The 72,089-nt window shown below is 36.7% G+C and overlaps 1 protein-coding gene across 2 annotated transcripts; it reads right to left on the reverse strand.

Annotated features, from left to right (window-relative positions):
- Positions 1 to 859: 859 nt before the first annotated feature.
- On the reverse strand, positions 860 to 31,446 carry cables1 (Cdk5 and Abl enzyme substrate 1). Of its 2 annotated transcripts, XM_051866652.1 has the most exons (10): positions 30,752 to 31,446; positions 17,898 to 17,969; positions 16,480 to 16,572; positions 15,148 to 15,225; positions 11,077 to 11,182; positions 9,040 to 9,193; positions 8,571 to 8,674; positions 5,747 to 5,853; positions 3,351 to 3,558; positions 860 to 3,080 (listed from the first exon to the last, which is right to left on the reverse strand). In XM_051866652.1, the coding sequence occupies exons 1-10, from the start codon at positions 31,282 to 31,284 to the stop codon at positions 2,940 to 2,942; spliced, it is 1,596 nt and encodes a 531-aa protein (XP_051722612.1). In that variant the 5' UTR covers positions 31,285 to 31,446; the 3' UTR covers positions 860 to 2,939. The 2 variants fall into 2 exon arrangements, with proteins under 2 accessions (XP_051722612.1, XP_051722620.1); XM_051866660.1 differs by lacking the exon at positions 15,148 to 15,225.
- Between the last annotated feature and the right edge of the window lie 40,643 nt (positions 31,447 to 72,089).

Here is a 72,089-nt window from a genome sequence, read left to right on the forward strand (position 1 = left end):
TGCACGATTTATGAATCGAGGGAACGAAACAGTAAATCGTGCGCACGTTTTAGTAAATCGAGGGAACGAATTAATAAATCGTGCGCACGATTTAGCCTACTATTTTTTTCCTGCATGTCATTTACACGACAACGGGGGCCTTTTTTGGGGGCCTAAAAACGCAAACTTTTGAAAGCAATACCGTTATTGTCTCTGTGTAAACTACAAAAACATGAATTTGTGAAAACGGTGATGTCATGCGCATCCATATTATGTGTTCAGTCTATAGGTGCGTAGTGTTTCTTTACAAAGTGACATCGCCACCTACTGGCCTGGCATGAATAATACAGCGTTTTTAGTCGTTTTCACAGATCCGTGTGACCGGGGATCGTTTTGTATGTGAACGTTGTCATTTGTATGTGAAAAACGCAAAGGAAAAGCTTTTCCATTTTTAGTACATAGTTGTCGTGTAAACGTACCCTAAGGTAGCTTCTAATAATAAACAGGGTAATTTCTTTTTATTACTTTGTAATTATAACCAAGGTATTAAATTAGGCACATGGATCATATAAACATATAATAAAAAAAAAAAAAAAAAAATGCAGAAACAAACAAACAAAAAAAAAAATAAAAAATTGGGTCAAAACCTTTTTAAATTAAATGTCACAACTAAAAAAAAAAAAAAAATAAAAAAAAACTTGTAGTGACTGTTAAAGGGTTAAAGGCTAAATACATGTAATGTGACGTTTCTTTTTAAGCAGGTTTAAATATTTAAAATGACAGAATGGTCTAACTGAGCACCTAAGAAGGTTACAGCAATATATTTTCTATATTGAATCATTCTTCAGAACTCGCATAAAATATCTGAAAGCAACAAAAATTTCTCAAAATTTAGTTTTTTATTGAACAAGCAAAGCAGCATATTTACACAAATGTATCTGCATTGTACAAATGTTTCATGGGTTTTAGGCATCCATCCCAGTCACTTGCTAACAATCCTAAAGTGCATTTCACAAGGCCAAATCTTGTTCTTTCTTTTATAACTCTTCACATTCTAGGCATTATTTATTTTAGAATTAAGTGGTTAAATGCAAGTTACTGTTCTAAAAGTATTTAATTCCTGCTATTAGATACTCAACTCAAATGATTTTATTTTGCATCAATCTCGAACTGTTTATAACTGATTCATGGAATTGCGTAGTGCATAGTGAACATAATAAACATACAGGATTATGAATGTAGTAACACAAACTGTGCGCTGAGAGATAAAATTCAGCTTACACACAATTTTGTACCACCAATGGTGATAACCAATATCTGGTTCAGAGGAAACGGATTCAAAATAATCATCAAATCAATCATTTTTAAAAAGTAGCGTTTACAAGTCAAACGCAAGTTTAACACTGCTTTGGTGTACATGCATTAGTCAACACCGTAGCATATTAGTCATACAGATTTCATTCCTGCCACTGCTGAGCCTAGTTAGGCCAAATAGTTAGCATTGATTATCAGCGGTATGACCTGATGTTGCTTCATACAGTGTAGCACTACAAATGTGCTCAGAATACACTCTAACATAGAGCACGGACACAGTAACCATAAGTGCAGCAAGCCACACCACTAAACTGTCAAAGTCAATGCACAAGGGTAGAAAAATCGACAGGGGTACGTAAATGTACCCCTTAAGAACTGTAGAAAAGTCCCACTGGAGATACCACAGCAACATATTTTTGCTTGGCGGTAACACGAATCGAGGGAATGCTGGCTGAAATGAATTTAAATGAGAAATGAGATGAAGACCCCTCCACCAAGAGCTTCTGCAGATGCCAAAAAGGTCTGCCATACACAAAACCTGAAAAGTGCACTTGTAGTACATAAGGAAACGTCAGCGAAGAACAGTCACATACTTGCGTGAGTTCAGGATCATTCAACTATTTTTTTTTTTTTTTTTAAGGCTTTCAACCAAGAACGATTGAGTGCAGAGAAACTAGTCAGATTTGGCAGAGTGTCAAACTTTGGGATTAAGGAAGATGTGAAGAATGGAAAAATACAGGAATACTGTAATCTGTGGAAAGAATGCAAAAATCAAACAGTCCAAACTTGTTCCGCATTTAAAAAAAAAAAAAAAAAAAATTACAGTTCTTGTGAAAAGTTCATCCAAAAATGAAAGTTCTGTCATCATACTCAATGTCATTCCAGCCAGTATGCAGTTCTTACTCACATGAAACACAACAGAGAATTCAAAGTTTTTCAGTAGAGATTTTCAGCAAATAACAAGTAAAGGGACAGTTCACCCAAAAATGCTCACCTTCATGTCATTCCAAACCTGTATGACTTTCCTTCCTCTTTGGAACGCAAAAGTTGATAGTTTGAAAAATGTCTTCTGTCATAAGTCATACAGGTTTAGAATAGTTTTCATTTTTGGGTGAACCATCGCTTTGAAATTTCAGTATTCTCACAAAAAATTATTGTATGGCTTCAAAAGACTGTATCAATAGAGCACAAGTTGAATGGACCAATTTTATGTTTTTTTTGTTTTGTTTTTTTTTTTTTTTTTTTTTTTGGAGCTTGTCACTATGAACTCTCATTGCATGGAAAAGAACAACATGAAGCTTCTTAAAAAGTTCTCCTTTTGTGTTTCATGGAAAAAAGACAGCATACTAGTTTAGAATAACATGGGGGTGAGCAAATGACGACAATTTTCACTATGTTGGAAAATAAACACTTAAAATGTCTTAAGTGAATGGAGAAATCAACAGTCTAGGATAAGCTATTCCCTTTAGAAAGTAGCTTCTTAGAGTGAAAACAAAAGTTCGATATGGAGTTGTCACTTTGGCTGAAAAGAGAACAGTGGAATAGTGTCTTCTTTCCAACATCTGGAGATGATAGTGGACGTTGGCGATGTGCATAGGGGTGAGAAGATCAGGAGAGAAAGAGGGCTCCCCTGATGGGGGCTGTCGCTAGGAGTTTTGCAGGAGGCGTCTATAATGGGGCATGACCTCATGCTCTGGGAGATGCAGGTTGAACTCTAGGGCCACCAGAACAGGGAACTCGAAGGCGATCAGCTCTCGACGGTTCACCCTAAACCTCTCCTCCAGTTTCTAGGCGGAAAGAGATCCGGGGTTCTCATTATGTAACAGCAATTAGAGACAATTGTTACACAACACGGAAACATCCAAAAATACACAGTAACAAGATTTAAAGAATGCTCATTTTTGTCCATTTTTAATCCCAAAGGCCTGTTATTCACTAAGAGACAATCAAAGTCAAGGAAAGTTGAGTAAACAACATCTGTTGAGTAGCTATGGCTGCAAGCCCTCAATTCTTCAAGTAATGAACTAAAAGAGTCAATAGGCAAAAATAAAACTCACATCAATCAGGTGTTTGACTTCGTGTTTCTTTAGGTCTCCTCCGATCTTTGCTGCGAGCAGGACACAGGCACCGGCGCAGAGTTTGCGGTTCTGTTTGTTGAGTTTACCCTGGAGCACCAGCTTCTCAAAGTAAACGAAGGCCATGGCCACCGTGGACTCCTCATAGCCGCACTCATCCTGAGCTAGTTTACGGATCTCTCGCTTCAGGCTAAAACACGAAACAAAAGGCCACACTCTCATCAGTACTCAAGTTACTCAGATGTTATGTGATAATGCAAATACTTTTACAATACTTTAAATACTGTGATACTTTGAAAGGCTTGTCTCTAGTTCCTGTACAAAAGAACAATGAATGAATCAGAAACAATTTGCTGAAACCCTTCTCCCAATTCAAAGGTCTTCATCTCTGCTCCTGGATGGCCACAATCCTGCAGAGTTTAGCTTTAACCCTAATTAAACGCATAATCAAGTCCTTCAAGGCACATTTAAAAACTACAGATATGTGTGTTGAAGTAGGGTTGGGACTAAACTCTGCAGGGCTGTGGTTAGGAACCGAGTTTGAATTTCAACCCTAATCAAACATACCTGAAGCAGCTAATCAAGCTCTTCAAGATCACTTTAAAACACACAGGAAGGCGAGCTAAAGCAGGTTGGAAATAAACTTTGCAGGACAGTGGGTCCACAGAAGCAGGGTTGAAGACCTCTGTCCCAATTCATTCTACACTTTCTGCTTAGCAGCCCATCAGAAACAAAGAGATGTTTTATAAAACAACAATCTGCTTTGTTAAAGTTTTTTGGACTTTTTTGTGCATTCACACTTGCAGCACGTGTATAATAATTTAGCCATTTGTTTGGTTTGTTTTCAACCTTTCCTGAACTCTGAAAATAATTAAGACCTGTGTTAAGGATTAAATCTTGATTGAATAACTGAATTATTTCATTTCTTCACTGCTTTCCAAGAATTAGCAATGTGATGTCAGAAACAAGATTTGGTAAAGTTCCAGATACTGTAGAATATGTAGAAATCATGTGATGTTTAAGTGATCGGCTCCATCGTTTTGAATCATTCCGATCCAGAAATACATTAAGTGTTATGTTTTATTATACACCAAAGCACTTCTGAGATATATAAATGCTGGCTGTCATAAAAATTTGTTTTTGAGAAAATGGATTTGACATTAAATCATTATTTGGCAAGTTTATTTGAACATTAAATAATTATAAATATTGTATTGATGACTAAAAATAAAATATTATTGACTTCCCTTCCACCACATTAAAGAGCAACAAAACAACATTTATTGTTTAAATTTCTAGATGATATAATAAAATTTGAAAGCTGAGACTTGAAAAATGTTGGCTTAAAAACCATGTTTCTTCATAAATGGCTCTTTGTGACCACCAGCTCAAAATGTCAGTGCATGTTAAATTATTAACTAGATAAAAAAATGTAAATGTTATTTGCCTGTAGTGATAAGAAGTCCAATTCATTTCCGCAAACTGGTTCTTTCGGACAGTTTGTTTCAATTAACTGATTCAAAAAAACGATTTATCGGTTCCTTACGTCATAGATGAAATTATGTTACTATGCATTTCATTTGAACATCTCACTGTCATGTTATATAAATGAAAGATTCAAATAAAGTATTTATGTCAATGCAAACTGCTGATTATTGACTTTCATTCACTTAAGTTAATGGTGTTTGTGGTCACAGTTTCATTTGCTGATCCTTTATGTTATATATTACTGACCAATATTGAGTAGTAGCCTACATCTTGATACACGTTTCCTAAAAGTTTTGCACCTACAGCACATATTACAGACATTGAAACAGAAGCGCGGATGTGCTACTTCGGCTGTGCATCTTGCATCATCAACCCAGAACTAAAGTTCGTTTAGTTCGATTAGTGAACAGTGATCAGTTCGATTAGTGAACCGGCTTGACCAGTTACTTCCTGAGAACCGACTCAAAATAACGATTCGTTCAAGAACAGACATCACTGTTTGGCTGTGAAAAACTTGCTGTCAAGATGCAAGGGGTTTGTGGCTGGTTTTCAGCATGAAACAGTGTGATTGCTAGGATGTTGTGAACAGTCGCTAGGGTGGATACTACTTTCTAGGGTGTTCTTAGTGGTTACTCAGCCCAACTATGTGTTTGGTCTCTAGATATGACTTGTGTTCTTCTTTCAGTATCTACGGAATTTGTTATGTTAGTATAATTGTCCAACAGGTGAAAGTAACAGCTCAGTTCTTCTTTACAAATTCCACGTTTTGATCCATCATTGGTGCACATCATTGTAAAAGTTCGGCACGTACAGTAGGCTGCTTTACCAACAATACAAGCCTTACAAGCAATTATCAGAAGAATGATTAGACTGGATACCAACTTCCTTACCTTCTGATCTTGCTCAGTGTTAGACGAATGTGAGGGAACTTCTCCTTAAAAGTCTCATTCATGTCCTTCTTGAGGTCAGAGGGTTTGACATACTCAATGACTGTGGTCTGTAAAGAAGTGTGGATATTCATTGAGACTGGCTGTCAAGGACACATACACCGATTAGGCATAACATTATGACCACCTTCCTCATATTGAATTGGCCCCCCTTTTGCTGCCAAAACAACCCTGACCCATCGAGGCATGGACTCCACTAGACCCCTGAAGGTGTGCTGTGGTATCTGGCACCAAGCAGCAGATCCTTTAAGTCCTGTAAGTTGCGAGGTGAGGCCTCCATGGATCGGACTTGTTTGTTCAGCACATCCCACAGATGCTCGATTGGATTGAGATCTGGGGAATTTGATGGCCAAGTCAACACCTCAAACTTGTTGTTGTGTTTCTCAAACCATTTCTGAACCATTTTTGCTTTGTGACAGGGTGCATTATCCTGCTGAAAGAGGCCACAGTCACTGGGGAATACTGTTTCCATGAAAGGGTGTACATGGTCTTCAACAATGCTTAGGTAGGTGGTATGTGTCAAAGTAACATCCACATGGATGGCAGGACCCAAGGTTAATTGCCCAAAGCATCACACAGCCTCCGCCGGCTTGCCTTCTTCCCATAGTGCATCCTGGTGCCAAGTGTTCCTCAGGTAAGCGACGCACACGCACCTTTCCATCCATGTGATGTATAAGAAAACGTGATTCATCAGACCGGACCACCTTCTTCCATTGCTCCGTGGTCCAGTTCTGAGCTCACGTGCCCACTGTTGGAGCTTTCATCGGTGGACAGGGGTCAGCATGGGCACCCTGACTGGTCTGCAGCTATGCAGCCCCATACACAACAAACTGCGATGCACTGTGTATTCTGACACCTTTCAGAACCAGCATTAACTTCTTGAGCAATTTGAGCTACAGTAGCTCGTCTGTTGGATCAGACCACACGGGCCAGCCTTCGTTCCCCACGTGCATCAATGAGTCTTCGACGCCCATAACCCTGTCGCCGGTTCACCACTGTTCCTTCCTTGGACTACTTTTGATAGATACTGACCACTGCAGACCGGGAACACCCCACAAGAGCTGCAGTTTTGAAGATGCTCTGACCCAGTTGTCTAGCTGTCACAATTTGGCCCTTTTCAAACTCACTCAAATCCTTACACTTGCCCATTTTTCCTGCTTTTAACACATCAACTTTGAGGACAAAATGTTCACTTGCTGCCTAATATATCCCACCCACTAACAGGTGCCTTGATGAAGAGATAATCAGTGTTATTCACTTCACCTGTCAGTGGTCATAATGTTATGCCTGATCAGTGTATGAGTACACACATATCACATGGGTGAAAGAGCCACAGTCTCCACTGGGTTTTTTTGTTCTATAAACGGTTTGCAGATTCAAGATGAGGGATTTTCTTGCATGCCCAATCCTGCTCCCAGAGTTACAGTTTAATGCTTATAATAATCATAATATCTATACTTTAATGCATGTTTATTGTTGTATGCACTTATGAGACGATAATAATGTAAATGTTGGGGTTCTTTTATCCTTAAATAATGTGCATGGGAACTGCAAGGCAATTCCTTTATACATTCTTTCTAGAAACTTTCCTTCGTAGAACACAATAGCGATTGTTATGAGCATTAAATAACCAATAGAAGGAAGGGGAAGGCCGTCTCCTGGACTGTTTTTGAGTTCAAGTATGTGTCTACTATACAATACAAAAACACAAACAGAGCTGAATAGGAAATGAACAGAGAGCCTTCTGTTACGTAAATATGATAAAATCACTTTCAGCCGCTAGCTGCTATTTGAAAAAGTAATTACAGTTGCCAACAACATAAAAAAGAGCATACAAAAAGAAAAAAAGAAATAATGAAGACGAGCAAAGGCATAGCCTGCAGTGAGGCTGGTGTCCATATTCATATCCAGTGTTTGGAGGAAAGAACTATTTTTCTGCTGCACAAAGTTCATTACTAATTAACTGACAACTAGGGATTCAAGTTCAAACTGTAAATGTGTCTGTAATGGTACACAATAAAAGCCAAATTACTGAGTGACACGAGAAATGTGACATTATATATATATATATATATAATATATTTTTTAAAGTACTCCATAGGAAAGAAAAATAACAAATGGCATGTTTATATCTCAGTTGTTTATCCTACACAGCAGTGAGATTAACAGATTGAGATTTTTTTTTTATTATAAAATATTCTGCTTTTTTTTTTTCTCTTGAGAAAAAGACTCGTATAATCTTGAGTTTCTAGTTTCAGAAGAGATCTCAGCTGTCTCAAACTGTGCTCAGATCTGTTAAGATAAAGGCTGACTTTAAGAAATGTCAGCCATCCCAATATGAACAAATAATTCACATTAAATTCTTCCGATATTTTAATGTTAAAAAATGTTAAATGTTAAAAAATGTTAATCAACATTTGTTTCCCAATACATTATAACAAAAACATCTGAAATAAAGATGTACAGTAAAATAATGTATTTTAGGGCTGTCTAATTTAACATGTTAACTTAATATATTTATTCAATTATTTATTAAAAACATTATTAATATTAATAATATTAGAAATCTGAATTAAATTAAAATGTTTTTCTTCAGGTTTATACACATTACTCTAACAGTATGTAGGAAAGGGAATCATCAAATATAGGGGCCTGGGCATCAAACATTTTGGCTACAAAACAGCAATTTTCCACTAAACACAAACAGACTTGGAACAAATCACATATGAATCGGTCAAGTCTTGTATTGTGCGACGTGATAACTCACCATGTACGAGGGAAAGATAAGCACTCTTTTGTGCTTTCCACATGGCCATTGCGGGTCATCCAGAAGATTTGGGTCGTACTCCCTTAAATCTCCCAGTTCATTCCCTATGAGAAAAGAGAGGGCATATAAACAGACTACGCATCTCCTGAGATTTCTAAATAGTCTAAACAAGTACACTATTTAGTTATGTAGCCAATATATTTAGAACAGCAAAGTTTCTGATACACACTGAGACAAGCGTATGAACCGAGGACGACTATTTTAGGGCACTCAACAATATGGTAAGTATTTTGTTTTAATCAAGAAGTTCATGACCTTCCTCAAGCCAGCAAAATAAATAACACATTATTAAACTGAGGTTTTACCAAAATGCTCATTAAACTGAACAAGCAGCCCCTTGTCAGAACATATTGAGAGAAAGATTGAGAGAAAATGAAAGAGCCATGACAAGTTGTTGGCACACACACACCTGTATCAAGGCTACTCTGGTTACTGTTGGCACGTGCCAGGCTGAGGCTGCGGTGGCTGGCATTGCGAGACTGAGAGAAAGAGGACGTGGAGTCAATGGTGTTTCGACGACCCAGGACATTGGTTGGATACAGGAACTGTGTGTATGACACTGTCTGCAAAGAGATTTACAGAATCTTTGGTCATATACTCATTAAGATTAATAATTAATGATAAAGAATTTATACTAGCCCCTAAAATCTGCCCATAAAATGATTATACAAGGAGAAGGGAATATGAAAACATAGATTGTCTAAATTCAGAAATGTATAGTTCAAGGTACACTATGTAACATTTGGCCATCTAGCGGTTAAATAACAAAACTGCATACATTTTGTGGAAGAACATTGTTTTGGTTGTGCTTCGCCTCTGCATGACTGCGGATGAATATGGTTATCCTACTGCTCATAAAACATTCACTACTAGGCCAAGGAGATATAACCAGTTTAGATGGAAAGGATCTCAGGCTGACTAGCGGAAGACGTTACGGAATATCCATTAATAGACACGGTACTTCCTTGAAAATAAATTCCAGCACAGCGCTACAACCACCATAATGAAATGACCTTTCACAAAAGATAATGCTTTACAATGAACTCTGTTAGAGAGCTACATATGACAATTTATATGTTCAATAAAATACCTTACTCACCTGTTGAGTAATAAAAATGTCATCTCCATTTTACAACATTTCAAATTCCTCAGTTCTCGCCATCTCCGAAAAACCAAGGCAATGTTGATTCTTGTTTTATTACGAGCTCTGTCGCATTCTCTTTTTGCCAACAGACTCTCCTGTTCTGTGTTTGGTGATTTCCCGGAGGTTCGAGATTTAGCTTTCTAACATATGCCACTCCCACACCATAAATGCGTCAAAGTAGTTGGAGCAACTTCTCTCTATTTATGGATATAACGAGACACGCACAGGTGAGTGAATGTACGCAATTTCCAGTGAAAACTATCCTAAGAGGACTAAAATATAAACACCATAGTGAATCAGGGTAAGACAAGAACAAGTTTTGGAAGAAAGACTGATGATGTATGGACTCATTATTTAAATGTTGTTAATTTTTAACAAAAAATAAAAAATAATAATAATAATAATAATAATAATAACATAGTGTACCTTTAAAGGGATAGTTCACCCAAAAATGAAAATTATCCCATGGTTTACTCCTTTCAGATGAACACAATCAGAGATATATTTAAAAAATATCCTGGCTCTACCAAGCTTTATAATATTAGTGAACAGGGGGCCTGTTTTGAAGCCCAAAAAAATGCATCCATCCATCATAAATATAATCCATATGGCTCCAGGGGGTTAATAAAGGCCTTCTGAAGCGAAGCGATGGGTTTTTGTAAGAAAAATATCCATATTTAAAACTTCCGCCAGACAGCCGTACACATACCGCGCAAGTCGACTTGTGCCAAATGAGTAACCCCTGATGCGATGTAAGATGAAGGCTGTAGGAGTATCGCAAGCTTAGATGCCTCTCGTGGTTTAAACAAATAGGGCTGGGCAACAAACTCAAGCTCCTCTTCTCTTATATCAAAATCTTCTGACATTTCTCTTTAAAACTTCTCATTTTAGACTTCTAATTCATGACCGGTGTTTTGTTTTGCTCCATCCACTGCGCTTCCGCGTTCGTCATTACGTCATGTGTCGAGTCAGGGGTTATTCTTCCGCCGCAAATCGATGCGTATGGCCATCTGCCGGAAGCTAGTTGTTTTACTTTATCAAGTTTTAAATATGGATATTTTTCTTCCAAAAACCCATCGTTTCATTTCAGAAGTCCTTTATTAACCCCCTGGAGCCGTATGGATTATATTTATGATGGATGGATGCATTTTTAGATATATCTCCGATTGTGTTCTTCTGAAAGAAGATAGTCATATACACCTAGGATGGCTTGAGGGTAAATAAATTATAGGATAATTTTCATTTTTGGATGAACTAACCCTTTAATAACAACAACAACAAAATAATCATTTGTACACTCACCTTGCCATCTGCACCCAATTCAACACCCTCCAGGCCGATCACCATCTCCTTGGCACTCATGCCACCCGAGGGGTGTCGCTGGCGTCCGCTTTCTGTCTTCACATCCCTGCTGGGGCAAGAGAACAGCTCAGAGCCCCTCCACACACAGCAGTCTGTACTGGCAAACCTGCTTAACCTGCTGCTACAACATTTGCCACAATAACCAGCTGCACTCGCTGCAGGGCTGTATTACTTTTATTCAGGTTAAAAGGTATTTGAAATTACATGTAAAATGTTAAATGAAAGAAAACATTAATAAAGTATAGGTGTTGTTTTTAAATTAAATTCTGTACACTTATGCCAAACAGTGTTTATTCTATTATTGTTTTATACATTTAACAATAATTTTGATAAATGCTATTATAAAACATAATTAAATAAATGTATAAATAATGCATCAGTGGCACAACAAAAATCAAAACCAATTGCAATATTGTTGTTTCATGCCCCAAGTATAAAGGTGAATGGATAAATGGATAATATATATTTATAAATATATAAATATTTTGTTTTCAGGGTCCAGGACTAATAAAAAAAAAAATTACCAAAAAAAAGGGGAAAAATTTGTAGAATTTTCTGTTTTTTTTGCAAAACCAACAGGAGTGTAAGTGGATGTTTTTAAGATTGCATCACATCTGTGTAAAATTCAGCAGCAACTAAAACCATAAAAAATTATTACCTTAAGTAAAATAAACATTAACTGAAATAAAATATACAAACAATATATATATTTTTTCAGCTAGTTTCCAAGGCAACATTTCTCATTTTTTAAAATAATAAAAAATAACTAAAATAACTGCAGGAAGGTTAGTTAAAACGCTTTAGCGCTCAGTTACCTTTACATACCAAGTGTCTACAAAACTGTTAGTAGCACCCGGAAGCCACAGTTATGGACTAACTGTAACTTGTCATTCAACAAGTTTTTCCTGTCGATGAAGCATAATTATCCAAATAAATTCTAGTAACATAATGACTTTGTTTTCGAAACAAATGAGGATTTGAGTATTATCTGTCATGTGATGATATGAAGCAGAAACATTATATTATCTAGCGCATCTGTAAATAAAGTTGACATTTTGTCAACGCATAAAGGATTACTAGAGAGGAGAAACAAAACTCAAGAGACAGACCAACTAACCAGGTGTAATGGTCACTATAATATGGCAGACTAACAAAATTTTAAGCCCAAAACTGCAGAATAACTAATTTATTCATGTGCAGACTTAGAAGCAGAGTCTTATTAGTAGACAGAACGCAGCATTAGTACAGTATTTGTGAGATGTTTAGTGATCCCCTAAGGATACAGACAGCAGTTATAGGTAATAGGAGCCCTTCAAACAGCTCAGTCAATGGAAAAGCATTAGGCAAGAACTAATATGAACAGGTGCCCTTGAGAGTTTTTGAATAAATATTTAAAGACAAAACCAGATTTTCAGGAGGAGTCCATGGCAACCTCTAAATCCACAGTGTATAAGAAACACTCTTGGCCGTCCAATAACCAATTATCAGTTTACCTGACTCGTTCCTTCAGTTTGCTGACATTATTCTTTGTGTGTGTATTAGTTTGTTTACACTCAATTTGGAATATAGGAGGATCTAACACCCCACATCCACTGGTGTCGCTGATGCAAGCATAACATGTCCATTAACTGGCACTACATTCAGGAAAACCCCACTTAGACTGCTCTGTCAATACTGTGCACTTACTGCCAATCAGCAAAGCAAAAACATCAATGGACTAAATCATGCTGAATTCATCATACTGACAGCATAACTGGGCAGTCTCAGTTATAGAACACTATACACATGGGGGTCCAAATGTATGAGACTTTTGTGAAAACAAAGAAGCATTCTGCATTTCTAGGTCAAATACACAGCAAAATCCCTAGAGTTAAATCAACTCTGCTCAAAGGACATATGGTCCCTCTCTATATAGTGTTAAAGTAACACTGAAGCAGAGATAAAGTTAATGAGATAATTAAGTGATGATTGAGCATTAGTGATGAACACCTGCTGTTAACAAGCAGAATCACTGAAGAGAAACACAAGAACTACAACTGACTTTTCAGCCACAGCCTAAGATGAACTCAACTGAAGATAAAAGACATTAAATCTCTCAAGAGCTGATTAAACAACTCCACAAACAGCATATTATCTCATTAACTTTAACTCTGCTTCAGTGTTATTTTAACTCTATGTAGAGAGGGACCATATGTTCTCTGAGCAAATTTGATTTAACTCTGGGGATTTTGCTGTGTAATCTCAATTAATCAAATTTGCTTACATTCTAATCAAAATCTCCAAATCAATTTGTGACACTGACCATGTTATCCCTTTGTAGAAACTGTCAGATTTATTTTCTTCCATTAGAATACTGTCAAATCATGCTGGACAACACAGTTCATCGAGTGTTTGAGTTCATGTCTGCCATTAAAACAAAAGTGGTACTAACCAAATGTCATTTTGACATTCATGCTCATTTTTTTTATTCAACTTTTTAATGAAACTGTCATGCCAATAATATTTTGTAAGGGGAGAAAACACATCACAATAAATCACAATAAATTAGAATAATGCAAACTAATGCATTTTTACTAGTGGTCTGAGACTTTTTCAAAAGACTGAATTTATTTATACTATACTGCATATTATAATACACAGAGGCTTTTATCTCTACAAGGTTTTTATCAATTGTCTATTGTACCTCAATAAAAGCAAATGTAGCCATAAAAAAGAAGGTTTAAATGGATTTAACGCTGCCCTTTGTCCAGTTACTATACAGTGTTTCACAAAGTATTCATTTTTTGTCTCATTGTATCTCATAAAATCATTAATATTAACAGGTTTCTTTTGTAATGAATAGAATCACGAATAGTGCAACATCTAGCAGTTTAGAAGTTATTCTGTATTAATAAAATAAAAGTGTGTGTAAAGAGTGAATAAAATGCACATACAGCAGGACTCAAAGTCATATCTACACCATCCCCCACTCAGCCTAATCTCAGATAGTAATAAATCTAATGACTGTGATGCCCTCAAGTTACTATAAAACAAGACATGAGTCTCCACTTATGTTCAATGAATTTTTACATTTTTACTCAAAGAGAAAATTAAGTAGGGTTACACTCTATAAGGCATAAACTGTTAAATGAAATGTGTAATAATCAGCATCACCAAATGGAAGTGCAAAAATAACTGTTTTCAAACAGGTTTCCTGAACACTCCCCAACCTTCTATTGATCAGTCAAACAGAAAACCCCGCCTCAAATTTACACCATTGGCTGAGCCGTGCTCAAACAAACAGCACCACCACCACAGAACTCTTTTTAGAGAGAGAAATAAACCTAAAAATGGCTTACTTATAGTTGTCTCTGCATTTTAAACCACGACAGAAGTTAACATTACAGAAATAAATTATACACTTTAGCTTAAAACTATGGGAAAGCAGGCAATGCCAAGATGTAGGTAAGAAAAACATCCCATTAGAAGTTAAATATCAAGGCAGATGGCAAGATGTGTTAAATCTTAAATAAATAAGCTGTAAAGCAGCAGATTCTGGATTTAAAAAAAAAGCCTGTTCTTGAATAAAATTGAAAAAAAGCGGTGAAGTCAAGGGTGAGGTCTATGTAAAGCATGCCCAAGCTTGTTGGTCAATCTCTCTGAATTGAAATTACACACCTACTACCAAAAATCTGGACAGCTATGAAATACTGATACAAACGATCCATGCATAGTGTCTAAAAACTACTGAATAATGAGAACACTATATGAAAAAACAAACATGAAAAAAAAAAAAAAATATATATATATATATATAAAAAAATTTTTTTAAAAATTGACGTACAATTTCGGTGTACATACTTTATGTGAAGTATAATATTTTTAAATGATCATTTAAAAGGATACTAAATGTTTATTTTTGGACCCATTCTTAATGGCCAGGAAAAAAAAAATGAGAGGACGGGAAAAGTGAAGGGATAAAAAAAAAAGGTTGATGGTGAATAGAAGGTTTGCATGCTGAAGAATACATACCCTGTTTGGCTACAATCTCGATAGGGCAGGACAGAAAAAACACTATAGAAGGATCTTCTGCCACTGATAAGGACTATCCTATAAAGACAAAATGATACATAAACTAATTTAAGTGAACTCTGTTAATATAGAGGTCAGGACCACAGGCAAAGATGGAGAGATACACAGTAAATAAATTATATTTAATAGTAAGTCATATATTATGTAGGAATGTATATAAAAGAATACGCAAAAAAAGATAAGAAAAAGAAAACAAAAAGAAAGGCAAACACTCTTTGAAGTAAATTAAAACCTGCCTGAGACCACTGAGAAAATGAACATGTATACAAACAAACAAATTATTTAAGAATGGAATCTTCTGCCAAGGCTTTCAAGTTCTTATATTTCCTTCAGAAGTTCATGAACTGCTAATAACTGATCTAAAGCACAAAATAAACAAAATGTTGGATCAAAGCACAGCCTGGAAAAATAACTTTTTTTCTGCTCTCTGACACATCAAACACTGCAGTTAGCTTTACAAAACAAAAGTCAGTGACTTCATTGAAGACTGCAAATGTGTGTATTTTATAGATTTTCTCAAAAGCCTTAAGGAAAAACAATAGCTGGTCACAACCTCGTTTTCCAACACACCCATTCACATTCCTATTCAGATAAAAGAAAGCATCAGGCAAACACTCTATAAAATAATACAAATAAAAAACACCCACTAATAACATGCCTGAAATGTTTGGGTTTCAGTGAATGCCTGCCCTACTATCATCTTAAAAGACCAGAGGGTCGGTTAGGGATAAAAAAAAAAAATCACACATACACACACACCGACCGGCATGGTTAACGTGGTTTCACCAAGAACAACATCTTTGTTGATTCTGGAACAACATTTCAATCATCCAATCAGATCTGAGGAACAAGTTTACAGTTTATGTCAAGTTTTGGCTTACAACCAGGGTTAGGTGCTTCTACACCATTCTTTATATTAATCGTTTCCCTCTGATTTTAGGGATAAGTTATGGGTTAGGACTAAATTTTCAGACAGGAATGTTGTTCCAGGATCAACAAAATATGTTGACCCAGGAACATGTCTTACTTGGCAAAATCATGGTGACCCAAATGTCATGACCTTATTAAATTAGAAGAAATATGATGTTTGCATACTTAATGTCCATGATTATGCTGGGAAAATTCCATCAAAAAGGGAAATAATTTTGTAATAAAATCTGTAAAATCTATGAATAAATTCAGGGGGAGTCTTTCGCTCAAACACATGATGCGTGTGGGTGATGTTCTCAGGGAGATGTCTGTGTGTAGGTTGTTGGGTAAATGTAAGAATACCTTCCATTGCGCATATCATGTTGTCTTATGTTTTTGATGAAGTGGACCTTCTTAAAACTCTTTGGTCGGGGTGAACCAGATAAAGTCCGGCATCTAGATGAAAAAAAAAACAAAAAAAACAGCATCAACACTGTTCATGAAAGAAACAATTACTGATCCTATCATTCCACAAAAATGTAAACTATCTTTGCAGTGCTGCAAATATAAAGTTGGATATATATTACATCCAACTTTATCCGCATACAGCACACTCACGTAAAGCGATATGTACTATACAGCAAATCTCAACTGCCTGACTTTTTATTTTGTTTCAAAAAGTATGTATATTATTGTCCAGCTCTTATATAAAGTTGAATATATAAGTATGTCCAACTTTATTTGCTTACATACAGTATACTCACATATATACTATAGCATATTTCAACTGCTTGATTGCTTGTATTGTCGCAAAATGTAAACTATATTATCGCTCAGCTCTAATCAGCTAAATGTGACTATAAGGCATGAAGATATTAAGATATTATAAACAGTAACATCATGATTTTCTGTGAAGCTGTTTTGAAACAATGTATGTTGTGAAAAGGGCTATATAAATAAATCAGACTTGACTTATGACCTTATGCATTTTACACTGTTATTGTGCAATGTTATATTTTTCACTCTTAACAATGCATATATTTTCATATTAGCTTTATCCTAGTGCAGGGATAGGCAACGTCGGACCTGGAGAGCGGTGCTGTCCTGCAGAGTTTAGCTCCAGCCCTAATCAAACACACCTGAACAAGCTAATCAATGTCTTCAGGATTACTAAAGCCAGAGATTGTATTATCATAGGGAGATGAGAGGGTCTGTATCTCTTACCACTGGAGAAAGCGTAACGGTTAACTTAATCATGTGCGGCACCTCTCAGCCTATCGTGTAATGGCTTCTGGTCTCCTTCCCCGAGTACCGCGACAGATGGAGCGTTAGCATTAGCCGTTACGCTTTTTTGGCTAAAGGTTGCAGGCTTGCCTTCCAGTGGCTTTGCTAAAGCTACATGCAGGTGAGTTTTTTCAGGGATGGAGCTAAACTCTGCAGGACAGCAGCTCTCCAGGACCGACGTTGCCTACGCCTGTCCTAGTGTAACTACCTCTAAGCACTTCTAGTAAACCAGAATATGTCTGAAGAGACTAGTCTCGTTAAAGATTAAATAAAATAATCGTGTTAAATATAAACTATGTGCAATGTTTCAAAATCATATTGGACAGCACTAAAATCACTTTTACAAGTAAAAAGATCTAATGTTAACTGAACGAATAATTATATGGGTAACCCTAGCAATAATTAACCACAATTTGGCAGAATCAAACAATTACCACACAATGTCTCTAGCTGTTGAGAAGTTTCTACAAAACATTAACGGTCCAACTGGTAAATACCTGCGTAGAGGGGCGTTCTCTTCAATATCCTCAAGAGTCTCCAGTGAAGAACGCTGGGATATGAGTCTCCGCCTGCAAATTAACAACAACAGGGTGAGATTTTGTTCTGCTCCATTCATTAAAATCACAGTCATGAACTTGTAGTAATAAGTTTACATTTTCATATATTCCTTGAATGACAAAGGTGAACACATTTCGCTTCTTTTGATGGAATGGGAATAGGGAATGTTGCAGGCAAGACTCGAACTTGTGCTAACCAAATGCCTCAATGTTGGTGTTTTAATGTCAGTCTTACATGTGCCATAATTAGACCTCAACAATTAATCAATTCACTACAGCTGTTGCCACGCAATAGGCACGAGTCAAACCAACTTACAAATTAGCACATTGCCAAACAAAGCTTGGTTAAGCACAACATTAGAGCATTACTTCAAGGTTAAAGTTTCCCCATCAGTACCAAACCTGTTGTGTTCGACTTTTTTCCTGATGTAATATGAGATCACACACAGAATGTTCCAGAAACAAGCCCCTGTAAGAGGATAAGCCACAGCTCCAGCACAGATTTCAGTTACACTTTCACATAACACATTCCTTCTCACAGGCTGAGGTAAACATCTATTAGTCTGCTGATAAAGTACAACACACCAGGGAGATTGAGAAAAGGCCCTATAAGCAACACTTGTTTCTATTTCAAGACATAATCATAAGCTGTTTTTCTCAAGTTCTTCATTTTTGCTTTTCAAAAGCAGACAGCAGATCTGAAAAGCAGGTCAAGCACGGCCTTGTTGCAAAGACCTGCATCTGTAGAAACGTGGGCTGAAGAATGCTTGTGTTCCTTCCAAATGAGTTCTAAAAATCAGACCAATAACAGACGCCTGATAAGAGTGTGACCACTGTGAAAGTACACTGTATGTAGTGTTCATTCAACTCAATCTTCTTTCTATTAACTTTCACATTTTGTCAATTTAACGCATCCTTGCTAAATAAAAGTATTAATTTCTTCTTTAAAAAATAATCGTACTGGAAGGTTTGCGGAAATATTGCTCCATTGTGCAACCAAGAGTTGAGAACATTTCAATTTTTGCACTCTGACATAGGCATCTGTTGACCTGACAATCTCAGAGAAATCCAATTTGATGTATAACCACTTAATTTCAAACTGGCTCTTTCCACATCCTCAAAATTCTTCTTACTCTTTTCTATTCATCAAACACTCCATCAGATCTTCCTCTAGAAGTTGGTAAGCGGCCTGAGACTTCTGGGCACTTGTTATGATGTATTCCATTTGTCCTCAGAAGTGGGAAATTCCTAGTTCCCAGAGGAAACTTTTAACTAGAATGCCCCCTGAAGTTGGAGTTGCGACCAGGAAACTCTGCAATAACCCCGACTTCAGAATCCAATATGGCTGCTTGGCGCATCAACTGAAGTGAAACAGTAGTACTTTGTTTATTAACACTTCTGTTTGTCTGTCACAATAAACTTCGACATTATCTGTGCAAAATATCACTTTTTTTATGTGTTTGTATTCCGAAAGAGCAAGCACAACAAAGGTTTGCCTGGACGCGTTTACCTTACTTCTAAGGTAAATGGAACACAGCATTAGTGTCACCCTGGGCAATGATGGTCACATGAACACTTACCAAGAGAGGTGGAATAATCATAGACATCTGTCTGTGATTAGTGATCATTACAGGATAAGGCAAAAGGTGCATCAACATATCTGTAAAGTGAGCATCGACCCTCAGGACGTTTATGTCTCTTATGGTGTGTTTGTAGGAAGCTACTAGGGGTGCAACGGTTCAGATTACTCACGGTTCGGTTTGTATCACGGTTTTAGGGTCACGGTTTCGGTACGGTTTGGTATGTGCTATGTTCTGGTAAAAAATTACTACTGTCAAATTATAATAAAGAAAATAAGAACAAATAATCAAACGGCACAAATAAATACAGTAAAGCAAAGATAAAAATAAATAAAGCTTTTCAGGTTTTTCATGCATCCAGTTTTCAGGTACAGAATTTGAATAAAGAAGCTAATAAAATGTAAAACAACATTGCATGTAATCTTCACTGTATAAATTAAATAAAGATCAGTCATTATTAATTATTAAGTTACTATTCAGTCATGAGCAATGAGTGATTTACTTATCTTATGTTGTTTGATTAACATTAAAAACACATTCAGACAGCAGGAATGCAAGGGCTGCTGTCTCTTTAAGACAATACACGGATCAGTACACTGATACTGAACACATGCGTTCTTTATCGAGTGTATAAGTTCACTTAAGACATAACCTACTATGCTTGCTAGGATACTCCCCAAGACGGGCATGTTGACATAATTTTGTGTGAATTTGTCCGTTCAAGCACAAGACTTGAAAGAGACCTCAATATTTGCGCGCTGTACACGCGCCTCCGCGTGCGCGCTTCGGATGAGTGCACAAATCTTCTCACAGCGTGCGTGTAAGTTATTTTTCGCCTTGCACTCGAATGTTTAAATTGGCAAGGCTTAAATGAGTTTAGTTTAAACACAGATAGCAACGTGTGCTGTTCAGGTCTCACCTGTGCTCGCGCGCTATCAACACCCGGGTGATGACGGCGTAAATGACTGCTCATATAGAGCTAACTCTGTATAAAATAAAACAGACATACAAACCATATTATAGATGCGTATGTGTCGTCAGATATGAGATGAACCGCGGTGCAAGTGCGTGCCGAACCGAGTGTGCAGAACGGTACGGTTCGATTTTTACCAAGAACCGTTTCACCCCTACAAGCTACTGAACAAGGCCACTTTACCAGTACAAACCTCCACACTTGCCTTGTACAATGACACCAGAGAGCACCAAATCCAGCACAGGCTGCCCACAACAACAACAACAACAACAACACCTTAAACCAGGGGTGTCCAATCCTGCACCTGGAGGGCCACTGTCCTGCAGAGTTTAGCTCCAACCCCAATTAAACACACCTGAACCAACTGATCAAGATCTTACTATAGGCTAGAAACCTCCAAGCAGGTGTGTTGAGGCAAGTCGGAGCTAAACTCTGCAGGACAGAGGCCCTCAAGGACTGAGTTTGGACACCCCTGCCTTAAACATACTCCACATGACAATCTGTATTAACTTCCCTCCAGTGTAATTCAACCACTGTCACTTTGGTCACATTCTTCAGGAAACACAACATATTCTAGTCCAGAATGCAATGCTTCAAGCTATGCAAGCTCAATTCCACATGCTGTTGTGTTCCTAAAAGTGTACTGTATACAGTATGTGCATCACATTTCACATCTGAACTATTCTACACTGCTTTGTAGAGTATGTAGTGTGAATAGTGTGTTCACATTGAAAAACATAGGGAGGCATTGTGCACTATGAGTGCAAAAAAAAAAAAGGGAACGGACACTTTATGCACTTAAGTTGCAGCTTTCTTGAGATAAATGGAAGGGTATAAATTAATTAAAGCTAACATATGAGGTCCATTTCAAAAGTCATTTCCTTCAAATGGAAAATGGCAAATGTTTCAGGGTAGCACAAAAAAAAAAAAAAAATTCCTTTTGAAGAAATGATCTTCAGTTTGAAGACAACTGTTGAGCAAGTTAGTCAAAGATAGTAAACTGTTGGCATGCTAAAATAGTTCATTCAATAAAAACACATTTGTTTGATCACACAGACAAAAGTTCATGACCCCTTTCAAATTACTTTAAGAACATATCAATTTCAAAAGCTGAGACTTTGATCTTGTAGCAGTGAATGAAAAACAGGGCTGAGTGCTCTGGGTGATTATGCCTAACAACACTAGAATGGTAAAAAACAATGGTCAGACCAAACTTAATTACTTCAGTCAAAACATCAATACATAACACGTCTAATGTTTATGAAAGGCTTGTAAATCTACAAGGCTATAGCAAAGACTTTTACTCTCACAGTTTATCTATACTAGGAATTACAAGCGTCATCCACTCATTGACAGATGCGTTCAAGTCATGTCGGAAAGATCGTATTTACAAGATGAATGCACATGAATGCCATCACGTCGTAGAGCTGCCTGATTAATCATTAAAAAATAAATAAATAAATAAAATAAAAATATGATCTCATTCCTAAATGATGATTCATCTGTATCTATTAAACTTCTGACAAAATCACACCGGAACATTCAAATCTGCGTTTGCTAAGCCACTGACCCAGTAAAAGCAGTTAGGCTATCGAGGTATGAAACAGCTTCACAAACAGTCTTTTCAGCCACACAGTATCAATTTCTGTGTTACAAATATTCAAATTAAAATGGAAGTACTGGAATAAAAGTTTAGAGTTCGGATAAAAAGATGGATGTCTACGGAAGTGATCAAAATAAAGTAAATCTCCTTTTGAAAGTATTCTTTAAATAATGATTGTATCAATTATGTAATTATACCACCACTGTTAAAAATGTGTTTGTCATTGAATCATTAATTCAAGAGATTTGTTCAGAAACACTGATTAATCCAGTAATGAAACAAGAAGTATTTGAGTAAGTCATTGAATCATTCACTCAAACCGATTTTTTAAAACTAATTCTTTCAGATCAATTAAACATTAAATAGACTGCAGCAATTAAAATTTTGTGAGAACCTGTAGTAAATTTCATGTTATTTTGTTTAGTTGTCATGGGAGAATCGTGATCTCTATTTGGAAAAAAAAAAAAAAGACATGATTCTCAATTTATCCAGAATCGTGCAGCTCTTCAATGTCGTAAATACGAGTAGCAATCTCAGGATTTTCTTTAAGCCACGATCTTTACGAGTTGGGGGCATGTCAGTGAAAAACATGGTGGAATACCACAATACTTATATATTTAATATTTAGCAGTGACATTGAAAAAGAAAAAATTCAACAAAATAAACTAATTGCCAGCACAAAATATAATAGCATTGTAATATAACAATATAATATGTAATGATAAAGTTTAGTTAATAAATTCATAAATAAATAACATAAAAAAGCAAAACACACCTGATGCACATTCTTTGTTCTTCATTTTCTAGAAGTAGTTTAAAAACCATGTTGTATTTTTTTGTGTGAACTGAGCGAAGGTACACTGCCATATTGCTCCGACAAAAGTGACTTGAAAACCCATCCTTTATGTCTGCCACATCTGCTTGCCATTATTACACAACAGCATTTCCTGTACCTCCATCTTTGAAATAGCACCATTCATTGTTTTAAGTGACCTGTGGGATCTAATCCTGAAAAAGTCCTTAGTTCCTGAGAATTCTCAGGATAAAAGCAAAGCAACAAGCCATGACAGCCCATGTGTGTTTTTTTAAAATCATGTCTTGGCAAACTTTGCCTGGTTGCAAATTCCACCACATCCGATACTGGTTTTAAGGTTTGGTTTAAAACCTTATTCTGACTCCATTTATTTCACTGGAAAAAAAATGTCAGCAATTCCAGCTAACCACACAATACAAAAGAAAAGGACATGGTCCATCCAAAACACGACTTGTTTCAATGGTTATGGAACACATCCAATAATGAGTCCGGAAGAGATGGCAATGTTTTGTTAATGGGATAGTTCACCCAAAAATTAAAATTCTGTCATCTTTTACTCACCCTTAAATTGTTCCAAACCTGTATGAATTTCTTTTTTCTGCTGAACACAAAGGAAGATATTTTGAAGAATGTTTGTAACCAGACAGTTGATGGGCCCCATTGACTTCTATAGTATTTTTTTTCTCCAAACTATGGAAGTCAACGGTGGCCCACAACTGTTTGGTTACCCATATTCTTCAAAATATCTTCTTTTGTGTTCAACAGAACAAAGAAATTCATACAGGTTTGGAACAACTTGAGGTTAAGTAAATGATTACAGAATTTTTTTATTTTTGGGTGAACTATCCCTTTAAGAATAAGTTAGGTGCAATGCATAATCTGGATCTTCCTAGGACAAAGTTGATCATAAATCATGTTCACAATTGTTTTTTTTCTCTCTCTCTCTCACACACACACACACACACACACACACACACACACACACACACACACACACACACACACACACACACACACGTGCTTTAAAATAAACTAATAGTATATTCCTGGATATTAGTTTCTGTACTTTTATTGTATAACAAAAACTGACTTTATAGGTGAACAAGAGTAGGAAATTATGCAACACAATAGTTAGCTGTGCCTGTGTTAAAATAATTTTTAAATTGTGCATAGTTTTACTATTTGCTGCTATTTTACTGCTATGCTGCAGTGTATCTTGCTTGTTTTGTAATGTTCAGTTTATTTATTTTTTTATCTAAAATGATGTCTGTTGATTAAGATCAACCACTAAGTTTTCTCCAAGTCCTGAAACAAATTGTGTTGTGTAACACTAGCTTAAAAGTAAATTAAGCCTACATTCCCGGTCAAAGGCTAAAGAATACTAATCCCCATAATAGAAAGACAACCATTATACAGTTTTTTTTTTTCCTTCAGTAATTACTTCAGTAAAAGACTTGTCCTTCATTGATTTCCCAGTAAAAAATATGAATACAGACTTATTGTAAATAACTGCTAAGCCCTTGCAATTTTTCAAACGCTCTACTTAGTTGTCTTGAAGGACTGTTGCGAGATTAAGTCAGCACCAGAAATATACGGGCAATTTACACAGATGTATAGCCACCCATTAGAGCTCAAGAATTACGTAACACCACACTTTTCACAGTGAGACCTGACAGGGTTGCAATAATGCTTTTGTCTGGGCCGCCTCAAGGCAGACTGTCTGGTAGCTTAGCAGAGGCCCTGAAGAACAGGATTGTATAGGGTGTGTATGAGTACATGTTGTTTTTAGTGGCATGTGCACATGAGAGACACGACTACTCTGCACAGTCTCTCTCTTCACAGGCTGCTCTTGGCAGCGCATCTAAAGGTTTCGGTCTTCCTGGTGGAAAGTGGCAGCCCATGCAGGAGGGGGTCTGGGAGAGGAAGTGGAGGTCAGAGGCAGGGAGTGGAGGAAGGAGGAGGAACGGAGTCAGGGCAGAGACTGGGCATCCTGCCTGGACCCTGTGTTTGTTTCCAGCAGCTGCCCATTTAGAACAAGTCCCGCACTGTTTAAAGCTCAAGTATGTAATTGTTAAAATACTTTCTCCTATCTGAGCTTAATATGCAGAGACGACTATACACTGCAAAAAAAAAAAAAAAAAAAAAACACAGCTGTAGTTGCCAGAACTTTAACGTTAAAATACGGTTGCAACGCTTTAGGTTTTGCAGATGGATCTAAAATTTACATTATTTTTTTTTTTTTTTTTTTAATGTTAATATAACAACCTACTGAAGTACTAAAATCTGTTTTGAACCTTTCTAATATACTGACAACCACCTTAAAAACACAGGTGGTGATGAGAAATCCACAGGTATCATAGTTCATCAGTTTTTCCACAAGCTGAAGGTAAATACTAGTATAAAGAAGGTTGCAGTGTTATACACACACATATAAATACCATTATGTTAACGCACACTAAAATAATGCAATAAACATTCATTTAACAGCATAATATACATCAAACCCTGATGAGAAAAAAAAAAAAAAAAAAAAACTGAGGAGAAACAGTTATTTCAATAGAAAATCATCAAATATGAAGTATCAGGGAATTCTGGGAATGTCAATTTAAATTTTTTTTTTGTACTGTAAATTTTAAGAGGACATGTTATTTTTTACTCCAAAAAACTACACAGTAAAAGTAAAATGACATGAAATGTCCCATTAGATTTAGTAGTTTGTCATTGTATATAGTAAGGGAACAGTTTACCGTTTAGCATTTTTACCATCTTTAACCGTTAAAATTAGATTTTGTTTAGATAGTATGTTTGTAGGCTGATTTCTCTGAAAAGTGTAAACATGCTCAGATGAAGAAATGAGTTTGGGGTAGGACTAACCCTTCTAGTTGAACCAATTTTAAGCAAAGGGATTGTTTGGGAAACCTGTTTAAAAACAGTTTTTATTTTTACAATTATTTTTGGTAGCTCAAAAATTACACACTTCACCTTTAAGAAAAAGTACACACATATGTGTGATTTATCGAAATCAGCAGGAGTGTGACAATACAACTGTCCTCACAACAAATACAGCTTACTTAAATATAGGAATGTCATCTTAAAGCGAAATAAGAAAAGTCCATTTTCACAATATGTAGTTGTGCTGCCATGTTCTTTAAGTAATATTTCAAAGTAAAAGTTGTTAAAATTATAACAACAGCAATTCAATCACCACAAAGTTAGTATCATAAAGTCCAAGTTTACAGGTTTTAAACAAATAGCAGCTTATAGTTTCTGTCTGTTCATCAAAGAAAGCTATCTTACGGCCTCAAAAAACAGAATATAGCAGTGTTTCTCAACTGGTGGTTCGCGACCCAAAAGTGGGTCGCAAGACCGTTTTAAGTGGGTTGCGGAGTGCAGTCAAATAAACAACATCAACAACAACAACAAAAAAATGTAATTCTAAATGTTTTTTCTGATATGATACTTTTATTTTAAAAGACGTGGGTGAAAGCTGTTGACTCTTCTGTCAGACGCAGTTAAGTCAAGAGTGCCAGTGTCATTATTCTAGCATTACTTTCACAACTTGTTAAGAAATAAAAAGTCTCAGATAATCAAACTTTCCTGTCCTGTCAGATGGCATACTGTGCTCACGGTGCACACTCTTCAGTCGCATGAGCAAATGCAGAAGTGCATGCTGTGTATCACTCCATCACATAAAAAGCAAATGAAATTACGAGTATGCAACGTTGTAGTTTTGTTGTCAATTACTAAGTCATTAAACTACCAAAAAGAACCAATAAATTACATAACTGGTATGTTGTGTTAGCTGGGAATGATTTACATGCAGGCATGATGTTAAGGATCAGTATCTATATGTTTTATTAACAGTTTATGCTTTGATTAACAGTTTTATTAACAGTTCATGTATTGTGTATTCACCTTGGTAACCGTAGTTTCCACAACCTTAACCCAAAATACCACTTTACTTGTTTCTATATATGACTGTGGCTCATACCAGCTTAACTTTATTGTCGTTATTATGAAAAACTATAGCATGAATGGGGGTAGGATATAAATTGTTTAACTTTAGTGAAATTCTTAAAATGTATGTGTGTTATGTGGGACGACAGGCCTACTTGTGTGTCAACCATTTTTTTAAGAAATAAATTTGCTTGGTTAAAATTCATAAAACTTTGGGTCACAGCTTCATGACCATGGGAAAATGTGGGTCCCATGGCCAAATCAGAACCACTAGAATATAACAAAGTAATATGGACTACTTTCACGATACTTTTTTTTGTTTGTTTGTTTTTTACAGTATGAATCACCTCTAAATTCTGCTAATTATCTTTTGTGTTCTAAAAATGATTTTAAAATGATTTTCTTTTGGGGGTGAACCATACCTTTAAGGGCACATTATGTAACTTTTTTGCTTCAAAATGTGTTTTTTTGTCTCATCCTGAATCACTGTGTTACGTCTATATTAAGTGTTTATATTCAGACTGTTTTACACCGGGTGGAACGCAAATCGCTGCGGGGTAGTCCAGTACCTGTGTGACTCGTCATATTCATAAACAGAAAGAATTAACTCCGGCTACAATGTTCTTCAGAAAGACACATGCAGTTTTGATTATTAACTGCTAGAGCGCCAAAAAGGTACATAGTGTACCTTTTTCTATCTGATCTGACCTTTAAACATTTTACTAATATACCACAATATAGTCAGAATAATTCAGATATATTAAATTTGTTTAGAGAAAAAGCAGTTCATGTAGGTGTGAGGACATGTATTTTGACCCACCTTGCACAACTAAACCAACAGGAGACACATAATCATTAAATGAAGCAAGAATTAGGTTTCAGGTCAGTTCAGTGCCATGGTGAAGTATTAAAACAGTTACTGTCCTGAGTAAATAGTTGTGCAATTTTTGTAATATGTTATAGGTCCACATTGAGTCACTCTTTCCTATACAAACAAAGAAAATAGCATAAAATATTGCATATTAACTATATTCACAAAGACATTCCCTGTCGCTCTCTGGCTCAGTAACAAAACAACTGAACAAAGGACGCCCAACTTGCAAGCATGGCCTCTAGAGTCTCATATTACAGCATGTTGATATGTTCACATTAAAGCACACAAAGCAGGTGCATAAGATATGTGTGTGATGCATGCTGGAAAGAGAAAGTAAGCGATCCGGTAACCCGAACGTTTATGAGTGTAGATTTGGTTGTGCTTTGCATGACTCTGAAGCAACAGTTAGAGCAAAAGACTCTAGCGCTGTGGCTGTTTGGCTGAGATTGAAATGTTGTGGTTATGCTGGTTGGAACTGAAAGTAGTGTGCCTGGCAGACACTTCAGTGTCACCACCTGCTCATCTCCGATTAGACACACTTGTCACTATGACCATGCTAAATATATGATCCCAGGACTTTAGAGATACTAGCTGCTGTGTGTTTTTCTTCAGAGGGGACATTTTGAAGAGGAATGCATGTTGAAGAGTTTTAAGGGCCACATTAGGGCATCTTCACATCTTAATAGTTCCTAAAACATCTTAATAATATGAGGAAACTACAGCTGATTAACTAAAAGTATTTAAATCAATATTGAAAGAAATCTTTTAAATTCTTGTTTAAATGTTTTGGTCTCACTGTGAATGAGCAGCATGTACAAACATTAAGCTGAACTGAGGCCCTGTTTACAACTGGTATTAAGATACATTTTGGTTGATCGGATCACAAGTGGATGACACTAAATACAGGTTTAAATGGGGTCTAAAATGTTTTGAGCTTGTTTACTTTTGACTACTTCCAGAGGTAGTCTAAAATGCATTCGACTGGATTGCTACACTACGTAGACGCTCATGTGGTTGAATGCGTTTGAACAGCCACAAAAGACTGCCTACTGTGCGCTTACTGACTTAAACGGTTAGTTCACCTAAAAATTTAACTTCTGTCATTAATTAGCCAGCGTTCTGACGTAGAACCAGGAAGCGCTGCACTGTGTTTACTACGTGAACAGTGTAGGAGACTGACACGGAAGAGAAGAAATTGTTGAATAAAGTCGTTAATTTTGTTTGTTTTTTGCGCAAAAAAGTATTCTCCTCTCTTCATAACATTAAGGTTGAACCACTGTAGACACATGGACTATTTTAACAATGTCTTTACTACCTTTCTGGACCTTGAAAGTGGTAATAACGTTGCAGTCTATTGGAGGTCAGAAAGCTTCAGATTTCATCAAAAATATCTTGTGTTCCAAATATGAACGAAGGTCTTACTGGATTGGAACGACATGAGGGTGAGTTATTAATTACAAGATTTTCATTTTTGGGTGAACTAACCATTTAATGCGTAAACATTATGAGAAGTGCGCTAGCCAGATGGGATTTAAACTTTGTCGGCTGAAGACCCAAGTTTGGTTTGAAGACGTAAAATGTACCAAGTGCAATGTTCTCTCACCTTTCCTGATTTCTAACAAGCACTCACCGGGTTCGGTGTGGTCGTGTGGCTATCAGAGCAGAAACGAAAACTAATGCTTTCCGTGTGTTTTCCATCGTCTCCTTTTGCATTCAAATGTAAATTTTGTGAGCTTATTTCATCCATTAGAACAAAAGATCTGAAAAAGCCCACACATTTACCCACCCATAGACCCTTCCCTCAAAGAAATCAGGACAGAAATGGTCGAAAGTGGACAAAAGAGACGGATTAAAATACCAGAGTATGTGTCTCCCTTGTCCACTTGTGATCCAATCGACCAAAACGCATCTTAATGCAGGTGTAAACAGGGCCTGTGTCATCATCAGCAGTATCCACAGAAAGAATGCAGGTCACTTAGGATATTAATGAATGATGTACTGTAGAAAAGTATGAATGGAGTTTATTGATTGATTGATTTTTTTCAGGGATTGTGTTTAATGTGTTTAATGGGGCCATGAGTTCAATGGCAACTAATCTCCTATTTCAATAAAGTAGGTAATCCCTCACTTCACAGCTTTTATAACGTGTATTACTCTAAGAACATACCTGTATCCTACCTCAATAGCAACATTGTGAAACACTTTTGCAATACAACACAATAAGTACATTGTATCAAACAATTTTTTTTTTTTTTGACATAAGTACATAGTAGTTAAAGACACTTAATTTAAAGTGGGACCAACTACACAAATGTACATTTGATGTACTGTATTTCTGTGTACTGTCTGGATTTATAAAGTTTGAAAATTATAGACCATAACTTTTTTTTTTTACATTACAGTATGATGTTACAATGTGAGCGCAAATGTTAGTGCTTTGCGGGTCTATTACTATTTTATATTATTATTAAAGAATTGTGTTTAAATACAAGCAGATGCCGCCAAAAACTACACTTAAAAATGAATGAACGCTATTATATTCAATATATTATATCAAACCGAATTACATTTATTTTAAAGAAGGATGGTACTCTCTCATTTTTCATACCAAGCGAAATGCAAAAGAAAAAAAAAGTTAAAACAATAGGAATACTGATAAAAGAAAAGTAAAAAAGTATTTGTACAGACATTTTGTGTTGTATGTATCTACTGGTTAGCACACCTTTGTGAACTTGAGGACATAAATTAGTTAAAAGTATCTGAAAAAACTGACTGTCACTAGGTTTCATGTGTTACAGAATATTTATGCACATCAATATCAATGCATTCCTATAAGTGAGCTCAGTTTAAAGGATTAGATTTGTTTGTATATTTGCACATGTAAGTACTGACCAATGACACAAATGAACAACTTGCATGTTAATAACTTGTGGAGCACCTTTGTTACTGTTGTAATTAATGACGTGTATCCGCATCTCAGTGCATAAGGTTACCTGGATCTCTGCAGCTCCAAGGCAGAGTTGGCTATCTGCCCTCCCTCTAGACAGCAGTAGTTCTGGCTGGACTGCCTGGTGTAGGACACAGGCAGGATTCCCTGAGTGTACGTCTGGAGTCTCCCTCTTGTAGCCGGTGGAACTGCGGAAAAGGGGGAGCTGAACACGGGCTGGAGCACCTGAGCGCCGCACACATCCCCCTCCGCATCGGCACTGCACGCTGGAGGAGGAGGAGCAGCAGAGGCCGCGCTGGGACCCGTGATCCCAGCCATGAAACCAGCAGCTCGGGCACTGCTGAGAGCCTGGTTCGCTGCCGCGGCCAATGCCTGCTGGCCCACTGCAGAAACCAGGCTCTGTCTAGTCCTCGAGCTGTCCTCATCCTCGGTCTGATTCTCCCCGTCATCCTGCACGGGTCGTCCGTCCAGAGAGATGTTGCTGAGGAAGGAGAGTGCAGCTTGTCTCCGTCGTGGATCTATTACGCGCTTCCGTGTGTGCTCCAAACTGGAGTGCTTCATCTGCAGCGCGCTCGCCATTACGCGTGAGATAATGCGTGTTTGTCAACGGAGATGGTTCATGGTAATTGTTTGGATGTGGGGTGAAATTGGTGGTCAAAACGCCATGGCGTTGGCTTTTAAGTGCCTGCTGTGTTTTACTGTGTGTCTGTGTGTGTGTGTGTACAGAATAGCTGGGTCACGTGTGTGCAGTATTGTGGCAGCAGGAGCTTTGGTCTGACCAATGGGGATTCATGAGAACGAGGCGGTGCTCCAAAACGTCGTGAGTCGCCTACCTAGACAACATTCTTAGGGCTTTCTGAATGCAGTTCAAAATTCTAAACAGCAGTCGTTTAGTTAATTTAGCTGAACGTAATCTGAGCACGCCCTCAAAGCTAAAAAAAAATGTCTAAGTTAGGCGGCTCACTACATTTTGAAACACAGCCTCTGTGTTTTCCTCCCTGCCTTTATTTTTGTTCCGCCCTTTTGGGCTACTTGGACAGGACATTAAAAATTACATAGAAGTAAACATTTTAGGTACGAACAGTATGAAGTAACACGAGATATTTGATGCCCTTTAGAAATCGTTATTGTGCGTTCAAATAACATTTCAATTCACCCTTCAAATGTGTTGCACTAGTTCATAGTTTATTTGAGGATTCTAAACTACTAGTTAACCAAAACAACTGCCAATAGACTTGCTCCCTTCTTAAAACTTTTAAACATTTAATATATTTAATTTTAACTTGGGTATTCTTTACATAATTCCTTACATTAAAACATGCTGGAAAAATTCTGTTTAAGCTTGTAGTTGTGTTTTAGAAGATAGTAGCTACACTTTAGCATCCTTTTAACTTATTACAATAATGATATACTTTAAAAGAACATACTGTGCAAACTGAATATAATGTTTTCCAACATGTAACTGCATAATGAATGAAAATGTATAATAGTTTAAATTTATATGAAAAGTAATTAGTTAGTGTACACTTAAGTGTACTGGATATGTATTTACCTACAAGACAAGCATTCATTGTGAACTGAAATATACTTTGTCATTACACATTTGTGATGAAGTTGTAATTTAGTACATTTAAAATATATTGACTTTAAATGTAATATAAAATAACACACTACAGTTAAAATTATAATTAAGTATGTTACGGCCTAATTTCACAGATAGGGTTTAGAGGGGTGTCCAAACTCGGTCCTGGAGGGCCACTGTCCCGCAGAGTTTAGCTCCAATTTACCACAACACACCTGCCTGAAAGTTTCCCGTATGCCTAAAAACCTTGATTAGCTGGTTCAGGTGTGTTTAATTGGGGTTGGAGCTAAACTCTGCAGGACAGTGGCCCTCCAGGAGCAGGATTGGACACCCCTGGATTAGATTAAGCCAGGATTAGGCCTTTGTTCAATTAATACATTGAAGTAGCTTTCATAAACATGCCTTAAAAAAATTCTAGTGTGCATCTTGAGACAAAACAATGGCACTGACAAATTTTAAGATATGTCAGTGCAAGTTGCTTTCAGTTAAATCAGCTCAAACATGCATTTTAGTCTGGGGCTATGCTTAAGCCTTGTCTGTGAAACCAGGGTACATCTGCTTTAGTATGTTAGGCAAGACATCTAAAGTGTACTTTAAAGCATGATTATTAAAACATAATAGTTTAAAATAAATTCTTTAAAGTAAAGCATTTAATTTGACATTATTACAAAATGCACTTTTTTAAAAACATGCTTATATTTGTTAAGAAACAGTCATGAAAGTCTAGATTACACTCTTTAAGTACACATAAGTGGCCTTTATTTTATTAATATTACTTTAATATTTGAAGTAGGCTACACTCAATGAACATTCAATACAATTAAGTGCACTTTTTTTCACAAGTGTAAGCTTGTAGACTCTACAGAGGTGCCCAATCCTGTTCCCGGAGATCTACCTACCTGCAGAGTTCATATTAACCCCTGATCCAACACACCTCTCTGTAATTATCAAGTGCTCCTTAAGATCTTAATTAGCTGGTTCAGTTTTGTTTGATCGGGGCTGGACTGAGCTGAACTTTTCAGGAATTTCCAGGAACAGGATTGGGCACCCCTGCTGTAGCTGGTTGGGCAACACTGGGCCAAAGCAAGCATTTTGGCTGGATTTTTATTGAACTGTCATTAAGTATAAAAAGAATGTAATAAATGTTTAATAGCATATTTTGGATTCCTCTTCAACCCATCTTAACTACCTAAACTGAAATGATGACGAAACTTCATATAATGGCAAAATTTATTACAAGAACATACTTTTACTGACTGTAACTTCCTAGTTGCACTTAAAGACTGTTTGATAGCTGTTATTTTCGACGTTACAGCGGCGCCATCTAGTGGTTAATCAAGTTAAATACTGGCTATACACTCACTGGCCACTTTATTAGGCACACTGTTCAACTGCTCATTAACGCAAATGTCTGATCATCCAACCACATGGCACCTACTCAATGGATTTAGGCATGTAGACATGAGCTGTGTCCTCCGGAGGTCGCATTTGACGGCTGCATACGTCATCAAGGCGGTCTCAAAGTAACTGTTAGATTGCAAAGTAAAAAAAAAAGAAATTACAGTATTTTACATCTCACGAGGAATAACAGTCAATTTTATTACGGTTACTTTTCTTAAATAAGACATCCTTGATGACTTATGCAGCCTTCAAATGCGACCTCCAGAGGACGCAGCCTCCGAAATGAGACGCGCATGGTCAAGATGATCTGCTGAAGTTCAAACTGAGCATCAGAATGGGGAAGAAAGATGATTGACTTTGAATGTGGCTTGGCTGTTGGTGCCAGACGGGCTGGTCTGAGTATTTTAGAAACTGCTGATCTACTGGGATTTTCACGCACGACCATCTTAAAGGGTTTAGAGAGAATGGTACAAAAAAGAGAAAATATCCAGTCAGCGGCAGTTCTGTGGGCGATAATGCCTTGTTGATGCCAGAAGTCAGAGTAGTATGGCCAGACTGGTTAGAACAAATAGAAAGGCAACAGTATCTCAAGTAACACACTTGTTACAACCGAGGTATGCAGAAGTGCATCTCTGAATGCACAACATGTCGAACCTTGAAGCAGATAGAATACAGCAGCAGAAGACCACACCTTGTGACACTCCTGTCAGCAAAGAACAGGAAACAGAGGTTACAATTTGCACGGGCTGACCAAAATTGGACAATAGATGACTGGAAAAACTGCGCCTGGTCTGAGTCTTAATTTCTGCTGCATATTTTAGATGGTAGAGTTTGGCATAAACAACAGGAAAGCATGGATCCAACCTGCGTTGTATCAATGGTTCAGGATGCTGGTGGTGTAATGGGGTGTGGGGTATTTTCTTGGCACAATTTGTAGTACTTTTTAGTACTAATTGAGCATCGTTTACATGCCACACCCTACCTGAGTATTGTTGCTGACCACGTCCATCTCTTTATGACCACAGCGACTAAACTTCCAGCAGGATAACAAACAATGTCACAAAGCTCAAATCATCTCAATCTGGTTTCTTGAACATGACAATGAGTTCACTAAACTCATATGACCTCCACAGTCACCAGATCTCAATCCAATAGAGTACCTTGGGGATGTGGTGGAAGGGGAGATTCACATCATAGATGTGCAGCCAACAAATCTGAAGCAACTGCTGATTCTGTCATGTCAATGTGGACCAAAATCTCTGAGGAATATTTCCAGCACCTTGTTGAATCTATGCCATGAAGAATTAAGGCAGTTCTGAGTACTAGCGAGGTGTAGGCTACCTATAAACTGGCCGGTGAGTCTATTGCGTGACAAAAAATGCATATATATTTAGTTGATGGAAAATCAAAAAGAACAAACAAAATACAACTTTAGGATAGTGTATTAGGTCACACCGGAAGTTTTTGGTTGTTCAGTTATAGTTATTTGATTGCCCTGTTCTGATAATTTCTTCAAGGTGTTCACTAGGTGGCGCAAGAGTGTAGCCTAAGCGATCAAAGAATTACTTTCCCCCTAAAAATTGTGTGAGTCAGATTCCAGTGATGAAATAAATGAGGGAGGTGATATAAACCAGTGATGAAATATTTGAAATTCAAGTTCATTTGCCGTTTGTAACAGATACTCTGGAATTCTTACTCAATCAGTTCCCTAACTCACAGGAGGACATTATTGAGGAAATGAGGTGAAAAGAGTGTGGTGCAATTTGGGAATATTGTGTGCAGCATGTGTGTAGTTGACAGCTATAATCCCATCTAAAACAACAACATTTTAAACATGGTTTTTTATTCTTGTATAATTATTATACATAGAGTTTTATGAGCTTCTATGTTAATTGGGAGACTACATGGAGTATTTATACTTAAAAGTAATTTGTCATACCGCACATATACATGCATTTTAACCTACATTCTTGGTGTCGGAGCACAAAAGTTCATGTCCATGTTATTCCTACTCATATTGTTATGTGTGTTATATACAGGAATATATATAGGCCATAATATTATAAAAAAAATATATATTTGTCAAAAAATATAACAAAGAACAATATTGACATATTGCCATTTAAATTGCTAAATAATTTGTTGATATAATTTTCCACTCTGATAATTTGGCCAAATAAATGGAGATAATGGAATGAGTTGTAAATGTGGACTACAACATCCATGCTCCAGTATCGGTGGGTGGTCCCTTTGCTCTGTCATCTGGTCAGAATTCTTCCCCACTGATAACCTTTCTCGGTCAGAAGCACTCAGGTCAATGACATTATTCTAACATGCTGAGTTAACCATGTTATGGTAATGACAGATACTCAAGCGAAGAAATACATAAGCAACTCATGCACTACAGAAGCTGTCTAGTAATGACCTTTTTGGTCAGAATCAGCCCTGGTTTTCAAGGGACAAGAAAATAGACTATTGTGTTGGACAGACAAAGTCAAACATCAACATTAAATATCAATAAAACAATTCCTACTTTCACTTTCCACTCTTAATTTGACAGATCCTCAATTGGTTGCACATTCTGTGCTGTTTTATTACTTCCTCAGTCTCATAATGCACCAAAATAACACAACGTTTCACAGCGGGTTTTGAGGCTGCGCTGTCACGAGCAACAATAAAGTAACTCTTGGCCAGGTTAATCTTATCCCTAAATCAGTGGAGCAGAGCACAGACCTCAGACTCTCTGTCCCTGTGTGTGAAATGCAGCACTTCCTGTGTTTGTGTGGGGCTTCCTCCCCCTCAAGTGATTTTGGCACCTCATTGTGAGTCATGATGCACACGGTGTGGCAACTGCTTCACGCTGATTGGATGAAAAAAACGTTAAGGGAACAAAAATGTTTTGTTGATGGTTTTCTGACAGCAGATGGTTGGGAATATGAAGCGGGAATAACTAGAATCTAGTGGAACTGAAAGTGAAAGTGATTTATCAAAACTTTCAGTATGTCTGTTCTTATCAGAGGGGATCAGGGAGTAAAATGTGACTCATGTGATGCGACTACAGTTCATTTTTCAAACTTAAAGTTTGAAATGTGGGTAACTCTTCACAATAAGGTTCCTTTTGTTAATTAGTTAACAGTGCTGGGTAGATTACTTACATACTATAATCCATTACTGAATAAATTACATGATTAGTTAGTAATAGTTAGTAATGTAATCCATTAATGTAATGTAATCTGATTACTCTTTGACCTTACTCATTTATCACATTGATTTGAATAGAATAATCTTGTAGCATATTGATATAAAAATGCAAAGAGAAAGGAAATTTAGGTTACACTTTATTTTAAGGTGACGTAGTTACATTGTACTTATGCAAATAAGTACTGAGTAATATTTATTAACTACATGTACTTACTATAGAGTTACGGTTAGGGTTTGGGTTTGTTTTAGGGTTAGTTACTTGTAATTATGCATAATTTACTGTTATTACATAGTAAGTACATGTGGTAACACTTTATTTTAGGGTATTTTAACTAGTTGCTTATTAGCATGCATATTACTAGAATATTAGCTGCTTATTAGTAATTAATAAGAACATATTAAAGCCTTATTCTGCATGACCTTATTCTACATTCTTAATCCTACCCAATACCTAAACTTAACAACTACCTTACTAACTATTAATAAGCAGTAAATTAGGAGTTTATTGAGGGAAAAGTCGTAGTTAATAGTGAATACATGTTCCCTATACTAAAGTGTTACCGTACATGTAATAACATGTAACTATGTCACTTTAAAATAAAGTGTTACCAAAATTAACTCCACTCTTTGTTATCAACAACGTAAAGTGCATTAAACATACGTCAGGCTTTCTCAAACTGGGCTTTGTGTAGGAACTGCAGTGGGATGGTAAATTGATGAAAAGCTAATAATTAATTAGATTTTTAAAATGTTAAATTAAAAAAAAAATTTTTTATAACAATAAAAACAATCAAAATGAAATACTTACTAAAATATTTTACTTGTTTATGCTGTGTGGCCTCTCAATTTTCCATGTAATTATAGATGCCTAACTAGTGGATATTCGGTAACACTTTATTTTAGGGTATTTTAACTAGTTGCTTATTAGCATGCATAAAATATTAGCTGCTTATTAGTAATTAATAAGCAAATATTAATGACTTATTCTGCATGACCTTATTCTACATTCTTAATCCTACCCAATACCTAAACTTAACAACTAACTTACTAACTATTAATAAGCAGTAAATTAGGAGTTTATTGAGGGAAAAGTCGAAGTTAATAGTGAATACATGTTCCCTATACTAAAGTGTTACCGGATGTTCTTGTGTGTACAATTCCACAAGACTGGAAGACTTTCTGAACATTTATAAGAAATAGGCTTTTTAGAAAGGAAAATTTAAAAGATAAAATGAGGAGAATTACATACAATCATTGAATTATTAATAATTTACTGGCATTTTGTGAATATTAAGTAATCATGTAATAAATAAAAAAGTAACTTTTGATTTGTGTCTGATTAAAATTTTTTAAAAATGTAATATAATCTAATTACAAGTATTTAATTTTAGGAATCTGATTACGTAATCCATAATACATATAATCAGTTTCAAGCCATCACTGTTAGTAACTATCTACATTAGTTAATATGAACTAACAATAAAAAAAATAGCTCCAAAGCATCTGTTATAATAGTTAATGTTAATTTCAACATTTACTAATGCATTACTAAAATCAAAAGTTGTATCTGTTAATATTATTGTTAACACTTTACAACTAACAATGAGCAAGTCAGAATTCTGAGATATAAACTCGCAATTGCGTGATATAAAGTCAGAATTCTGAGATATAAAGTCGCAATTGCGTGATATAAAGTCAGAATTCTGAGATATAAAGTCGCAATTGCGTGATATAAAGTCAGAATTCTGAGATATAAAGTCGCAATTGCGTGATATAAAGTCAGAATTCTGAGATAAAAAGTCGCAATTGCGTGATATAAAGTCAGAATTCTGAGATATAAAGTCGCAATTGCGTGATATAAAGTCAGAATTCTGAGATAAAAAGTCGCAATTGCGAGATATAAAGTCAGAATTCTGAGATATAAAGTCGCAATTGCGTGATATAAAGTCCGAATTCTGAGATATAAAGTCGCAATTGCGTGATATAAAGTCAGAATTCTGAGATATAAAGTCGCAATTGCGAGTTATAAAGTCAGAATTCTGAGATATAAAGTCGCAATTGCGTGATATAAAGTCAGAATTCTGAGATATAAAGTCGCAATTGCGTGATATAAAGTCCGAATTCTGAGATATAAAGTCGCAATTGCGTGATATAAAGTCAGAATTCTGAGATAAAAAGTCGCAATTGCGAGATATAAAGTCAGAATTCTGAGATATAAAGTCGCAATTGCGTGATATAAAGTCCGAATTCTGAGATATAAAGTCGCAATTGCGTGATATAAAGTCAGAATTCTGAGATATAAAGTCGCAATTGCGAGTTATAAAGTCAGAATTCTGAGATATAAAGTCGCAATTGCGTGATATAAAGTCAGAATTCTGAGATATAAAGTCGCAATTGCGTGATATAAAGTCAGAATTCTGAGATATAAAGTCGCAATTGCGAGATATAAAGTCAGAATTCTGAGATATAAAGTCGCAATTGCGTGATATAAAGTCAGAATTCTGAGATATAAAGTCGCAATTGCGTGATATAAAGTCAGAATTCTGAGATATAAAGTCGCAATTGCGTGATATAAAGTCAGAATTCTGAGATAAAAAGTCGCAATTGCGAGATATAAAGTCAGAATTCTGAGATATAAAGTCTCAATTGCGTGATATAAAGTCAGAATTCTGAGATATAAAGTCGCAATTGCGTGATATAAAGTCAGAATTCTGAGATATAAAGTCGCAATTGCGAGTTATAAAGTCCGAATTCTGAGATATAAAGTCGCAATTGCGTGATATAAAGTCAGAATTCTGAATAAAGTCTGAATATGCATATAGCATGTTTCCACGGTAACCTTGTACATGAGTATCATTGTTTCGTTTCAAGGAGAAAAAACAGCTTTTACTGCCATCTAGTGGGCTTAATACTAAAACACCAATACCTATCATGTTTCATCAACTTTGTAACTTTGCAACTCAAGTCTGGTGGCTCCACAAAAGGGGGCATTCAAGGGTAAAATCATGCAATTCTGCAAATACAGTGGAAGTATTTGGTGAATAAAAGTTGTTTTTAACAGAATGGATACACTAATGAATTTGACACAATAATAACAATATAATAGTAATAATAATAAGAATCAGCTGTGGCGGAGGCGCAATAAAACAGACGAAGCTGAAGTGGCACATTTTCTACACCAACAGCTTCAGACATCAGAACGGCAGCACGGCTATCGTTGGATGCACCAGAAATGTTGGATGTCCGGAACTGTTACAGACAGAGAAACTGTCTGTCAGTTAATTGCGAGAAAAAAAAGTCAGAATTCTGAGATATAAACTCGCAATTGCGAGAAAAAAAAGTCAGAATTGCGAGTTTATATCTCAGAATTCTGACTTTATATCACGCAATTGCGAGTTTATATCTCAGAATTCTGACTTTATAACTCGCAATTGCGAGAAAAAAAGTCAGAATTGCGAGAAAAAAAGTCAGAATTCTGACTTTATATCACGCAATTGCGACTTTATATCTCAGAATTCTGACTTTATAACTCGCAATTGTGAGATATAAACTCGCAATTGCGAGATAAAAAGTCAGAATTCTGAGATAAAAAGTCGCAATTACTCTTTTTTTTTATTTATTTAGTGGCGGAAACGGGCTTCCATAAATTATACATCTAAGTGCTGAGTAATAATAATTAACTACATGTATTTAGGGTAGTTAGGATTAGGGTTTGATTTAGGGTTAGTTGCATGTAATTATGCATAATTTGTAGTTACTACAGTAACTACATGTAATGTGTAACAAGGACACTATAAAATAAATTGGGTAACACTTTATTTTACAGTGTCATTGTTACATATGTTACATGCAGTTATCATAGTAATAACTATAAATTATGCATAGTTACATGCACCTAAACCAAACTGAACCCTAATACTAACCCTATGGTAAGTACATGTAGTTACTTAATATTACTCAGTACTTAAATGTATAATTGCAGTGTAACAAAGACACTTTAAAATAAAGTGTAAACATAAATTGTTACCTTAAAATGTTGTCATATTATTTAATGAACCTGAGCTGACACGAACTAACAATGAACAGTTATATTTTTACTAACATTAACAAAGATTTAATAAATACTGTAACAAATGTACTGCTTATTGTTAGTTAAAGATGTAATGCATTAACTGACATTAACTAATGAGACTTGATTTTTAAAGTGTTACCAAAAGTAGTTTTGGGTGTGACTAAGATAATTAGGAGCCACATAATGTCAGTCAGTTTTATTGGAAATGTATGGACGTTACCAATTTAGGTGGAGATTTATATACTTTCAGGAGCCAAATTGGAGTGACGGATAGCTGCTTCTGCCCCAACGTCACACAGTCTGACGCTGAGGGTTCTTGTTGTTGCTTCTCTGTGGTCAAGAGGGCAGAGGTGGCCAAGCAAAGGGGGAGATCTGCGGTCAGACTGCAGGATTGATGAACGAGTTTCAAGGGGGAACTGTGAGGAAGTCCATCTCCAGCCCACCCGTGGACCACAGCAGCCCCACATCAAACACAGCAGCTCCACTGTGATGTATGGTGGCTGCGCTGCACTTTCAACCAGAGTCGAGAAGGTCCAGCAAGGGATTTATCTCAAGGGAGGATGAAAGGAGAAGCAGAGGCGTCTGCCAAACAAAGGCTCATAGGGGCCAACCGTACAGGTCAGGTCTGGCCCTCAAACTGGAGAGATTTATATTAGCCCACTTCAGCTGAAGACACATTTTGGGTTGATGGATACCAAATATTGGAAAAAAAATATTGATAAAAGTAAGAATGTGAGTACAAATACTTTTTCCAGACTATGCTGCTGATCAAATAAAAGGAATGTATATTATAAAAGAATAAATGGGTCAGTGATGTTTAGATACAATGACTTTTTAAAAATAAAACAGGAAATTATATCATAGAAAGACCCACTTGACTGCTTGTTAAGGTCAGAAATTGTCTTGAAATGTGATTTAATTTGATCTTATTTTAACATTTTATCTTAAAAAAACTTTTAACTTTTAAAAGAAAAACATGCGCGCACACACACACACACACACACACACACACACACACACGGTCTGACATGTTCCTGGCATGAGTCTGAATTCCTCAGAAATTAGATTATCAGATCATTTTTAAAAATCTAACTGACAAGTTTCTCCTAAAGGTTCATATTTTACTTTAAAATATACATTAATTAAGTTTTGGAAGTACTATTATTTGATTATAAAGCCCCCTACAGAAAATGGTAACAATCAGAGTTTGTGTAACAGCAAGCAAAACTTCACAGCTTGAGGAATTTGTGCAACAAAAGCTTCTGGAATTGAATAATTCCATAATAATGTATTTGTTATATAAAATATACACAATTTATCAGAACAAAATTAGACAATAGTATATTTCCCCATGATGTAAGTTATTAGTCTAATGATCATGTGTTACATGTGAGGCTGTGACCTCTTGACATGATGGTAACTGAGGCACTTCATAAAGCTGTCAGATGAGAGCTGACCATATTAATCACACCATCACTCTTGAGCACAACTAGAACATTAAAACAATTTAGTCATAATGGGATAACATTTTTGAAAATGTTTTGAATCTGTATTTGTTTTCTCTTCTCTTGTATGGAGGAGAGCAGGCCTGTGATAACATACTTTACTGTTCAGCTCAAAATGAAAACATTCATTTGTACTCATTTGACGAGAATGAGCAAGTTGTAACAGCAGTTGGGGGGGAGACACTGAAGTTGGCACATGTTCCAAAACAATCTGAACCACACATAGGCAGCAATGTCATTGCAACTTTTGAGGTCCAGAAAGGTAGTAAAAACATTGTTAAAATAGTCAACTTGACTACAGTGGTTCAACCTTAATGTTATGAAGCGAGGAGAATACTTTTTGTGCGCCAAAACCAAACAAAAATAATAACTTTATTTAGCAATTTGAACTGTTGTCATACGCAGTTGATGTAGTGAACGCAGTGCAGGCTTCCGTGTTTTTACGCCGGCTCAGTATTGGTCAGCTCCTGCGTCGTGGCGCTCATGTGTACAGCTTCGGCCAATAACTGAGCCGGCATTCAGACGTAAACTCAGACTGCGTTCAGTATGTCAACTGCGTATGACAATGGTTCGAATAGTTAAATAAAGTTATTTTTGTTTTGTTTTTGCGCACAAAAAGTATTCTCTTCGCTTCATAACATTAAAGGGATAGTTCACCCAAAAATGAAAATTTGATGTTTATCTTCTTACCCCCAGGGCATCCAAGATGTAGGTGACTTTGTTTCTTCAGTAGAACACAAATGATGATTTTTAACTCCAACCGTTGCAGTCTGTCAGTCGTATAATGCATGTCAATGGTAACAAAATCTATGAGAGTAAAAAAAACATGCACAGACAAATCCAAATTAAACCCTGCGGCTCGTGACGACACATTGATGTCCTAAGACACAAAACGATCGGTTTGTGCGAGAAACCGAACAGTATTTATATCATTTTTTTACCTCTAATACACCACTATGTCCAACTGCCTTGAGTGTGCGCACGGCATCCGGTGCGTGAGGTGTGTGTGCTCTCTGGCGTAGTTTAAACATGGTGCCTGTAGTACAACAGTTGTTATACAAATGGAAGTAAACCACTAAAAAACATGGTTTTGTTACATCAAAACTTCATTTTATTTTGTTACTTTTCGTGAGGGCAGCTTTACAAATAAAAAAGACACATACAAAGATCTTGTTCACATACCTCAGTTGGATGTGGAAAAACCATAGGCACAGCTGATGGTTTAAGTCGTACGTGATCCTCTCCTGGGTATGTAAAATCATTAGGGGAAAAATGATTGCTGCAGACCCTCAACAACTTTAGTACGTTAATGTGTGTGTTGATATCCAGCCGAAGAGCAATCAACCATAACTTCAGGCGAGCAGGCTCAGTTTTAGTTTTAAGTCAGTTTGAACAATCCGGATAAGTGCAAGTAAGTACCATTTTGATTAGCCGTCGTACCTACAATGTTTGTGCACTGTGTAAACAATGAGTGACATATATGCACGAGAGATCACTTCCGGCGCTTGCGTAAAGTACGCCAGAGCGCATACACACCTCACGCAACGGATGCCGTGTGCGCGCTCAAGGCAGTTGGACATAGTGGTGTATTAGAGGTAAAAAATTATATAAATACTGTTTGGTTTCTCGCACAAACCGATCGTTTCGTGTCTTAGGACATCAATGTGTCGTCACGAGCCACAGGGTTTAATTTAGATTTGTCTGTGCATGTTTTTTTTACTCTCATAGATTTTGTTACCATTGACATGCATTATACGACTGACAGACTGCAACGGTTGGAGTTAAAAATCATCATTTGTGTTCTACTGAAGAAACAAAGTCACCTACATCTTGGATGCCCTGGGGGTAAGCAGATAAACATCAAATTTTCATTTTTGGGTGAACTATCCCTTTAAGATTGAACCACTGTAGTCACATGGACAATGTTTTTACTACCTTTCTGGACATCAAAAGGTGCAATGACGTTTCTGTCTATGTGTGGTTCAGATACCCTTGGATTTTATAAAAAATATGAATTTGTGTTACGAAGATGAACGAAGGACTTACCAGGTTTGGGACGACATGAGGGTGAGTAATTAATGACAGAAATTAAATTAAATTAAATTAAATTAAATTAAATTAAACCTTTAAGTGTGAGTTAAAGGGTTAGTTCACCCAAAAATGAAAATTCTGTCATTAATTACTCACCCTCGTGCCGTTTTACACCCATAAGACCTTAGTTGATCTTCGGAACACAAATTAAGATATTTTTGTTTAAATCCGATGGCTCCGTGAGGCCTACATAGGGAGCAATGACATTTCCTCTCTCAAGATCCATAAAGGTACTAAAAACATATTTAAATCAGTTCATGTGAGTACAGTGGTTCAATATTAATATTATAAAGCGACGAGAATATTTTTGGTGCTCCAAAAAAAACAAAATAACGACTTATTTAGTGATGGCCGATTTCAAAACACTGCTTCAGGAAGATTCGGAGCGTAATGAATCAGTGTGTCGAATCATGATTCGGATCGTGTGTCAAACCGCCAAACTGATTCATTACACTCCGAAGCTTTTTTTTGTAAATTAATTTGTAAATTAAAAATCACTGTTTTTAACCTTTTCTTTCTTTTTTTTTTTTTTTTTACCTATATAGTCATAATTTAGATTTATTTATTTTTTTAGATTTATTTTTAGATTTATTTTTTTTTCACTGAGCTGTACATTTTGAGATTATCTTCTCTGTAAAGGATACATGCAATACAGCCTTAGAATCTGGTTAAAATTAGGTATCTTAGGTCTCTTAATAGAGAATTATGTTTCCGAGGCTACTGGAATTGCCTTTGGTTGTGAGCGAGCCAGTGATGGCTTAAAGTTCTGCCTCTGTAGGCAGCTCCTTTTTGGAACTATTATCTGTGCAAAAAGGTACAACACAGACTTCATCATGAAAGTTGTTTATTCAAGTCATCACCATTAGAAGAGATGTTCTGGTGTCTGCCTTCAGTAAAATGACATACAGAAACCATTAACTGGACATATGTGAATGCATAGTAACATTTGTAGGATAAAATCACCTCACATTGACCTTCTTCTGAGGGAAAAAAGCACAACCTAGCCTTAGTAATATAACTATTTGGAGAATATTTTGATTTCAGGTAAAATGAAGCATGACAGGATAGGGACACTGGATGAAACAATAAAGGGCCATGAATGGGGCCACATTTGGGTGGCTGAGAGGAAACATGGTGGAAGATTTATTGGGGAAATCTGAGGTGAAAGCAGTAGCAGCTGGTTCATTGGGAAGGTCAGTGTATAGACTCCAAGTTTACTGTAACAGCAGCTATACAGTGAGGAAAAGCCCACGCAAGTGAGTGGGCAAGAACAGCAGTCCTTCATTGCAAAAGGAAGAAGCATATTTTGAGTCAGCAATAGAGAGGAAGAAGACCTGTGCATTCCACAACTATGGGGATGACTGTACTGTGAACTGTGTCAAACATATTGGTTTAGTGCCTTAAAATATGTGCCCTGTAGAAAATTTAAGTAATACATCCCATTGACTTTTATGCCATAATGACCTTTCCCCTCAAATACAATCTGTGAATGATCAGTGCTTCATTCATTCCAATCTCTGTTGTTTGATCTTAAATGACCTGTCCTTTACCTGTTACCTGTCTTTTGACACTAATTTGAGGTGATTTCTAAGGTAAGCATCATTATTAATGCATTATTTTTAATGCTCAAACTTTTAAACTTATCCTGCTTATGTTATGGACATAAATGATACTTTGGTAACACTTTATTTTAGTGTTCTTGTTAGACGTTACATGTACTTGCTATAGTAATAACAGTAAATTATGCCTAAGTACAAGCAACTAACCATAAAACAAACCCTAATCCTAACCCTAACCCTATAGTAAGTACATGTACTTAATTTATATTACTCAGTATTTATTTGTGTAATTACACTGTAACAACATCACCTTAAATAAAGTGTTACCCCTTTCTAAACAACAATCCTCTATTATCTATCCCCCCAAGTTTAAATATAATGTCTATTAAAATGTCATGTCATGTAACATGTATGTTCAGTTTTGTTTTCATTTCACTGTGTTCTGTTCCTGTTTTGCCTGCCCTAGTTAGTTTCCTTGATTGTTCATTAATCCCTCACACCTGTTTCTGTTCAGTTTGATTACCCTGTCCATGTATTTAAGCCCTGTGTTTCCTTAGTTCCCTTGTCCGGTATTGTCTATGTTTTCTCCTACAATCTCCTACAACCACACCAGAGATTTTTTTTGGTTTGGCGTGCCTAACTCACTATTTGATCAAAGGCACGCCTCCCAGGGAATGGTCCTCGAGAGGAATTTGCCACTTTTGTGGAGTGGGTGCTGGTGAATAATAGATTGGCTTTGGACATCACCAGCCCCACTCCGGACCCTGTGCCAACCATCACCCTGCTGCATAGATAATGATGCCAGAGCCCTCCACAGACAGAGAGCCAGAGCCTGCTGTAATGCATGAGTCAGCGTCAGGGAAAAGGACAGAGCCAACCATCGCACTGGCGCACTAGCCCCACAGGAGTCTGAGCAGGTGCATGAACCAGCTAAATCAATTGCTGCCATGGGAGTACTAGTGGAGATTGAAGGAATGGAGGAAGACCCCGTCCACACTCCTACCACTGAGGGTGAGCTGCTGCTGACCTCTGCAGATTATTTTGATTTGGAAGAGGATATTTATATTAATCTCCCTTTCCCACTGGTACCGTCCAACACAAAGTCTCTTGTGCCCCGCCTGGTTCCGTCCAGCTCAAAGTCTCCTGTGCCCCTGCTGGTTCCGCCCAGCTTGAAGTCTCCTGTGTCTCCAGAGTCCCCACCCAGCCTCCCTCTCCCACCTCCTCTTCCAAAATCAGCCAGTTCCCCAGCCCCACCTCCACTGGTTTCCTTCAGCCCTTCGACTTCTCCTGTAATGCCACTCTGTTGTGTGGATCTGCCTCAGGTCTTCCGGTCTCCAGCTCCGTCCAGTCTAGAGGACCCCTTGCCTCCATCCCCAACCGTTACTCGACCTGTCGGTGCTGCCTTGGCTCCTTCCTCCATTGGCTCCAGCTGGGACCATCATCCTTATGGCTCCACCAGGCTCACTCATCTCTCTGGTTCTGCCTTGGTCAGACGTTACTCTGCCTTCAGCTATGCTTCGTCCCTCCACCCCTTCGGCTCCATCGGGCTCTGCCCTCCTTCCGGCTCCACCTTTGTCCTTAGTCCCACCGGCTCCACCTCAGTCCTCTGGCACCTTGGCTCTGCCTTGGACGCTCATTACCGCAGTTCCGCCTCAGCCTCCAGTACCATCGGTGTCTCGTCAGCTCTCCATCTGCACCCAGGTCTCCTCTTCCATTGGCTCAATCTCCGTCGTAATGTAAATAGTATGTTCAGTTTTGGTTTCGTTTCAACGTGTTCTGTTCCTGTTTTGCCTGCCTGAAGTCCTAGTTAGTTTCTTTGGTTGTTAATTAGTTCCTCACACCTGTTTCTGTTCAGTTTGATTACCCTCTCCATGTTAATTCCCTTGTCCAGTATCGTCTATGTTAGAGTTAATGTTTAATGTGGTTGTATGATTTTCTCCCACGGTCTCCTGAGTGTTCTTTGTGGATAGATTAAAGACTGTTTTTGTTACTCTATGTCTGTCCTCATGCACTTCATTACAGCCATGGTGACAATGCGGTGTTACCATCAAAAAACAAACAAACAAACAAACATATTTTATTACACTCTGAATCTTAATCTTATTTCTTAAATATAATTAAAAAAAAAAAGTGTCTTATTATTTCATAAATATCTTTATGTTAAAAACATTTTTTTGATTAAAACTAATCTTGCCTTGTCAGGTAAAATCTCTCATTTATCTATCATTTATCACAATATAATTTTCATGTTCCTAATCTTACCCATATCCCACCTCAATAGCAGCAAAAGTGTTTTGCAATACAACATGAAAAAAAAAAAAAAAAAAAAAAAAAAAAAATGTACCTAATTAATTTTTTTTGATGTACTAGTAGTTAACAGTACTAGGTGTACTAGTGGTTAAAGACACCAAGCAGGATTGCATTAACAATAAAGAATATGCCAAACTACTTTGTTGTTAATGTTTTCATTCTTTTAATAAAGCTTTTTCTTCATTATAGTATCAGGATATTTACATTTTTTGTCAGCTCAATCTCTTGAGAATTTGTAGGTTTTGTACAAGTTAACAAATTCCTGTGAATTTTACTCAAAAATATACAATTTGTATATATAACATTACCAGGGTTGGGGTATAACACATTACAAGTAATGGAAGTTACATAATCAGAATACTTTTTTCAAGCAACTGAAGTAACATTGCTTTTAAATTTACAGCAAAATATTACTTTTTCAAATAAGTAATAAGTAAGTTACAAACCCGATTCCAAAAAAGTTGGGACACTGTACAAATTGTGAATAAAAAAGGAATGCAATAATTTACAAATCTCATAAACTTATATTTTATTCACAATAAAATATAGATAACATATCAAATGTTGAAAGTGAGAAATTTTGAAATGTCTTGCCAAATATTGGCTCATTTTGGATTTCATGAGAGCTACACATTCCAAAAAAGTTGGGACAGGTAGCAATAAGAGGCCGGAAAAGTTAAATGTACATATAAGGAACAGCTAGAGGACCAATTTGCAACTTATTAGGTCAATTGGCAACATGATTGGGTATAAAAAGAGCCTCTCAGAGTGGCAGTGTCTCTCAGAAGTCAAGATGGGCAAAGGATCATCAATTCCCCCAATGCTGCGGTGAAAAATAGTGGAGCAATATCAGAAAGGAGTTTCTCAGAGAAAAATTGCAAAGAGTTTGAAGTTATCATCATCTACAGTGCATAATATCATCAAAAGATTCAGAGAATCTGGAACAATCTCTGTGCGTAAGGGTCAAGGCCAGAAAACCATACTGGATGCCCGAAGATGCCCTTAGACGGCACTGCATCACATACAGGAATGCTACTGTAATGGAAATCACAACATGGGCTCAGGAATACTTCCAGAAAACATTGTCTGTGAACACAATCCACCGTGCCATTCGCCGTTGCCGGCTAAAACTCTATAGGTCAAAAAAGAAGCCATATCTAAACATGATCCAGAAGCGCAGGCGTTTTCTCTGGGCCAAGGCTCATTTAAAATGGACTGTGGCAAAGTGGAAACTGTTCTGTGGTCAGACGAATCAAAATTTGAAGTTCTTTTTGGAAAACTGGGACGCCATGTCATCCGGACTAAAGAGGACAAGGACAACCCAAGTTGTTATCAGCGCTCAGTTCAGAAGCCTGCATCTCTGATGGTATGGGGTTGCATGAGTGCGTGTGGCATGGGCAGCTTACACATCTGGAAAGGCACCATCAATGCTGAAAGGTATATCCAAGATCTAGAACAACATATGCTCCCATCCAGACGTCGTCTCTTTCAGGGAAGACCTTGCATTTTCCAACATGACAATGCCAGACCACATACTGCATCAATTACAACATCATGGCTGCGTAGAAGAAGGATCCGGGTACTGAAATGGCCAGCCTGCAGTCCAGATCTTTCACCCATAGAAAACATTTGGCGCATCATAAAGAGGAAGATGCGACAAAGAAGACCTAAGACAGTTGAGCACCTAGAAGCCTGTATTAGACAAGAATGGGACCAACATTCCTATTCCTAAACTTGAGCAACTTGTCTCCTCAGTCCCCAGACGTTTGCAGACTGTTATAAAAAGAAGAGGGGATGCCACACAGTGGTAAACATGGCCTTGTCCAAACTTTTTTGAGATGTGTTGATGCCATGAAATTTAAAATCAACTTATTTTTCCCTTAAAATGATACATTTTCTCAGTTTAAACATTTGATATGTCATCTATGTTGTATTCTGAATAAAATATTGAAATTTGAAACTTCCACATCATTGCATTCCTTTTTTATTCACAATTTGTACAGTGTCCCAACTTTTTTGGAATCGGGTTTGTACTTTGTTTTCCCATGTATTGTCTGGCACCACTCCTGTCTCCATGTTGAGAGAAATCGGAAGTGCAGAGGTGTTGTGTGCACTGTGTAAACATGATGGTTATTGTAGTTCTAGACTAATGTAAGCATGCATTTACTCATCTGACTTGCACAAAAACAGATTCAGTATTCCTCAAGATGAATAAAACCAGTGAAATGCAAACTCAGAATATTACACAAACCTGCAATAATTAAATATGATAAATAACATAAAATATAATTCATTATTTAATCTCACTTGATTTTATTAACCAAGTGGTATATTCAAGTCTTTATATGTGTAATATGCATTTTTCATGTAGCTTATTTTTCAGTCAATTACCAGATAGGATAAAAAAACATGAGCATCATGTCAGTAACCCATAACTGATCGATGGAACGCTCTAACATAGCCAGCAACTTTATGTGCCACACTAAAGGGCATCATGAATGAGTTCAATAGAGCTTGGCCTTAGCATGATGCTAAGCTAACAATGTGATAATCTAATAAGCATGAAAATATAGCACAAACACATATCAGGCTAAATGAATTTTATAAAATAAATAAAATGCATTCTTAATTGCACTTATAGGACTATTTTATGCTTTTCAGTTTTGAGTAAAATATGTTTGCCTTTTAGCATCAATCAGCTTTGCAGCCATAAAGCAACATACTAAAAACAACTCAGAAGATCTTCATAACAACTTCCTGGCAATATCCTAAAAAAAACAAATTAAGTCACAATTTCAATGAAATACAATTTTCTTTCTACAGTAGTATTAAACCAGAGTATTATCTAATGTCAAGTCTAGGTAAATAAGTGAATCCCTGGGGGCTGCTAATGAAATGCCCAATACTTTCTACAACCCTTTTTCTACGAAGAGCCTCTGCAGTTTAGTGGATAAACTTACATCAGGTCACTGTGTTAATCTCACTGTGTTTGTGCACATGTATGCATTTACCACAAATACTGATAAATAGGAATGTGAGGCTCCAGCCTATTACAGCTCACGAGGCGGTAGCTGGAGGAGGAGAGTATCCATCACGGCTGGCTGAGGGCGTCTTGGGTCAGCGCTGCAGGACTGAAGCCTCTCACCGTGCCTGGCACCTGCTTGAACGGACAGGGGTGGAAACCACGCAGCACACGCCCCAACTAGCCTTGAGAGAGGCAGCCAGGACAGAATGTACGCAGAGCCTGAGCACCCTCTATTTCATCTGAGCCTCTCCCCCAGCTCACAATGCTTAGAAGCAAAGTAATGAACAGTGTTTTGGGAATGCATTCTCGAAACACCCATGGGTTACATTTTATTTTAATAGTCCACTTTAGACTTTCTACTAGCTATAAGTAACTGTGCAACTTAATGGGTTAGTTAGAATAAGTTGGCATGAGTTATTTATAGTCAGTAGAATGTCTGTTGGGGATCATCAAAATAAAATGTTTTTAGCAGATATTAAGCAGACAGTCTACTAATACTCTAATAAGAGTTAGTTGACATGTAGTTGCAAAGTTACTTATAGTTAACTGTGCTTTGTTTTTTTAGGTCTTTTTGAAATGTTAGCAAGTTAATAAGAGTCTTAGCCTACAAGTTCAAGGTGTGAGTAGAGTTATAGATCATCACAATGATTCATAAATTGTGAAGTGCCTTGACGTTTTTATTAAAGCTTCCCCATATTAGATCAAGCCGTGTTTAACAGCCACAATAATTCATGCGGATAGCGAACAATATGAGATCTGTTAAACTGACTTTTTGTTGATGTTACTGTAAAAACACTTTTTTATTATGGCTTTGTTTCCATGGAACCATAATAAAATTTAGCAGATACAGTACATGGAGGAAAAGTATTTGGTAGCACTTTATTTCGATGGTCCACTTTAGACATTCTACTAACTATAAGTAACTTTGCAACTACATGTCAGTTAGCAGTCATAAGAGTATTAGTAGACTGTCTGCTTATATCTGCTAACACTTTATTTTGATCCTCCCTCAACTGTCATTCTACTAACTATAAGTAACTTTGCAGCTACATGTCAACTTATTCTACTAAAACAAACCCTAACAGTCGACTAACAGTCTACTACTACACTAATGAGAGTTAGTTGACATGTAGTTGCAAAATTACTTATAGTTAGCGTTACTTATTTTTTCAGTCTTTGCAAATAGGTTTGAGATGTTTGTTATTGGTGCAGTGTTTATATATATATATATATATATATATATATATTTTATGACTTTTTATTCAGAATACGAGTAGTAAAAGGTAATTAAGAAACTAATACCTTAAAAAGATATTTCTACCTGACCTAACCCTTAAAAATGACTTTCATTGGTGTAACCTGGTGTAATAAAATTATTATAAAATTAGTGATATTAAATCATATTTTTGGATTGATTAAAACAATTTAACTTAGATTTTATCACATTAAATACATCTGAAGGTTACCTTAACTGTAATCATTTTTGTGGTTGAAAATGTATTTCTGTTCATTAATCATTTGGAATTTTTTGTTGCTTACTTTAATTCCTCTTTAACGTTCACTTTCTTTCCTTAAAGTCTACATATAACATTTGAACATGACTGTCTAATTTTACAAAACAACACATTTTATAATATCTCTGTTATGATATATGACAATGATCAAACATTTGGAGGGTGATTCACCTGGATTTCAGACTATGAGGCTCAGGAATGCCACAAACAGGGTAGAAAAGGTCATTTGTTTCATGTTTCACAATGTGAAATACAAGTTGGATAAGGCAGAGGATCAACCTGTGTCAAAAAAGACCACTAACCACAGACTGCCCCACATTTCCTAAAGCCCCTCTGACAAGACACTGTAAAACCTGTAGCACATCACTCACTGCTCATCCACTGTACCCTATTAACTCTTCTTATTACTGAACACCACAAAAAAAACATCTGCTCTGCTTTGTTTTTACTCAGTAAGTCTCACTAGAATAGGTACCTATAAACTTTAACCAGTGCGCTCTACTTTTAGACTGCTAAAAACCTTTATGATGCACCATATGATCAGACATCAGGTGATAAGGACAGTTCACTGCATGTGATGCTGAAAATGGTTGAATACTTGGTTACACTATTTCGATGGTCCACTCAAGACATTCTTCTAACTGTAGATTAGTACAAGTAGTGTTAGTGATACTGTTAAGATCTAAACAACACCTCATGGAATCATGTGGCAAAAAAACAAGTGTCAGTTTTGAAAGAACAGGTTAACCGTTTTACATTTTAATGGTAGGTCCCCCTGTTAAAATTTAATTACACTGTTTCCTGGTTGTACCAACGTAATTCTTTCTCGGAAAACTCTAAATTCTTATGAAACAAATCATTACTTACTGTTGACATTCACAAGAATTTCACCCATTCAGTCAGCGCACATAAAATAGTGAGGGTATGAGAAACACTCCTAACTCACTGTACTTCATTTTACTCAGCAGGTATCATTAGCAATTAATAATCAGAAAAATATAATCACCAAATAAATGATTTATATTTATTTTATATTTTCAGCTTTTTCAGTGTTCTTCATCACAACTCAAGTTTCTTTCTGTTCTCTCAGTTATTCCAACGATCTCATGAGAAAACGTGTATTTTTACGTAAATTGTGGTTCTACCACACGTATTTACTTATGTTTTCATACACACAAAAACGTACATTGACGTATTTATGGCACTAAAACGTAAAAATACTTACGTATTAACAGCAAAAAAACGTAAATGTAACGTAAAGTGTGAATGTATATGAATTCCCATGTATTAATATTAAAAGCGTGGCTTTAATGATTTAACGATGTTTTAGTCGAATTTATTGAAAGCAGTTTACTCATCTACTTAATATGTAACATTTCTGTTTGTGACTTGTGCTGCTCGTTTCTTCGGATTACATAATGTTAAACAAGACTACAATTTGAAACCTTATGAATCAAATTTCTGTAATTGTTTAACCATTTTGTAATATTTAGTTTGTTTGCTGTGAGACACAGAAGGCGTTTTCTCCTATGCAGCGACTGACAATACAACCATAAGATACACCAAAGCACAACATAAATTCACAAATCACATCCATTTTATTTGTTCACTGTACTCCAAATCTTTAGAATCCATATGTTTGTAAGGAACAGATCCAAATTCAGCCTTTTATCCATCGATCTTCATCTTCATTCTCAGCAACAGCGACCACCACAGTCAAAGCTCGCGCTCGTTATGATTCAAATTTGAAAGTAGCGCCACCCTCGAGAAGCGTTACGACATGGTTTACGGCACTGATATCGAACGCTCATTGGCTCTCACCTGCTTCGTCACAGATTGCGACATGCCGTGTTTCAGTGGATTGACATTTGAAATGAGTGCGCGCCTTCACAGAGAGAAGCCGGGTTTATCATATTTTCATGGATTAATAAATTAAATTCTGCTCTGTACCCTATAAAAAACTATTACCGCCAGAGAGGACTGCGAATTCAACTCATCATCATTTGAACTACTTTTGGTACCACTTTTGACATTTTCGCAAAAAATAAATTATTGTGATTACGCTTGTTTGTCATTCTTTTATTTATAACAGTAGGTAACTTAACGTTAGCTTAAAGAAATGGTTATGGGTAGGTTTAGGGGTAGGGGTAGGTGTAGGATTAGTGGCTCAAAATATCGTTTTAATGTTATATTTTTACTAAAATTGTCCTTTTCCTACATATTTCTGTTCTTTATTTTTTTATTCTTTTAACATTCTGTATAAAATGGGTAGGATTAGGTTCGGGATGGGGTTTAGTGATCTAATATTTATCTACAAAACGATAAAATGGAAATTATACATATATCTTTATGACATGAAAGATTCGTAAATATTTTACGTTTTTTCGCTGTAAAAACGTAAGTATTTTTACGTTTTAGTGCCATAATTACGTCAATATTGTACGTTTTAGCACCTTTCTAAACGTACAAAAATGTACGTTTTGTGTCTTTGAAAGTTACGTATTAATACCTACATATTAACAATGAGACCAGGCTGGTTATTCTTGCCCACAGGGCATCATTCTTGTTTGAGAATGGGCAGTGTTGTTGTAAATCAGAGTAAATTAAGTATTAGTACTTTATGCATACATTCTGTAAGCATGAGGCAAATAACAGCCCATTCTTTCCCCCTTTCTGCCACCTTTAAGAGGGTCAACTTACAATGTAAATTCTGGTGCCTTCATCCATGATGTATGTCAGTAATTTATAGAGTGTTTACAATAAAAAGGGGGAAAAAAATCTTTAAAAAATGTAGTTTATCACACATGTGCCAAGATTTTAGAAAAGTAATCCCTAGGACAAAAGTAATTAGCATTATGTCACTGGCTTATATATCTCAAAAGCTCACCGAAAAAATCAGAAGTTTGAACCAAAACCGTTTCCTAAAAAAGAAGAGACCCAAACCATGCCTTTCACAGCGCTCCTCCCATCAGATAGCACGCTCTCGGTCATACATCATCTCCTAATTCTCTCGTCTGGGTTAAGGTTAGGCAGACAAGGTTTTGGCAGGTAGAACTCCTCTGAGTTAGCCTCACTGCACTCCATCAACACCGCTTACAATCATTTGTTTTCCCACTCTCTACTCTATCCAAGCCCTTCTAATGAAGTTGTCATTTTCTCCTGGGCAGACACAGCCAGCGTTCCCTTGCTCTGCTGAGGAAAGGGTGGGAGTTGAATAAAAAAAAAGAAAGAAAGAAAGAGAAAGAAGAAAACATTAACTTCAGTTCCAAGGCATTCTACAATGCATTAGGTCATGAGAATTTAATCATACGCCGCTCAAATGATGAAATAAGTCACCGAAAGGGCCAAGGTTGAGCTTCACCATTGGTCACTCAAAGGTCATCTCCATCTTTGGAGAGAGGAATGATAAATAACTTGGGCAAAACAGTATTATTAAGTTTCTTCCTCACTTGTAACAGTAGAGCAAATTAGCAGTCCTCAAAGACAGTCCAGGTTCCAGAATGAGTTTGCTCAGCTTCTGGGAATTCTGGCTGACAGATAGAAAAAGTGCACGGCGCTTGAGGAATGGCCGTATCCAGTCGCCGGAGTTATTTTTGTTTGTCGAAATTCAGAAGTGGGCCTGTTACCCTGGAGGCAGCTCGTGTTTTCCATGTAGCTCAGCGACTTGGCAGGGTCCAGATCCTCGGTTTCCCACTCTATCCCCCCTTCTCGCTGGCCCTCTCCCTCTCTCTGTCACTCTCCTCAAGCAAAGTATCCCCCAACCTCCCCCTGCAGGAAAGAGAGCACAGCCTGCCGTGGAGACAGACTGACTGCGCAGGCGGCCCGGCAGATGTACGGAAGATAAGTTTGTGTTCGTAAGCTGGGCCGTGACCCTCAGCAGCAGGACACTGACCAGATCCTGTCAGCGAGAGGGCAGAAGGGAGCCCGGCACAGCCGCCACCCTCCCCCATAGCTGCGGCCTCATCCTCCGACCGGCCCTCCTGCCACCCAGCCTATCGCGGCCCCGTGGGGAGGAGGGAAGCCCTGTGGAGCCGGCGCTTTCCTCTACGGCAGCACCGTGAGGCTCCCTAACACCTCCTCCGACCCCGCAATCTCTCTCAGGCTCTGCCGACACACAATGATGGGCCGCATCATTTCCCCTCTCCCTGCCCGACTAATGGATGGAGACGTGTGACAGCGACGCCGGAGTACTTTCGAAAACACTCTATCAGCAGTTTCTCATGGCTGTTGCTCCTAAAGTAACCAAAGGAAGCTTTTGCTTGCAGTTGAAGAGCGTTAATAACTCACTGAGAATTAAAAAGTGTCTGGTTTCAAATGTTTCAAATGTGCATTTTCTTAAAAGTTAGAAACATACTACAATAAACAGAGAAAGCTGTTTTTTGATACCCAAAACCATACTTTGTGACTGTGTCCAAGTTATGTATTTCAGATTTGTACATATACACATCATGCAGTTAGCTAACAATGTATTAGTTTGAACAATGGGTAACACTTTAGTTTAGGGTCTAATTCTCACTATTAACTAGTTGCTTATTAGCATGCATATTTTTAGGATGTTGGCTGTTTATTAGTACTTATAAAGCATATATTAATACCTTATTCTGCATGACCATATTCTACATCCCTAAATCCTACCCAATACCTAAACTTAACAACGACCTCACTAACTATTAATCAGCAGTAACTAGGAGTTTATTAAGACAAAAGTCTTAGTTAATAGTTAGTTAATAGTGAGAATTGGACCCTAAACTAAAGTGTGACCAAACAATGTATTAATTGAAAGCAGAAACAATGAGCTCAATGAAGTAAAACATGTTGTTAGTGGCTAATTTGTATGAATTTGTAAATCTCATTCACGCGTTTCCAGGTTTGTGCCCTACTGACGATTAGGTTTAGAGATAGGGATAGGAGTGGATCTTCATGCTTACTTTAGAAAATCATATTAAATCACCACCTCATACAATAGCTACTTTTTCTCATGACTTTTGGGGTCTTATCTGAGATTTGGGGGTCTTTGGATCCTCTTCCCAGGCTACTGAGATACTAAACACAGTCGCGCCGTCACTGGAACATTAATGTGACAGGCGTTCCCGATGACTTCCTGACTCTGTCTATGAGCAGAGACCAATTGGGACACAGGACAAGATGAAAGCACTGGCACAACTTGCCAACGGGAAGTATTGAAAACATTGCTTTGAAGTGAACCTAATTGGGCTTTCAGCAGTTACATCTGCTTGATAGAGTTTATTTAAAGCACTGTGGCCTGATTAATCACAATGCAGTGGAGCTCATACTGACTGGACTGTATCTTACCTTGCCTTTCAAAAGGGATTTTGCTCAAAAGGGAGTTCATCTTGAAGCCAGAAAATATGCATTCCAAGAAAACAGTGGGACTAAAATAGTAGCTTTATCAGAGGTGGCTATTTTTCATGTGCTCTTTTGACCACATGGAATAAAGTCCTATTCAACAAGTGATAACAAGAAGGAAGAGTCTTGTAATAGTTTATTCCTTAATGTTATATGTGAGCTGAACTGTGTTCTGGGGGAGATTATTGACTTGTCCCTAATGATTGCAGAGTATTTTGAAGAATGTGGGAAATTAACAAGTTGATATTAAACAAGAAAAATCAGGAAATAGGTCCAAAATCAGAACAAAATACCATTTGACAATGTGACAGCTTTGGCAGTTTTTTTTTAATGTTGTACTGTGCTCTCTCAGTACCGGGGTGTGGGTATTATTTTTAAAGACAAGACAAGTCCAACAGCATTTCTAAATCAACAAGAAAGGCAAAGTATAAATTTTGCAGGGACACAGAACATTATAGAAACTTAGAGTCAACTATTTTTATGGCTCTTTTGTAATATTACTCATGATAAAAGCTTTATATATATATATATATATATATATATATATATATATATATATATATATATATATATATCAAAAGTGTATATAACCTGGTATTTTAAAAGACTTTAGTCTAGCTAGTACCTAGTTATTACCCAGTTTTTGCAATTACTATAGTATGTACATGAGGAACAAGACTGTAAAATAAAGTGCTACCATCACATTTTTACTTTATGCAATTACTTGAGCAAGCCTCCCTCCCATAAATGTTGTTCAGACTTGTCTGAAAACTCGCAATGGATAGAAAATAAAGAGCAACTGAAATACTGATGGCCAATTTGCAGCCCTAAGGCCCTGTTTACACCTGGTATTAAGAAGCTTTTTTGTCAATCCGATCACAAGTCAACAACGCTAAATACAGGTGTAAATGGGGTCTAAAACATTTTGAACCTGTCCGCTTTCAAGCACTTCCAGAGGTAGTCGAAAATGCATTCGACTGGATTGCTTTCGTAGTGTAGACGCTCATGTGGTCGAATGCATTTAAATAGCCACAAAAGACAGTCTACTCTCCGCCTACTTATCTAATGCATATGGGAACCACACTAGACAGATGGGATTAAACTTTGTCGGCTGAAGACCCAAGTTTGGTTTGAAGATGAAAAACGTACCAAGCACAATGTTCTCTCACGATTCCTGATTTCTAACATGCACTCACAGCATTCGGTGGTCTTGTGGCTTTCAGAGCAGAAATGAAAAACTGCTGCTCTATGTATCTCCTTTCCTGTTTAAATTGCATGAGCTTATGTCATCCATTAGATCAAAAGATCTGAAAAAGCACAAATAGTATATTTACCCATCCATAGACCCTTGCCCTCAAACAATTCAGGACAGAAGTGGTCGAAAGTGGACAAAATAAATAAATCACAAGGTGTAAACGGGAATGTCTCCCTTGTCTACTTGTGATCTGATCGACCAAAACGCATCTTATTACCAGGTGTACAGGGCCTCATTTGTCACTGCACAGTATAAAACCATTACCTCACTATAGTTACTTGTCCATTCCTTCAACTTTTCGAGCCTTCACATTGGTGTCATTTGATAAAATCATTTGATATAATTTGATAAAAGTTTGGCTTGGTTAGTCTTTAACTCAATTTATCAAAGAAAGTTCCTAGGACAGGATGAATTTAACAAACATAGGATTTTATGAAACCTATGTGATAGCCTACTTAGGATTGTGGAACCATTGAAGAAGCATGTTCAGATCATTCTGGCCAATAGCAACACGATAGATGCATGACAGCTGCTTACCTCACTATTAACAATTCTTTCAGCATCCAAAATCTTATCCAAAATCACACTTATTGTTGCCCCGGGAGAAGGGAGGGTCACAGAGCCAAGCTGGGTCTGGACTCTCTCCTCCATCACAGGCTGTACACCACATTTTTTACTTCCTTCTGCTCTCTGTGCTAATTATTTAACTATGAGGACTAGTGAATGTGATATGTTTAGATATGGATAATAGATCTGGGTAATATGTTGCCCGGTCCTTGTGGTAATGGTAAAGCAGTGTTGCTTCAGCAACATTTTCCAAACATCTGACAAATGACACACAACCCGAAAGTGTTTAGAGTTCACAAGAGTAAACCCGCCATTGTTTAACACCATTCATTTATCCTGTGTTACCTTCCCGAAACAGGCAACCTTAAATGTAATCTGTATTCTGTAATCTGTAATGTATCTGTAATGAGCAAGAACTATTGTAATCTGTCCCTAGAGAAGAGAGCAAATCTGTAAAATGTAAAATGCAAACATGGGAGGTTAAACAAGCATTAGGAATTTACAAAAGTAACTGTAAATTTCAATGAGATTTTAATACAATTATAAGATGATTTATAATTGTATGTACAGTAGTCAGCATTTGAAGTGGATCAAAAAAGTTCATCAAAGTTGTCCTAAGAACTAAGTTGTCCTAAGAAGAAGGTTTTAGGACAACTTTGATGAAAGGTTTTGATCCACTTCAAATTTTGACTACTATATATTTATTATGGCTGTCAATCATTCAAAATATTTAAAAAAAATAAATAAAAAATTAAACATCAAAAAAAATTTTAAGGTGACGTAGTTACATTGAACTTACTTAAATAAGTACTGAGTAATATCAATTAACTACATGCACTTACTATAGAGTTACGGCTAGTATTAGTCTTTGGTTTAGGGTAATTATGCATTTCTACTTGTAATTACGCATAATTTACTGTTATTACATAGTAAGTACATGTAGTAACGTGTAAGTACGTCACCTTAAAATAAAGTGTTACAAGAGAAAACAAAAACATAGCTTCAGTGGCCTGTGATCTCAATTGCATCTATAATATTTAATGTATGTAATGTTATTGTCATTTGCTATCTGTAAGACACTGCACATTCCAAAATTCAAAAGCACCTAAATTTCTGCTGAAAAAAATGGTAACACTTTAGTATAGGGAACATGTATTCACTATTAACTATGACTTTTCCCTCAATAAACTCCTAATTTACTGCTTATTAATAGTTAGTAAGGTAGTTGTTAAGTTTAGGTATTGGGTAGGATTAAGAATGGAGAATAAGGTCATGCAGAATAAGGCATTAATATGTGCTTAATAATTACTAATAAACAGCCAATATTCTATTAATATGCATGCTAATAAACAACTAGTTAAAAGACCCTAAAATAAAGTGTTACAGAAAAAACATACCTTAATTGCTAAATAAATGCTGGTAACACTTTAGTATGAGGAACACATATAAACTATTAACTATGACTTTTCCCTCGATAAACTCCTAATTTACTGCTTATTAATAGTTAGTATTAATGCTTAATAAGTACTAATAAATAGCCAATATTCTATTGATAGGCATTAATATGCATGCTAATAAGCAACTAGTTAAAAGACCCTAAAATAAAGTGTTACCCTAAATGCTATACCTTTAATTTTTGGGCTAGTGCCACTTTTCATTTTATGGAGAGAGTGAAAATATCACAGAAAAAAAAAAAATAAAAAAAATAAAACAGACAACGGGACTCAGCGCCTCGTTGCATATGAGTTTTATGGAACTTAGATGCAACGAGGACCAGAATTAACGTTTTTTAGAGCTTCTTTAGTAGACTTAATGCTTAAGCAGAAAGTGACAGTAAAGGCTCTGTGAAGGTACATATATTTTGTATTTGTTCTTTTTACTTTAATGTGACATAACTGCTTTATCTTTGTAACTGTTATTATGAAAAATGGATGCTCTTAAAGTAGCATTTTCAGCAACTGAACCAATTCATGTTTCATTTCCAATTCTGATAATGAATTACAAGGCTCCTGTGAGGGTGTTCTGTTGAAGTTTACACTACATTAGCAGCACACCAGAAACTCGATTCCCAAATGTTATGGGAATTTTTTCAACTTCTCTCTCCTGAATCTATCAACATGAACATTTTGAAACAAAATCTTTTGGAATAAAACTGACTTTATACTAGAGGCTATTATGAATAGAAAAATTAAAATCAAGATATGTGCCTCTTTTCCCAAGCCTGTTCAAAGTAGTTAGAAAAAAATATTCCTGGTTATTTTTCCCATAACATGCCAAATAATATTATGCACAAACATTGTGCACCAAGGTTTAAAACCCCAAAAGAAAGCCAAAACAAAAGGTTGTGAGAGTCGCAAGTCAGAAAAAATGATAAATGAAGCTCTTTCGGTTGATGCGGTTTTCTAATAAAAATGTGGAATTACATTTTAGGGCAGGACACTGTAACTTCTTACATTATACTAAACATTTTTAATATTATATGAACATTTTAAAATGATGAGTAGTTTCTGATGGAATCAGTGTTGGGCAATATTGATGAAACAGATACTTTTTTCTCACTCTATTATACAGTATAATTACATTAGCTGATATTTAGCTGACAGTGCTGTATATAGTTAAATAGTATAAATCACATAGTTGCGATAAATCACAACTGATATGCCTATAGAAAAAACTGGTTACACTTTATTTTGATGCTTCCCTTTATATATTCTGTTGACTATACATAATTTTGCACCTACATGTCAACTAACTCTCATTAGAGTTTTAGTTAAGTATTAGTAGACTTTTAGGGGTAGGATTAGGGTTAGTACAATAAAGGGTTAAGGTTAGTATAGAGTAAGTTAACATTTACTTGCAAAGTTACTTATAGTCTGTATGTCTGTTGGAGTCATCAAAATAAAGTGTTAGCAGATATTAAGCAGACAGTTTACACTCTACTAAATGTCTAAGTAAGCAATAAGGTACTCGAGGCTGTGCTGTATCGTGAATAAATCAAGGCTGAAGGGCGTTGTCAGGCACAACGTGAAGCGGAGTGCCTGCAACCCCTTCAGCTGTGACTTATTCACGATACAGCACTAGCCTCGAGTACCTTATTGCTTTTATAAAATGGTTACCACACAATACAAATATTAAAGCCAAAAATATGTAACAATGCAACTTTCATGAAGTAAACTCTTACTAAAAGCCATCCTTCCGCTGGAAAAAATAGTCCCTGACTGTGAACAGCAACAAAAGTTACATTATTACGGCATTAGATGGCGGCAAAGACTGTCTTTATGAGTGTGTCAGTCAGTAGCGAAGACTTTTACATTAAATAGACTAAATTGTTGTAAACACGGAACAAGACGCAACTGACAAATGCTTTGACTAGCGACTGTCAGTCACGGGAAAAACCCCTAAACTGTTAAAAGGACAAGATAATACATCGGACATTAAAACAGTTTTTTTATTATGAACATAGGACTGACCTGAAGGAAAATGCTAAATCTGAATGCAGGTAAAAAACTCGCTCACTCGATCTCTTTCTCACAATATTCTTCTACATAATACAGTAAGCTTCAATGAACAATATCAATTGAGAACATACAGTTTACATTGCTAAGAGTGGTTGTAAAGGGTGTTGTGTAGTGATACACAGAACCGTTGGGTGAAGCGGTCATAGCCCTGTTTTATCGTGAAAAAAACACACCTATTGAACAATCAGAATCAAGGACAGGAACTAACCATTTTATAATGAGAGTTAGTTGACATGCAGTTGCAAAGTTACTTATAGTCAACAGAATGTCTAAAGGGGACCATCAAAATATTACCAAAAGCCTTTTAAAAAGTTGTCCCTTTACTATATGATGACACTGTCAAAACCCAACTCACTCAAAAAGAATTAGCAAAATTCTGATTTATAACTTTCCACCTACTACCGTGCCCTGCTCCTGACATTACTGACACCATTATAGTGAGTCTGTCTGGCCTCCCACTGCACTCATTTCTTAGAAAAGGGCAAACATTATATGGCAGGCTTAAAAAGGCCAGTATTGACACTAATATGAAGTGTTCAAATATAGCCTGAATGTATTTACCTCGCACTTGCTGCACTTTAATGTTTAATCCCTGATTAAGCATCAGACAACAGAGGTAAATAGACTATTGTATTCAAGACTACGTCACACTGAAAGGTGTGAGGGTGTGAGCGTCTGTGAATGTGGCCTCTACTGTACACACACAGTCTTGTTAGATGAAGGAGAGTGAGAGGGCATCTACAGGTAAGAGGTCAGCCACAGGTGAAATGTGAGATGTCCATTTAGCTGCCATGGGAATGAAAGCAATGGAAATAACTCTTATTTTTGCCAGTTGTATGAAATTAATGACCTTAGTAAGGTTAGACACCATATTGAATTTAACAGAGATGAAAATGAGACTGTGAGGGATAGACTTACGGTCTTTACAATAGCACACTGTATAAAGTTCATAGATCAAAAAAAAATTTTAAAACGGTTTTATATAGTTTTTATCTACTGAAGGGTTTTTCGCCAATACATTTCATCAGCTGAGCAATTAGCAGCCTAAGAAATGTGGTAATGTCAGCGTGGTATATAGTCTGAAGATGAAAATACTCAAATTTTTCTCTCAATTAAATCAAAGGGAGCCTCTTTGACTCATGATATACTGCGAAATAAACAAGAAAGCCGATTAAATTGCAACACAAACTAAGTGATACACTAAGGAGTTGCCCAGACAAGATTCTCTTTCTGGATTTGTAGACACAGGTTTCAAACTGGTGCCATTAAGTATGAAATTCATCATCAGTTGGCTTTTGGTATTGATACACTAAAACTACCTAATGACGCAGATAAAATATGTCATGCTCTTTTATGAGAATGTAGAGAAATAATAATTTCTTTTCTTTTTCTTTTCTGTGTATTGCTTGTGTAAATTACTAAAAGTAGCATGTCTCAGTAGCAAGATCATCAGTGTTTTGCATTTTAGTAGCAAATCTAATTAGACAGATTTGTGATAATAAGACATTACATTTTTCTGGACAATATTTCATATAAAGATGTACTGTATGTACTAGCTGTTTAGAATCAGAACAAGCAATGTTCGATTTGGGAATGACTGACTTCTTTGAACTGATTCTTTTCAAGAATCAGTCGCACCGATATGAATTATCAAGTTCATAAGGTGCATCCCAATTTGTGTACTTGTGCATTATTCTATGATGTTTTGTAGTATAAATAGTGTGAGTAGTATGTTCACAATGAAAATTCCAAAAAAAGAAAAAGTGCACTTTGCACTGATGTACTTAATTAACTGAAGAAAAAAAACCTAGCAGCTTTCCTTACATAGCGGAAGGGGAGAGGCTATCAGACTCCGATGCTGAATGACAAAATACCCTTATAAAATTCATACACTACACAGAATACATAGTATAAGTGCATAGTGTATAGTGCGTCATTTGGGACACAACTATAAGTTAAGTTAAATTTATTAGAGCGGTTACCGCGTAAATGACTCCCTCACTTACTGAATCGATTGAGTAGTTCCTCCAAACGGCACAGAAGCTGTTCAAAGTTGTGCTCTAACCCTCCTAGCTCTCCCACATTACCATGGGTCAGGACAGTGAGCCATCGATGTCCATACATTGCCAGTTGTATGAAATTAATAGACCTTAGTCAGGTTAGACACCATATTGAATTTAACAGAGTTGAAAATAAGACTGTGAGAGATAGACTTACAGTCTTTACATTAGGACATACAATATAAAGGTCATAGATCACATAATTTTCACAATTTTTAAAACGGTTTTCATAAGTTGTTATATTTCTATCACTCACAGCCTTGTTTTCATTCCTGTCAAAAATGAAATATGGTGCTACCCTGACTAAGGTCTATATTGTTGTCAGTCCTGTATTTGAGTTCTTGGTACAGTTACGTTCACACACAGTTCAGTTATTTACGGGAGTGACAACCACTTGCTATAAGTGAATTTACACCCATGCATTTTCAGGACACAACCGTGTTTTTGTCTATCAAATTATTCAACTGCTTAATTTATTTAATGTAGTTTTTTATGGTTTTAGTATCATACAAAGATGCAGATATCTGAAGATTTGAAGATTTTAGATCCAGTCATTGTCGTCTTCCACCGTAGCAGCTCTGGTCATTTTTGTGGTCTGCTCGCGACTCAAATGCTCTGCTATTGACTCAGGTATAAAAGCTGCTGTTAAGAATTTATGGGTCAACTCACACCTTGACTGCACTCTTGTTATGTCAAATATGATAAGACTTTCTAGTTTTACTTTAGTCACATTGCTATGGTTACAGGTGATAATCACAAATAGAATAGAGGCTTGACTTCCATTTCATGTTCATACAAACAGTAGTTGAGCCACTATTGTAAGCTACTGTGTAAACATGGCATTCCGACACTCACACCTATAAGTAAATGTTGTCAGTGCCAAACATGAATGTAGTGAAAACAATCTAATGGAGCACTGCAGTGATTACTTATTTTTGTAGGCCAACCTGGAAGTTAGCATCACCCTGGTTCATCACGATAATCTTCACAAATTAACAAAATACAATCGCAGAAGTAAAAAGCTAAAAACAAACTACACCACGGTTTCATGACTTCACCATCACTAAGCTTCCGACAACTCAACTCAAATGCATAGTGGAATAGTTTGCAAGAGTGAGATTATAAACACAATGAGGCTGTGAAAGTGGACTAGTGAGTTTACCTGTTTGGCGTGATGATGTTTAGCATCCCTGCCAACCTTGGAGTCTGATTTAGCCTTTTCCAAGACTGATGTACTGATGTCACAAAATAAAACGTGAAAATATGCTGAGCTTGTGTTGACCACAGACAAAAACTCATAAAAAAGCAACAAAACAACAACAACATTGACTTCAGGACATGGAACCAGAAGTGCTAAAATGCTAACGCGTATCCGGATGTTGGTAAAAATATGTCATCCTTGCAGAACTCTATAAAATTATTAGTTAGAGCTCCACCCCAAAATCCACATTGAACAGCTTTAAATGAGAAGCATGGTGCATCATCTGTGTGCATGTGACGATATTATGACGAACTTTTATTATGCTGCTTCCGCTTCTTCCAGTCAAGCATATGTGGGTTAACGCAGTGCTGTTTTATCATATTAGATACATTTGAGTGTGTTGAAAATGATGTTACAACGTTACTCTGAGTGTTCGTTTGACGGCTATGAGACACTTGTTGCACACTGTAGTAAGCAAGTGTGCATATTAGAATATCATATTAATAAATGCTTAATTGCTTGTGTTGATAAATGGCATGCAATTAATTTTAAAACATATTCTATGGCAGAGAATATGCTGTATTACTGTTACTAAAAATAAAGCATCTGATTATGCTATGTTAGCCACTTGACAAAATAGTGTTTTTCTCTGAGGCATGGTGAAAACATGCAGCCGTGGAAAATTAAGAAAACGAGATTCAAACAATAAGACTAAACGTGTTGAGCTACAGTTGTGGTCTAACCTTTCATCTAACCTTTCATTGAAGGAAAAAAATTGAAATTGGGGGGAAAATCACATTATGAAATGTTTCTCTCCAAAACATGTTGGCCACAATTATTGGCACCCCTAGAATTTTTTATGAGTAAAATATCTCTGAGGTATATTCATATTTAAAAATTTTTAGCACACAAGGGTGATCATGAACATGAAATTGTTCAGCCATGACTTCCTGTTCCACAGGAGTATAAACATGAGGAAACACTAAGGCCAAATTCCCTTAATCATTCATCACAATGAGTAAAACCAAAGAATATAGTTCTGATGTGCAGCAAAAGATTGTTGAGCTTCACAAAATAGAAAGTGGCTGTGAGAAAATAGCTAAAGCATCGAAAATCCTCATTTCCACTATCAGGGCAATAATTAAAAAGTTCGGTAACACTTTATTTTAGGGTATTTTAACTAGTTGCTTATTTGCATGCATATTACTAGAATATTAGCTGCTTATTAGTAATTAATAAGCAAATATTAATGCCTTATTCTGCATGACCTTATTCTACATTCTTAATCCTACCCAATACCTAAACTTAACAACTAACTTACTAACTATTAATAAGCAGGAAATTAGGAGTTTATTGAGGGAAAAGTAGTAGTTAATAGTGAATACATGTTCCCTATACTAAAGTGTTACCAAAAGTTCCAATCAACTAAAGATGTTACAAATCTGCCTGGAAGAGGACATGTGTCTAAATTGTCCTAATGTGCGGTGAGGAGGAGAGTTTAAGTGGCCAAAGACTCTCCAAGGATCACAGCTGGAGAACTGCAGAGATTAGTTGAGTCTTAAGTCTCAGAAAGCCTAAAAAAATTATCAAACAGCACCTACGTCTCCACAAGTTGTTCAGGGAGGGTTTCAAGAAAAATCCTCTGCTCTCATCCAGAAACAATCTCCAGCATATTCAGTTGTCAGACAAGACTGGAACTTCAAACGGGACCGGCTTCTATGGTGAGATGAAACTAAAAATATAGCTTTTTGGCAGCAAACCCACCAGATGGGTTTGGTGCACACATGGATAAAAAGTACCCCATGCCCACGGTTAAATATACTGCTGGATCTTTAATATTGTGGGCCTATTTTTCTGCTGGAGGTCCTGGACATCTTATTCAGATACATGGTATCATGGATTCTATCAAATACCAACAGATAAAAAATCAAAACCTGACCGCTTCTGCTAGAAATCCAATAATGGGCCATAGTTGGATCTTCTATCAGGACAATGATCCAAAACAAACATCAAAACCAACACAAAAATGTGTCACCATGGCCATCCCAGTCCCCTGACCTGAACCCTAAAGAAAATGAGTGGAGTGAACTGAAGAGAAGAAGCACCAACATGGAGCTGGGAATCTGAAGGATCTGTAGAGATTCTGTACGAAGGAATGGTCTCTGATCTCTTGTCAGGTGTTCTCCAAACTCATCAGGTTTTATAGGTGAAGACACAGAGCTGTTATCTTGGCAAAAGGAGGTATTAGAAAATTATTAAATAAAAGGGCACCTATAATTGTGAAAAACATTTATTTTATAATGTGATTTTCCCCCCACTTTCAATTCTTTTCCTTCAATGAAAGGTTAGATTTTTGCTAATTTTATGAATTAAAGATCAAAAGGATAAACAATGCAGATTTATTTTTACAGTCATCTTTGAACATATTTATCAAGGGTGCAAATAATTCTGACCACAACTGTATATAACAATAATTAGTTTTCTGTCTATAAATGTATCCAAACAGTTGTTCCCTTGTCTAATAAAACATGTATCATATTAAAGCATCTTTGGTGTTTTCATGGTTTCCGGAAATCGAGGGTAACGCAAGTATGACGTCACTGATAGGCGATGCACAGACATGGAAAAATTGCTTATTTCTCTGGATTTAAACAGTCTTAGAAACATCTGGGATCATGTAAGTAAACAAGTCAACAAAATATATAACACTGTTCTAGTGGATTTGGATATTTTAATCCAAAAATATTACATATTGTGCCTTTAACAAGAAGTAACTTTGATGGAGCAAGCTGTATTTTTAATATAGCTTTTAGTGTAGCTAGCTATTTTCTAGGGTACCTTTCAGCTTATCTTAGCTAATTTTCTATAGAGCAGTTTGTAACTTAGCTAGTTACATTTTTTGAATGGTTTCATTTCTCCATGGCCTTCACAATGCAATATGACACGATTACAAAGTGAGCACTGAGTTAAGCTATGTAAATATCATATGATGTATTTAATAGCATTTACCATCTCAGGTGACGTCCTCCAAACATCATCCTGTTAAACGTCCCAAATACTCAATGATTAATTGTCCAGAGGTGGGCTCATTTACAAAGCTGACGGGTTGTGTGTAATGTTCCCATGGATATTGTCCTTGCTGGTAAACAATCAGAGGAGGGTGCAAAGATGTACTTTACCCCATCAGCCATGTAAACTTCAGGGACCACACAAAGTGTATTTATACCTCACACATCTTGATATAAACAGCTATGTTTATTAATTGAGCATCCAGCGAGCATAAATGTTCCTGACTGCCAGGCTTGGGCACCATGTTTCCTCTCTGGTCCTCTTCTTCTGCATACTCTAACTGAGTGACTGAATGCAGGGCCCAGTTAAGCAGCCCCCAAAGACTACCTCTACTAGGTTATTATCGTTATCGCCCTGTCAGCTACGACTCCAGGCGGCTTGCAAGGAATGTGACCGACTGCACCACAGCTCAAGACCCTCTCACTTGGGTTCTGCACGACCACCTCCAACCCATCCGTCAACCGACCCCCCTGCCCTTTTTGAAAAACAAGTACTCTCTAAGTAGCGAAGAGGTGCCAGGGCTAATTATAAACAAATCATTGATGTTTTAGGGACCTGGGCAGCCTGCAGTAAAAGCCTGGAACTGAGCCATGAAGGATGGGAGGGCAGGGGGCTCTGCTGAAGTGTTCTGCTTGAGAGAGTGTTCAATAGACTGTGGAAGGGGACCTCACACGGGGACCGCAGTGCTACAGCAGAGTGACAGGTGTTTAGGAGCAGAGCCAAACAAAGACAAGAGGATGCATAGTGGAAGGCATGAGAGGTGAGTGTCTTAGCAAGACTCAGACATTCAGAAGACTGGTGGGGCTTTATTTCTGATGGAGAGCAACTTTTGAGAGAGTTTAGTTCTACAATAAAAGAATCAAAAATAGAAATGGTTGAAAATGGAAGGATCAGTTGTGCATCTTGCAAGATTATTTGAGAATGTGCCAAAGAGCAATTCTGAAATCATTAAATGTATCTTCACACTTGAAGACCCCATGAAATCACTTGATGAGGGGCTGTCCATATTTTTTTACGGAAACTGAAGTTTGGGCTTATTTTTAGAGAGAATTTGATTGGATAAAGATTTGTGTATAGTACAAGATGAGCCATCAATATTGGTGGTTCATTTTTCCATTTTTCCGTTTTCTAAATGCATGTTATTGATCTTATTGTGAATGATTCATTCGATATGGTTCTTTCTTCCAGATTTGTTTTAACCTTGTAATTTTCACTTAAAAAATCATAACATGATCTTCCATTGAAACGACAGACTTCTCTTTGGAGACTAATGACGGACTTCTCCAGTCATTTAGTCTGCTGACACCCTGCCTTTTTCTTAAGGTGATGATACACGGGGCAACTTTTTGAGCAATGTTGCCGGGCAATGTTGCTTGAGCATTTTCCCATTGAGAATGAGCAACAAATTTCTATCTGGAAACTTTAGATCAGTCGTAGGCAATTTTCTGAGATCCTCCTATCAGAATGCTAGCAGCTGATCACGTGACCAGCTTGGAGATTTCAGAAAAAAATCAAAGATGGCGGCCTCTCAGTGGCAGTGGAGTGAAGAAAAGGAGAGTGAATTTATTTCTTTTTAAGCTGGTAAGTTGTCATGTGTCAACTCAAAACAGGGAATTTACCTCATTTAATGCTTAAAATATCAACAAGTGTCCAATTTAATGTGCACAGACTGTAATTTAACCATTGAATGTTTTCAGTTAAATACTAAAAAGACGCATTCTGTTTAACGTCTGTAGTGGTGTAGGCTGTAGGGTGTATGGCATGTGAAAGTAGCTTTTGACACGATCGACTCTGGTTCAAATCTTTTGCCAAACTCCCTTTTCCTATCACAAATCAGATCGGAAAGGCATTTAAATTGAATAAAAATAAAGAAAATATTTGAAAAATTGAAATAAAGTGTCTAACAAGTGTTAGATAATAAAGTATTTAATGGGTTGGCAATAGATTTGCTCCTCTCTGCATGGTTGCTGCCAGCTGTCTGTTGCCCTAATTAATTGCCCTGTGTCTCACCAGGTTACCCGTTGACGGCAACATTGCCCAGCAACATTGCTCAAAAAGTTGCCCGTGTATCATCACCTTTACAATCA

This window comes from Ctenopharyngodon idella, chromosome 2, assembly GCF_019924925.1.
Source record: "Ctenopharyngodon idella isolate HZGC_01 chromosome 2, HZGC01, whole genome shotgun sequence".
Lineage (NCBI taxonomy): Eukaryota > Metazoa > Chordata > Actinopteri > Cypriniformes > Xenocyprididae > Ctenopharyngodon > Ctenopharyngodon idella.

Bases quoted from the DNA above. Each gene is read 5' to 3' on its own strand.
- cables1 (XM_051866652.1), bottom strand. From the start codon at position 31,284: ATGGCGAGCGCGCTGCAGATGAAGCACTCCAGTTTGGAGCACACACGG. The intron at 17,970-30,751 runs GTAACCTTATGC...GTTAATTTGCAG, and splicing joins TTGGAGCTGCAGAGATCCAG to GCGGAGACTCATATCCCAGC. The intron at 9,194-11,076 runs GTGAGTGTACAA...ATCTCTTTGCAG, and splicing joins AATTGGGTGCAGATGGCAAG to ACAGTGTCATACACACAGTT.